Source organism: Populus alba, chromosome 13, assembly GCF_005239225.2.
Source record: "Populus alba chromosome 13, ASM523922v2, whole genome shotgun sequence".
Lineage (NCBI taxonomy): Eukaryota > Viridiplantae > Streptophyta > Magnoliopsida > Malpighiales > Salicaceae > Populus > Populus alba.
In genome coordinates, this window is record NC_133296.1 from 5,989,860 (window position 1) to 6,061,948 (window position 72,089).

Here is a 72,089-nt window from a genome sequence, read left to right on the forward strand (position 1 = left end):
GAGTTTTGTCCTCCTCTTAATAAGATATCAAGTGCTAGACATTAAAGAAATAAGAAGTTTTTTAAATGATGAAGTTGATGAATCCGGTAAGCATTATTATTATCTTATGCAACACCTCATAGAGGCCTGTTTCTTTTTCTTAAACTTATTATACTTACCCATTAGAAACTTGTCATGCATAAGAACTACCCATACCAAATCACCAACCTTAAACACTACCCTCTCACGATGAGTATAAGCCAGGGCTTTATACTTGGCATTGTTATTGCTGATTGTCTACTTGACCTACTTATGAATGTTATGCAAGTAATTTACCATATTTATAGCTTGGATGGTCGATGATCTGATACGAGGTATGAGAATTAGCTCTAGTACTCCTAAAGGATTCTTTACATAGATGGTCTCAAAGAGACTTAGTTGGGTGGTCTGATTCCAAAACCTATTATAAGAGAACTCCGCTTGTGCCAATGCAATATCCCACTATTTTGGCTTATCCTAAACTAGGATTCGTAGTAAGTTATCAAGACTGTGATTAACTATCTCTTTCTACCTATTTGTCTGAGGATGATAAGTAGTGCTAAAGTTCAATTTAGTTCTCATCCTTCTCCACAAACTCTTTTGATTTTTGGGCTTACAGTTCTTTTTTCTAGGTTCAGTTATATATCCGCCATTCTGGGTTTTTTAGGCAGTTCTGCATATCTGCCTTAGCTCTATGATTTGGATCAATTTTGGTCATTTCTTTGAACTAGCCACTCCGTATGGCCCTTATATCTAGTAATCTAGGTTTCTTTTTCATTAATAAAATGTATTTTAGGGTTTTTATCTTAGAATTTTCATTTTGAACTGAAACTTTTTTTTTACCAAATCATGATAATTCATTGATATCGAAGTGAATATATGTTAAATTATTAATCCCTGTATGTTTTCCAACCTTCATATAAATTTGAATTTCTTATATCTAGTCTAAAATCAAACCTATGTTTCTAGATTCCTTTTATGGTTCATGTTCTTTGTTAGATTCAAGTAAAAACTCTTGTTTGTTTTGTTTTTGTTTTAGGTTCTGTTTATAGGCTTGGACTTCAGAATAGGAAGCCCAGCCCACGTGGCTAGACTTAGGGCTGATCATTTTCGATTCAGTTAGATGTTGGGCCAAAATAAATAACCAAATCAAAATTTTTTTTTTCAAGTTTTCAAAATGAATCAAATCGAAAACTGGTTCAAATCAACTAAATTCGATTTGGTTTTTTCCTTTCCAAACTGGTTCAAAAAAATTATTTCAATTGAGTTTTCTTCTGGTCTTTTTCATTGGCCACATTTTTAAAGGTTTATGTTTTTGTACTTACTTTAATTTTTTTAACTCTATGCCTTTTTTCTAAGACATCTTGATTTTCTCAACAAACATGGCTCTTTCTTAAGCTAGTTAGGCACATGTCATATCTAGAAATTCAACCCTAGTTTTTTTTTTGTTAGATCCTTACCCAAATATTAAACTTTATGAAAAGGTACATGAAAAAAAAGGAAAGAAAAGAAGTAATTTGACTATAAAAAAAATAAGGAAAGATCAAAAGATATATACTATTGAAATGTAAAACCATCAAATCATTATTATTTGAAGAAGAGAAAACCAATTACAAATACTCTACATAGATCTTTACCACCCATCAAGTGCCTAGCATGTTTATACTCAGTCTCTTCAATAAAAAACCAAACGTAATTCCTAATTGTTATCCTCGCAAGACCAACATTAAGAAGAGCACAGAAAGGCCTTCTACTAGTTCAACAAAATAATCTTCTTTAGTTACATGTGCATGAGAAATTGCATAACAATTACAAGTTTATGTGAGAAATAGAAAGAAATAGAATAAAAAAATATTAAAAGAAAAAGTAAAGAGAGGTGTGCTTTTGATTGAGAGGACTGAGGAGCATGAAGCTAAACAATTATGGAGCATGGAGGAAAATTTGAGAGACAAGAGACATATAGAGCAAATGGAGGGGGCAACTAATCTTTTCTTAAGAAATACTGATTTAGGTTTAAGGTTAGAAAAAAATATCCTACTTATACCTATTTTTTTCAAGTGCTAGCTTAATTGAACCAGTTTGGTTCAATTCAATTCAACCGATTTAGATTTTAAAAACTTAAACCAAATTGAAACTTCTTTTTAATTTCTAATCGATTAATTTAATTATTTTTTTTGTCGATTTGGTTTTGTGGTTTTTTTTTTCTCGGTTTAATTGGTTCTTTGGTTTTTTTGCTCACCATTACTTGGGTTAATCCCATTCCTAAGATCAGAGCATCTTTGGCTATTAAATTTTTTACCAACAGAAAAAATATTTTATTGTGTTCTTAAAGTATGTATTCTAAATATAGCCTTAAGACAATTTTTTAACATGTGATTTTTAGTTAAGGATGTGTTTGGAAGAGATGCCCTAATAATTTTCTAGCAAGCTTTATTTTCTCATTTTTTGTACCTTTGCCAAAGAAGCTCTAAAAATAATTTTAAAAAATTATTAAAACATTCGAGGACCATTTTAGAATTATTTATGGGTCCTCGCATGTTTTTTCAATAATTTCATTTAATATTAAATAAAAAAACATTTCCTTTTGTTTTTATGTTTTGATATTAAAATGATCAGGTTTTAACCTGATAAGATAAGAATCTCCATATTGAGGAGAACTTTTATTAAACCATTAGAAAGATCAACGATAAGAAAATACAACATTACCTTAGTTTATATCAAATAAATAAACAATGCAGCTTACCTCATATAAGACACTACTAGGGGTTCTAATACATTTCTTTTACATAATCAGTTCTTTTATTTAGAATCTAAGACCAGTTAAGTTTTCTAGTGACCAAAAAACTAGGTGGTGACTCTCATTCCTCTTTTTTACTAATAAAAGATGAGAATTCCTTGTTCTTTTCACCTATATTACCACAAAGATCCTTGATTTAGAAGGATGATTATCATGATATCGTACATGTGTGATGTAAAGTACCAAATCCTGGCACATGTGTGTGTATGATGCTAAGCAAGGTAACTCTCCTATTAACAGCATCAACCACTTTGTTTATGCTCCCTGATTAGTGTCTTAATGAAAAGGTGAACTCTTGTAGGAATGACACCCAATTCACTTGATGTTATTCATTGAAGTACTTTAGAGCTTCATGATATGTAATTATAATAAACTCATTTTGCACAGGGTAATATCTCCAATACTTCATATTTGAACAATAACATAAAACTATAGATAAAAATTAAAAAAAAAAAAAAAGGCAATTGGAAGCCCATCATAGCTAAGAACTCCCATAATGCCAACTATAGATGCATCATAATTAAATTCAAATGGTTTCTTAAAGTCTAGTAATACCAATATTAGAGCTTCAGTCATCTTCCGCTTCATTAACTAAGACTTGTTTCAGTCCCATTTGTCTATTGAAAAATACGTCCTTTAAGGCACTTTATAATGGTTGTAATAAGAGAACTATAATTCATGATGAGTCTTCTATAAAAAAGATATAAGGATATGAAGACTTTGAACATCATGGATGCTTTTCAGTGTTGGCCACTCCACATTCATAAAAATCTTACTTTAATTAGTCTAAACACCATCACCAAACATAATAAAAAAAGCAACAATATCAATGAAGAACTTACACCTTTTTTTTTATTGACATATAATAGTTTATTTCTCAAAGTATTAAAAACAACCCTTAGGTGCTCTAAATGAGACTTCAAAGTGAGACTATAAATTAAAATGTCGTTGATATAAACTACAATAAATTTGCCTATGAATCACCTCAATACCTTATACATGAATCTTATGAATGTGTTAAGAGCATTGGACAGTCTAAATGACATAACCATTCATTTATATAACTCATGGTGAGTTTTGAAGGTTGTCTTCCTTTCATCTCTTAGTTTAGTTCTAATATGATGATACTCACTCTTTAGATCAATCTTAGATAATACTTTAAACCCTGTTAACTGGTCTAACATGTCATCTAAACATAGTATGGAGAACCTGCATTTTATTTTGATCTGGTTGATGGCCTGATTGTCTGCACATGTACTCTATGACTTGTTTTTTTTTTTTTGGACTAAAAAGGCCAGCAGGACACAAAAGCTCATACTTTCATAAATATACAATTTCTTTAGAAACTCCACCACTTGCCTCTATAAATTTACAACTTCTTTAGGGCTAAGAGAGTGTTTGAGACCGTGACAACGATTGTTTTTTTAAATGTTTTTCGCTTGAAAATACATCAAAATAATTTTTTTTTATTGTTAAAAAAATTATTTTTAACATCAGCACATCAAAATAATCTGTAAACCCCTAAAAATATTAATTTGAAGCAAAGAAAAAATAAAAAAATTTAATTTCTTTCAAAAGTGCTTTTGAAACTAAAAAACAAACAAGCCCTATAGTCTATAACTTGTTTTGTTTAACAGGCTAAAACCCAACATTAGGTTAATCTGATGTTATATCTCTCTTGTAAGAGGTAAACCTTGGGGCAATTCATCCAGTACCAATTCTAAAAATTCTCCCAACACACCTCGTGCCTTTTCGAGATCATCATTATTTTTTTCCTTTTCATTGATTATACTCATAGGTATTAGGGCAAACACCACTCGCTTACTCCTTCATAAATTGTGATAAGGACAATAAACTCTTCTCACCCTCAGTCTTTGTCTCCATATTCTCTCTTATAGGTTTTAGAACTATACGTTTCCCTTTAATGCTAAGGATATAAGTATTCTTTCTACCATCATGAACCACTCTTATCAAACTACCATGGCCTCGTCAGTAGAAGAAACAAGGAAATGTATATTAGCAATTATCTCAATATCCGTATTCAATTATGTCAGCTTATAGCGTTTTGGGTGAATTTTAGTTGCTAGCTAAAGTTTATGTACTGCCTCTATAAAGACCACATTCTCGCAGCTCCTATTATTTATGATCAAACTACAAATTTTATCTTTGATAGTGCATGTAGAGTGGAAGATACTATTAGGCCTCTTATCCTCATCTGAATTACCATTGGGTATAAAAAAAATCTTTTTGATTATAAGGGTTGTATTCTCATCTCAATGTAAAACATCCCCATCTTTATCCAAATCATCTTTATTGTTAGTAAAATTCATGGGCTCCTCCTCTACTAGCATATTCTTTTTTGAATGACTCTCTAATTTGCTACACTCGCTAACTCGATGTCTCATATTACTCGATCTAAAACAACAAAATATAAAGCTAAAACCTTGACCTATTGCCTATTAATTTTGTTGGTTCAACCTAGTATGGCTAGTGGCCTACCTTGGATCACTGTTGCATCCTCCATTGATTTTCCCTAAAATTTCAACTAAAGTCCTAGCAACATATTGCTTCTCCACTTGTTAATGCCTCTAATAAGCCTAAAAAATTGTCTACAAGGCCAGGAGACATAATACACCCTAAATAGATTGACGTAGATAACTATCCACAAGAACTTAAAACATACTACATCCTGAACATATTGATGTAGACCATTAAGATACCTCACCACTAGCTGCTCCACTATTTCTAGTAGATCATTCTTGGAAACTAATTGGTAAAACTCATCAATGTAATCATTGACAAATTTACCTTCTTGTTTTAGCATATAGAGCCTTTGATATAGAGTTTGGGAGTAGCCAAAAGAAAGAAAATTCTTTCTCATCTTCTTCTTCATCTTGTCCTAGTCATTGATTCTAGTTTTCCCTTATCTCTCTCGTATCTTCTTTAACTGTTCCCACCAAGTGGATGCACTGCCCTGTAATATGATTGCAATCAACTTTACTCATGTCTGTTTAGATAAATCATTGTATTAAAAAAAATCCTCTCAACCTCATTTAAAAAGTCTATAAATTCTTTTGCCTGTAAAGTTCCTGAAAACTCAAGAATTTTGATATGAAAGTTGAAATCTCTAAACCTGCTCTCTTATTACTTAAGAGGTAATCTCATTTGAATATGCCTCTAATTACTAGTACTTGTCAAGGACCCAAATTCATTCTCTTGGTCCTAGTCATGCTGCTCCTGATCTTGTAGGTCTCTCTCCTCTAACCTACGAGTTAGTTTTGTGATCTACCTTTTGCATGTCTTTAATGACGAGCTCTGATACCAATTGAAGCATGCAAAATAAAGGATAAAGGGTTTGTTACAAGTTAGAACCTTCAAAGACCAAGAACACTATAAATATAAAAAGACTCAAAATACTTAATATTATTCCTCTATGTCTCCCTTTTCCAAATTGCTATTACAACATTTTATATAGAGAAAACTAAAGCGCTCTAATAATACTGAATAAGAAGAAATAAATTAGGGGAAAATATCCCTTTTAAATATGACAAAAAACTAGAAAAGCATAATAATAAAGAATAGAAAAATAAAATAGAAATAAATAAAATTAACTAAGGAAAATATATATTTTCCTGAAAAAGCTCCCGTATAAGTCTCTCTGGGTTGGAAAGAACCCATCCTCTAGTTCAGTCTTCGGTTAGAAATTGTCCTCCATTTAGAACATCCTTTCGTGCATGAGCCACCTCATTATGGGTCCCTAACACCTTTGTGCCGACCACCTCATCATGGATCCCCAACATAAAATCTCTGTGAAGGCAGATCCATCGTGGATCCCTAACACAATACCTTATACGGGTCACCCTATCATGGATCTCACAACCAGGATTTTGATTGACAATAACTGATATAGATGGAAACAACACATTAGTTCCTGAACATTTTTTTTCTCAAGAAGAAACCTATCATCTCCTCGTATACAAGCATATTATATTATGTAACCTCTTCTAGCCATGATTGTTCTGTACCACACAGTAAAGAAAAATAATCATCAAGGATTGTTGAGCTTTGATACCAACTAATGGTTCACGTAGCGACGTGATGACTGCTATAATGAAAAGATTTCCAGAAACTCCTACAAAAATTTAAGTCTAATTCAACAATTGGATAAAAAATTATAGTTATTTTAAGCTATCATTCTGGTTTTGCACTATCATATCTCTTCTGAAGTCTAAATTTGTTCTATTGGTTTATATCCAACTCTTTAAAATCACCCATCATTGCAAGCTTGACTAAGTCAAACCTTCATACACACACGGCATAGAATCTGGCTTTATTTTTAAAGCAATGTTGGGTGTCAAGATTTATTCTCTCGAGGAAGTTATTCTTCGGAGTTCAGTAGCTGAGTGCGTCGGTGTCAAGTTCTTATTATCTTGTCCCTGCGTCTTGCAACTTATCATGTGCAGATACGTATCTGAGTTGAGCAGCCAGTGTCAAATGGAGCAGCTGTGAACATTCAACATTTCACATCATATCATTTATGCCCTTGATCCTACGAACCTTCTAGGAATTAGTCTCTTCTTATGCTCTTGGTTTGGTGGTTAGAGTTCACTCGTGTGACCGTGCTGCGTTTTTTTCAACTTTGATTGAGTCCACTTTCACCTGGTGGATTCAGGATTGTTGTTTGCACTTTGACTTCCGTGTGAATGAATTTTCACTGCTTGTCATGAACTGGTGGACCTGTACCAGGACAATGGGCTGGCTATTTTTGCTCCATAGTACCCTGGACATCAACAGTTGGAGCCATTATTTTGCCCCAGATTAACAACTGGTAATTTCACATCATATCACCTGGTTCGAAGATAAATTTTTCTAGTTTTCCTAGTTTGAATTTTTAAATTTATAGATTATATATAACTTATACTGCATTGTTTCTTTAAAGTAGGTATTTAAAATCAATTTTAGCATGCTTCTAGTTTTAAATCATTTTAATTTATAAATTATTTATGAAAATCAACTTTTAAAGAAGCTGTTTCACAGTCATGCTAAACACTTTAATTATACGTACCATGATATATATAGCGAACTTGCCGAAGAAGCTACTGCAGAAAGTGAGAAATTAACAGCATTTACTAGAGTATTTAGTTCAGGATTAAATTCCACCTCCCTTCTCTATATTTGTGATTTTCCCGCATTGAAGGCCATGTGGAAGATTTTCCCATTACTTGGAAATTGTTTTAAGAATGTACAGAGTGATGTTGGAGGACTGAGGGTGTGATCTCATGCTTGTGTGAAAACTGGCTTTGATCTTTCTTCATGGGGTGGCCCATGTTCTTGGCCTAATTTGAAGGCCATTAAGAGAGATCACATGTTGATTTGATCTGAGAGGGAGAGGGAGAGAGAGATAATCATGTTTGTAGGACGGGACAGAAGTTAATTGCATTGAAGGTGGTGGGATCCGATAGCAGTTGGACCATAGCTAGTATTTTGATAGGATCATCTATTTGCATGCTATTGGCTTTCAATCTCATGGCATTGACTTCATCGCTAATCTGTACTGAGTATTTAATGCCCATTTAGTTCATGTTTCGAGATATTGAAATAGCATACATAGAATATCTCTTTTTGTCTTTTCCATTTTAAAATAAATCTCATTTTAAATCTTTTTTTCACATACACACACAATACTTTTATATTCTTTGTGTGTATATAACTTCTGTTTTGAAATATTAATCAACACAATTTAAAATTAAATAAAAAATTATCAAGCTTAAGATAATTATTTATATAGTATCAGAGCTTTTGATTATCAAATAGTTATGAATTTAAATTTCATCATCCTTTATTTATTTAATAAAAATTAAGTATAAAATAGTATTAATTCATGCAAGTTTCAAGTTTAAAGGACTTTCACTTGAAGAAGTATGTTAGAGAATAATATAAACTATACCTTAGAACAATACTTAATAGTTTAAGTTTTTAGATTGAGATAGTTATTTGATATTAATTTACTGTAAAGCCCCATTTGTTTTCGCGATTGAAAAGTGTTTTTGTATTTCAAATTATTTTTTTAGACTGTTTTGATATTAAAAATAAAATTTAAAAAATAAAATAAAAAATACTATTTTAATTTATTTTCAAATAAAAAATAAAAAAAAAAAACAATTAGATACTAGGGTTTGTGTGGTCCATAGAAAAGATCATTTTCATGAACAATGGAGCAGGGCTATTCATGGGGATCATAAGAATAGGTGCCGTCTCTCATCTCACATGCACCTCGCTATATATGTTGGGTAGAGAAAATAGTAATGTTATAAAATAATGTGATGGGTTCTTCTTCTATGGAACCTCGATTCCTGGTTAATTTCAAATCATCTTCAAGTTGTAGCAGCAGAAGAAATTTATTTATTTAAGGGTTGTGCACTTGGAAAGAGCCGCTCTTCGAGGGTGGATGTAAATATGATTATACCTGTATTTTTAAAAAAAAATTAATTTTTTTTGTTAAAAATTAATTTATTTTGTATATTTTGGATTTGTTTTGATATGCTGATTTTAAAAATAATTTTTTAAAAATAAAAAAATATATATATATTATTTTTATGTATTTTAACACGAAATATACTTTAAAAAATAACTATAATTACACTTTTAAATAAGCACCATATCATCTAAATTTATAAGAAAGAACGTGCTATAAAATAAACGAAAACACATGGAAAAATTAGAAGCAATTAAATTTAAACTTGCGTTGATGATATTGGAGATTGAACTCAAAATTTAGTAACAGATTGATTTAATTCCTTCTTGATGCTCATATGAAGTTTATGAGAAATAAAGTATTTATAAGACTCGATCGCTGCATGTGAATATGCCAAAAGAAATACAGGAATGTTAGGGCAAGAAAGTTTTCATGTACGCTACAAGCAGAGGCATGCATGTCATATCAAGCTTTAAAAAAAAAAAAAAAGAAGAAGAAGAAGATAAAAACGATGCCAATAAATATTTATGAAATTATTTATAGGCATTTAAATGGAAAATAGATGTTACTCAGTCCGTACAATACCTTTATTAATACACAATTACATACGTATATACAACCTCAAACATCAAATCAAACCTCCAATACTAATTTAATAATTTTCTGTCCTTTTTTGACCGAGTTCGTGCATACTCCCTGCATCTCACGTATGGATACATAGGGTATTGAGAATGTAATAATAATTATTTTTTAAAAATGTTTTTAATAAATATTTATATATTAATACATGTCTATGTATTTACAGCTAAAATATCAAATCAAGTCTCCAATACAAATTTAATAATTTTTCTGCCTATTTTGACTTAGTTGATGGATACACCCTCTATAGATTTGCAGGAGATAATTCAGTGGTAATAGTTATTTTTTTAAAATGTTTTTTATTAATATATTAAAATAATATATTTTTTTATTTTAAAAAAATTATTTTTAATATTAGCATTTTAAAAATAATATAAAAACATAAAAAAATTTAATTTTAACAAATAAAAATACAATTTATTCAATTACCATTTAAAACATAATACTAGACAGGAGGTATAGATGTAATAAGGTTGCTCTACATAAAATATAGTATTGAACAAATAGGTATATGGTAGCATAAAATTAGTAATAACCGCACTTTTGAAAAGGTAATTATCCTGACTGTATATATTATATAATAAGCTTGTAGATAAAATCATAATTTCTTATATCATATAATAATATTTCTTATGAGTGGCTGTTAAAAAAACATTAATGATATGCAATAAAATCTTATCCATAGATTTTACAAAGCAAAAAGATTGCTATGAAGATATTGAAGTATCTTTGAACTTTGACGACATTGTAAATCGTAAAACTTGTCAACTGTTTATATACTTAAAATCTTTGATGTATTTTTTTATAATTTTAAATTTGAGTTTTATAGTTATTATATGTGATGGTCACTGAAAGCTTTATATGATTGTTAATTTTAGGACTCGTGGAATTAGTTAAAGTTGCACGTAAACTGATCTAAATATTCATATTAATAATAATTAAAAAAAAACTTTGATGATTATTACAAAAATTCGGGTGTTTTCAAGAGGAATAACAAAAGAGTGAATTCAATAAAGATTTTTTCATGTTTTAATATTTCTCATTATAGCTTTTTAGGATATTTTGCATCGATACACTCATTATATTTGGTTTTAATGAATATTTTTAGTATTTTTTTATTGAAAAAACTTTGATTGCTTCATAAATAATCTTATTTATATAACATTTTTAGAACTTTATTAATTTTTTTTTCCTTTGCTACTAATTAATATCGATGTTTAAATTTGATACAATGCAGATGACCTCATATTAACCACTAAATTTGCTATTTTATTCGAATTTAGTGGTCCTTGGAGCCATTAGCATTGCACCTATGCTCAAATCATCATGATATTATATATAAAACTTTGCCGTAAACTATATATGGGAAGAAATTATTGTTGGGCCATCTAATAAAAATTAATATATCTGTTTTCTTTTACCATAAAATTAGAGATAATGAAATATGAGACAGCTTCTGAGACAAACATCTTCTATACATCACAGGCTTAGATTTCATACAAATTTTAAAAGAATCCGATTTCTTTTAATAGAAGAAAATAAATTCTCGTCAGCTCATGGGTGCTTTTTAAAAATGTTAATTAACGGATACACAGGTACCTTGTTATAAAATAATTAATATTGCGACAGCACCAAACTGATTATGAAAAATTATTATAGTCTTCCATCAGGGACCTTGATAATTAAGCATTGCACTTGATGATAGATAGATAGATATAGCAAAGCAAATCTGGCACATGAAGTGGTGCATTTCCTTCTTGTTGGTGAATCAATAAATATGATGCAGCTCATTCTTGGCTGTCCATCTTCTAATGGCAGCATGACACATTATTGAGGAAATATTTTTTTCATGGTATAATGGCAACACAATGTATATATGTAGGAGCATGCATAAACTGACATATTTTATTCATAACAAAACAAATATTTGATCTCATAAATATAAGATATTGAAAAACATCAATAATTTGATGAAATCATGAAGGGTCAGAAAATATGTAATCGGACACTATAACAAGTTTGGAGACAGAAATACAAGTATCGACTAATTTGCAATAAGACATACCTATTCAGTAGAGTTTGTCAAGAATATTCGTATCTTATCGGAGCATACTACCCATACTATTAGGGAGAAATAATAGGCAACTCCTAAATCCCAGAGCTTGAAATCTGAGCTCAACAACTGGATTAAATGGTGAGGTAAGATTGAATTGCTTACAGTAAAAAAAATATCATCCATATAAATAAAAATAAAATATATTAGTACTCATAGACAAGATGAATAAAAAGGTATCAACCTTTGAAACAAGAAATCCAATAGATAAAAGATAATCACTCAGGGAGTGTACCATGCTCGAGAAGCTTGTTTCAACTCATACAAAGATTTATGTAGCTGACATACATGAGAAGAAAGAGTAAGATCAACCAAAACCTAGATGTTGTTGTATATACAACTCTTACTTCACCCCATTAAGAAAGGTATTATGTATATTAAGCTAATTAATCTTCCAACTATTAAAACCTCAACGGTGAGAACCAAATGCATAATAACATCTTTTACCACAAGACTAAAAGTTTTAGAATAGTCAATGTTTTCCTGTTGAATAAAATCTTTAGCTACCAACCGAGCTTTATAGCACTCTAAGGCTTTCACATTTTCAAAAATAAAAAAAAAAAAAAAACATGATCAAATTTTATCACTTTACGGACACAATTTTTTTTGTTTTGTTAGAATGACTAATGAAGACGGATAGAAGGTATAAATTGATTCATGATTAAAAAACCGTTACCACAATTGTATCTTTTTTTAAAAAAAAAAAAAAAAAAGGTTTGATTCTACCGAAACCTTCCTCCAAACTTAAGAGAGATAAATTGGAATTAATCTTATGTTTCACAAGTATATAATAAACCCATTTTATTTTGTGATATAATTGTTGCTATCTACTCCAATTATCATTATTTATACAAGAAGGTATAATTGTTTGTACTCAACAATGCTGGACATGGACAGGCCACGGCTGGAACATTTTTGTCCCTAAAGCTATCATCCTGTGAAGTTCTTCTATTGATATAAAGGTAGTTGTGTAGAAGGGAGGTGGGGGACCAAATTGTATCACGTACGTATAGAAGAGATCAGAAGCCAGAACCTAGGCTGTATCTTGTGAAAGATTGGCATTTTTGCTTCTCATCAGTCGTCACCGAAAGGTCATTTAAGATCACATGTTTCTCTCTCTCTCTCTCTCTCATTTATATATACTACGAGTATTTCTAGCTAAAAAGCCATTGAAGCAACCATTTTACCTCATCTGGATGCAAGACTTTCGTGACACTCTCTCATTTTTTACTTGTATGGATTTTCTTCCTCTTGCTTTCACTTTGCAATACTTCCCATTTTTGGTTCCAAGTAATTGCCAAATTTTGCATATCCCTGATATCTGAACAAATTCATTGTGGAGGTTGAGTGCCAGCTAATATTTATATATAATCTTGAAGATATTAATAATTCCAAAGTCTTAAACCCAATAAATTCTGTCGAAATAGACCCAGCAGTGCTACTTATATATATATATATGATGCATGAACTCCATAATACGTTGTTGCTTCTGGCTAGATATCCTTAGCTAGGGTTTAGCTCAAAGACAGTTATTTTGTTGTTTATCTATCCATGAGTGTTGTCGTTATTTTGACTTCAATAACATTTGTCTCCACTTGTGTATCTCTTTCTCTTGTATGTGTACACAGTAACCTAGATAAATATGAAGCACATACTACTAGTTAATTAATTAATATCTGATGTAGACCCATGAAAGGATCTGTAATAAATGGGTAGACTACTCTTCTCTTTCATTTTTTTTCTTTCTTTGCTGCCGTGCGTTAGGCGCATCTCTTTCTAACCCTTAAACCAAATTCGATCCACATCTATGTATCCTGTGTAATTTGACTTTTTGCAATGAAGTACTTAATTAGCAGGACTTTTTTGTTTTTTTGTTTTTTTTTCCTCTCAATCAAACATGCTGCTGGTCTCGCACAAATTACACAGAGTGTGAAATGCTTAGGTTATTTCATGGCGTTTAATTCATTAATATATAATAAGATTAATTACAATTTGCAAAGAGATCCTAACTTCTCAGAATCCCAGCTGATAAAAGATTAAACCCTGAGACATCACACTGCTATTTTTTTCTTCTTTGATTTTTCCTCCACTGGTTTAGCTGAAACTAAAAATAAAACAAAAGAAAAGGGAAAAAAAAAAAAAAAAAAAAGGATCGAGAATGGGAGAGAAGGAACAATAACGTGCTCAGAATATTGGAGACAGTTCCATGATTTCTTCCACTTGAACAGTACCTTTTTCATCCAAGAGCCACTTCTCAAGAAATGACAGGGGGGGAGTGCTTTCATCAGATTTCTGCTTCCTCTCGGTCATTATAATATTGTCCTTCTCGTCACTTGTAGAGCTCTTGAAATCCTTTGTGGTAGCAACAACAGTAGCAGAATCACAAGAGGATTTGTCCCATGCAACATTATTCAAGTTCTCAAGTGATAAAATGGACTCAAACTCTTCATGAGAGATTAGATCACCACTTTCTTCCTCGGGTTTTGGCCTATAAGATTGAAGAGAATTTGTAGCCACTGAATTGCCAAAGCTATGGCCATTGTTTTCCAGGCTGCTGTTGTTTTTCTCCCAATTTTCTTTGAGAAGATCAGTGCCGTTTGGCTTTGGAGATGATCTCATCCAACCTTCAAGGAGGCGCGAAATGTTTTCGGTACTTGATGCATATGTGGAGACCTGATTAGGCCTGTTGAGGACTGAGGAATCGGTGGTGAAATCATCCAAGCACTTTCTCTCGTTGAAACTTTTCGACATAAACTGACTACTTGCTGAGCCTTGTGCCATAGGATCCAAAGCTGATTGGAACTTCTTTAGTTTCTTCTTCAGGTGGGTGTTCCAGTAGTTCTTTATATCATTATCTGTTCTCTGGGGAAGATATGAAGCTATGGCTGCCCATCTGTCGTCCAAATAAATCAAGAACAGCAAAAAGGATTCAAATTAATTCATGACATGTAATTATTTCATAAAAACAATACTAACGATATAACTCGATTTACCAAATGAAAAACACAAAACTTGAAACAGAAAATTGAGGTTTTTGAGGATTACTTGTTACCCAATAAAGCTTGCAAGTGAATTATCATCCCTTCTTCATGGGGTGTAAAGTTGCCTCGCTTAATTCCTGGTCTGAGGTAATTAGTCCATCTAAGCCTGCAACTTTTGCTGCACCTTAACAACCCTTTTCAAGCAACAAGATATATTGATCCATTAGTGTATTCCATAATTCAATGTTTATTTACGTACTGATCATCCAAAAATGAAAACCCATGTCTTGATAAACATTGGAAATGCAGTCCCATGCCAAGATTTCAAAACTGGTCATTGGGATTCATTTCATAAATGATGAATTAAGAGCAATCAGATGGATCTAAGTTGCGGAAACTTACCAGTGTTGGTAGGAACTGATCTCCAATTTCCTGGACCATGTTCTTGAATATAAGAGACTAGGATGATGTCCTCCTCAGGGGTCCATGGACCTTTCTTGATCCCAACTTTGTCACAGCAAGGAGGTCTTCCCATGGCTAAGGACCTCCACCCACAATCTCCTCTCTCTTTTCTTTCTCTAGCTAATCACTCTCCCTTTTGTCTAGGCTAAAGCTTCTCTCTCTAGGGACCTGTCAAATAGTGTAATCTATCACCATGTGAAAGAGTGTCTGTGTGTGTATATATATATATACATACATGGACTTCTAGGGGGACACCAGGTTTCTTTTAGTTTTTACAGAACACTTGATCTACCATGCTGACTCACCTTGCCTTTCTATTAAATTTTTAGTCAATCTAGAAAGAGAAGCAAATGTCAGAAGGGATGTGAATGTCTCTCCTGTGGCTTTTCCTATCTGGCTGATCACGTGCCACTGCAGCTCTTTTCACCCAAAGGTAGGAAACTTCTCAGCCCTACAGTCTTTATTTCTCTTCTATCCTGCACCTCTCACTTCGGGTAAAGTACAATACTTATTTTGTATTTCATTATTATCGATCTGTGACTTTCATATGTCGCTACGGACTTCGGGGCAAATCAGGTTAATAAGATGCTGTGTTTTTTTTAAAAAAATTATTATTATTTTAATATGTTAATATTAAAAATAAATTAAAAAAAAAACTACCAAAATATTAAATGGGCTGCTAAATTAAAAAAAAAAAAAAACATTCTTAAAAATAAACAAGAAGTCGTGATACTATCAAGACCATACAAAATAAAAATCCATTAAAAGCTTCAATTTAGCTATTACAAGATTAAGAGTAAAAAAATTCAAATATATATTTAATGGGTTTATTGTAAATATTTGAACATTTCATAAAAACAACAACAAACAATAAAGATTAGACTTTAGTCAATTTAATTCATGTACAACATGGACCTAATCCATCTACTTCATTGACAAATTAATTTTAGCAGTTTGAGGTTTATTTTTTTTAATGTACAATTTATTTTAACAGTCATAATTTTCAATCCATCTGTTTGATTGAGCTAAAATTTCACTAGAAATTTTTAAAGGTTTTATTCTATATTAGATTAATATTTCAAGTCAATTAAATATCTGAAAGATCTTGGGATAAAATCCAAAAGCTACTGGAATTTATATTAGTTAATTTCATAGTTGACTTAGGATGTTTTTTTTATTTAAAATTTTTTTATTATTTTATTTTTAATTTAGAACTCATAAATGACCTCGTTGGTAGGATAATGAATTACTATTTTGTAGAAAAAATGAGACAAAGGAATACAAAATTAAAAAATCCTTTATATGTGTGTGTGTATGAAAATATCCATACCATTAAAAAATGTAAATAAAACAAATTCCATGTAAAATCTCACCCTTCGAATATAAAATTAAAAAAAAAAACCATCAAATCTAACACAACAAATTCATCATTTACACGTGGAAATTGATAAAAAAAAAAAAGATTTAATTCTCTCAACCAATCCATCATAAAATTAACACATAGTATATAAATCAACTTCATAAACAATCTCAATCAACTCTTCACACCATAATAATCTTAATTAATCCATGTTATATAAACTATAGAAAAATTAAGGCATCACATATAAATCCAATTCATCACATCAGAAAAAATTCAATTAACCCATATAGACATATCACATGTAACCCAATATACTATACCAAAATACCAGAAAAAAAAAATAATTTAATTAAACATACCATATACAAAAAATCAAAAACATCCAATATGAATCAAGCTCCTCCATCCAAAAATCAAACATATGTATAAATAATACATAACCCATATATAAATCAAACCAATCATCATAAGAAATTTTGTTTTCGATAAAAATAAACTTACAAAATAATTATTAGTAGCTAGAATCTACTGAAGGTTGGCTGGATAACAGCAACGCGTGGCATTCATACGTGGACAAATACAAATTAGTTAGTAATAAACATGAGTGGTGTGTGCTCTTCACATGCTACCTCTAACATATATATATATATATATATATATATATATATATATATATATATAAATAAGAAATGATTGGCTTTTTAGGTGGCAATTGAGGTTAAGATGATTGAATCAGTTTTGGATTAGATCTTATGTTCATTTTTCTTGGTTTCTAGATGATATTTTAGGTTGCAATTGGTGGAAAAGAGGGATTATTTTAGTATTTTTATGAAGATTAGACTTATTTGATTGATGACCCAAAACACATCATTCAAAGATAGGATGTAATTTTACAGGTATTTTGTTTTAGAATTGATAATTTATATGTTAAAGGTTAACTCAAAATCAAGTCATACATGGTTCAAATAAATTTCATTATAAATGGGGGCTTTTTGGAAAGAAAATATTGAACTTTAAAATTGAGTTATTAACTTTCAAAAAGAGAGCATTATGCTTTATGTTATGTTGAACATGTCCTTTTATTGCATGATTCCATATCATAAATAATATGGTGCATAAACAAGTCATTCTTTTTCTTTCTATTTTTTAGAGGCTGACGTCGTCCAATGTAAACAAATTGTTTTTTTTTTTATCATAAAAGACTTTTCAAGGCAGGTTATAATATATGGTTACAAAAGAAAATATTGAATTTTAAAAATGAGTTATTAAAATTCAAAAAGATAGCATTTTCTTTATGTTATGTTGTCATATCTTAAATAATATGGTGCATAAGCAGGATCAGTTATCATATGTGGAGATCTCTTGTTAGTTTGACTTTGCCGTTTTAATTATTGATCTCATTTCAATCTCGATTCTTCCAATCATATCATGTGTTTTGTCACTGATAATTTTTCTTCAAGTTTGGACTTTGCACTATTATGAGGGACACATTGGAGAACTATTTGTCTTTCCCCTTTTCATCATAATTTTTTTTTATTTCATTTTTATCATCTAATCATTTTGAATTTTTCACTTAATTATCTGTTGGCTCTTTTTTGAAACACTCTTATCCCTTTCAAATCTCTCTTATCTCCTTCTATTTAAAGAACTCCATTGATTATTTGAAAACTTCCAAAACATGCACTAGTGTGAGGGGTGATTCTGGTCTAGGTTATCATTCAAGAAAAAATTAAGGCTCGAAAAGGAAAACAAAGGATATGTTTTTATTCATGAAGGACAAGTCAAAGATGTCCTTTGTTCATATCAAGCTCAAATTTGCATGCGCGAACAAATCCTAGCCTCTTACAACTAATATGAAAAACCTTAAGATCGATCATAGAGAAAGGGTCATCATCACTCGTTTTTTAATACATCTTTAAAAAATTCAAAAATTCCTAAAAATGCATTTTCAACATAATTCAACCAATATTTCACCAATTCTTGATTTTTCAACTCTTTTACTCATCTTGTGCATGTTGAAGAATTTTTAAAATAAAAAAAAAATCATAAACACAAATTAACAAAAAAATATTAGTGGGCATGGTGATAATTGAGGAAGGGGTGATGACTAACATGAATTTTTCCAACCCCTTTTATGAGCAACTTAAAATGATTGAATATGAAAGAACAATGAATAAAAAAAAGAAAATATAATGAAGGATTTTTAAGGGGTATAAAAAGATAAAGGAAAAAAAAGTGGGGGATGGAAAAAGAAAAAAAAAACCCTAGCCACCATAAAAGAAAGAAAATATAGAGATTTTTTATAAAATAAAAAAGGTGAGAAAGAAAACAAGAAGAGAGAAAACAAAATGTGCAAGGATTAATTTTAGAAGTTTTGAGTGAAAGAGAAAGAAGAAATAAAAGAATAAAAAAAAAATCATAAGTGGAAAACATGATAGTGTCTCCCTCTCTCTCCATTCATTTTTTTAAGGAAAAAAAAAAAACTCATCTCTCCTACCAAATCCTAAGCCTTTATCATCCCTTTCACCTTGTCAGACTCTGACAAAAAAACAAAGGCTCTTTAGTAACGATGCTAGCCTGTCATTTTCTCTTCTCTCTCGTTATGTCACAACCACAAACCTGTAATAGAAATCCACTAAAACTAACTATGAAAGCCCCTCATTATCATTAACCAACCAGTGCATTTGCAACAACACAGACTAGTAGAGAATAAAAAAGGAGGAGGAGAGAGAAGTCACACTAGTAGAGAGAAAACAACATAGCAAAACTTATTTTCTTGTTAATTTCTCATATTGAGTGATAGTGGACAACACTACCATCGTAGGAAGGAAGAAAAAGATGTCATTCATGTGGTAAGCCAATCCACACGCCTCTTAACCTTATTGATGCATGCAAGGATACGCTGCTAGTTGTTGCTATCTACTTGCACATATACTTAATGCTCCACCATTGCCAACTATAGTTCCATTAGTTTTTGATATTGCCTCACCAGTTCTAGCTACCTTTAATCAATCCCAATCACTCCATAAAGTTAATTTTAAATGTTAAATGTGAATTATTATGATTATTTGAAGTGTTGGGCCCACAACGATGTGTAGCAACCTTAGGGGTATGATTTTAAAAAGAGATTTATTTTCATGGTGGAATAAGGATGAAAATCAATACCCTACGATGGGGTAGAGAGGATTGAGACTTTTTTTTGTTTATCTGAGACATAATGCTTTGTTTTGGAGTACTTTTTTATATGATAATTTCGAAAATTTTTGTTACGTGAATAGTTATTTTTTAGATTTTATCATGTTGGTTGGTTAAAAATCCTACCTATGGCAAATTTATGATTATTGGACATTGTCATAGTGTTTGATTAGTAAGAAAATAAATTGCTTAATAAATCACATCATTATATTCAAAACAATTCAAAAAACATGTATATGTTATATGTTGATTTGTTAACAACCTACATATGGAAAATGCACCATTATTGGGCATTGATATATGGTGACATTAATTCACAATAAAATCACTTAATATGTTATAATATTTCAAAACTCTTTACCTTTGGCAAATGTACCGTTATCGGACAATGTCATAAGGTAAAATTAGTCAATAATAAAAATATTTATTGCGTTATAATATTTTCAAATCTTCTACCTATGACAGATGTATCATCATCGAGTAATGTTATAAGATGAGTAGTCAATAATACCATTACTTTTTGTAACTAAAATATTTTCCAAAATTCTTTTCCTTATAATTTTGTGATGTTCTTCGATCCTACCTGTGGCAAATGTATCATCACCCAACAATGTTATAAGGTGTGATTAGAACGCATTTTCAATATATCAGTTTATCCTATCTATGATAGATGTACCAGTACCTGGTAGTATCATAAGGTGTGATTAGAAAATATTTCTAAGATATTGTTTCTTATATTTCTTTCTTGTGATTTTTTTTAAAGAAAAAAAAATATAATATTAAAGTTGTTTTCATCTACTTGTGAATTTGGAATTTGGTTTCAATTGATGACAACATTGTGTTTTTTTTTTTAATTTATAAATTTAAATGTTTGTAAGAACATCAATGTTAAGCTTTAATTAATTGAAAAAATTCATTTTACCATATAAGTTTTTTTTTATGCTCATGTTATTATATATGGATTTATTTTTTTTAGGACAACTTTCTTTGAGGTTGCGAGCGAATTTGAGCTAGATCGGTGTGATCCTCTATTGAGTGTGAATGGTGGCCTTTGGGGCCATTTCAATCAATATAATCTTAAATAGACTTACACTTATTATTTGTTCACCATCTTCTCGGGTCTAATACTCGTATTTCTAAAGCAATGATTGAACCTTATTACCACGTCTAGGTCCTAATTGACTACCTTATATTATAAACGTATTTTATCTTTAATAATAACACACATTCCAATTAAAGCAGACTTTAGCATGTAATCATAATAAACACCTTTATCATTAAAAACAAACAATAATACAATTTACCTTAGGTAGAATGTATATGGTGATGACTATCTTTCCTATTACATAATCAGTTTCTTACATAAAACATCTAAAAAACCAGTTAGAGTTCCTAGTTATCATAAAACTAGACAGTGGCTCTTTTTTTTATTTTTGCACACTATTTCCATGTCACCAAATCATTTGATTATGTTTGGACACATATTTAACATTCAATTATTTTTAGCATAATTTTTCTTTTTTGAGGTTTTGTTGAGAATAACAATGCTCTTATAGCTCAAATAAAGTTAAGGTGAAGGTATACTTAAATACCATTGATTTTAGGGCTTTAAATGAGGATTTTTTTAGTTTTTTTTTTTTTAAAAAAAAAAAACTGAACTGCCTCTTAACACCATGACATAGTTTGGAGTTTGACCACTTTTTAGATAGGTTTTTAATTAAATTTATCTAATCATGAATGAAAATAAAATGCCAAATGTAACTTTAAAAAAAAATAAAAAAAAAAACAAAAAAAAAACATATATCAATCGCTAAACAAGAATAATGACATAGAGAAATATACTTTACTAAAAATATGGTGTAGTCCCTAAAATATGACAAAAAAAAAAATCAATTTATGGAAATAAAACTCTAATAAAGCTTAATAGTGTATATGAATTTTTGTATGTGCTTTAATCTCCTAAGACTTTCTTGATATTCTCTGATGCATCTTTGAATTTTCTATCATGTGCAATTTCTTTCTTTGATCCATAAATATATTTGCCCACAGGTTGATCACCAATAAGGACCTCGAATTGTTACAACCTAATTTTTGACCTTTTGTTTTTGTATATTTTAGAGAGAGAAAAACCCAAAAAATATATCTTTTTAGTAAATTTAGTCATTTCATTATTTTTATTTAATTTTTGTGTATTAAAAATAAACAGTAAAAATCATAAAAAAAAAAATACAAAGATATATATATATATATATATATATATATATATATATAATGGTGATTCCACAAGGGACTATTAATGTTGAGCCTAATTGTTTATGTTGATTCTTTCTATATTTATTCCTTTTATTTTCATGTTATTTGCTAGTGAATTTTGTTTTTCTGTCAATATTTTTATTGCTATTTATTTTTAGCGTTGTTCATTTTATTCATGTTATTTAATTATTGCATTCACATGCAATTTTTTTTATGAGTGTTCAAACACTTCACGAAAAGCCAACAAAACCTTTAAACCCAAGCTTGTCCCTATTTATGATTAGATAGGGAGATTCGATGAGGAATGTGGCTTATATATATTAATGCTTATTTGAACTCCCGCTTAGATTACAACTCATCCTATGTATCAGGTATCGTATAATGTTTTTCTTGATCATAGTATATAAGGTTAAGAGGTCGGGTTACCCAAGTTGTAATTTGGACAATCTAATACCAAAACCTTATAAGCTAGATCTTTTCTTTTAAGATTGACCCTTCATAAGACAGGAATAATAATATGTCATGACATACATATTCATCTTTTTATTGTGTTCTCATTTTATCTTAATTGCTCCTTATAAGAAGTGAGAGATGGGAAACACGTTGCCATTGAGGACATGAGGACTAGGTCATAGCAAGTCTAAAATAATAAGGGAGACTACTTGCCAATAAGGTTTGATTTATAATTGTCAGAACAAGTGAAATTGGGCAAAATATTCTCTGACATTGGTCAGCTTTTTAACCACAGGGAAAAGTTATCTTTACATGACCATATTGATTTTTAATAATAATATAGGGACATAGCTCAACTAGCCAAAACCATAACACAACATTCTAGCGTTTAGGCCATGATAAAGTTTTGGGATCCAGAATATAGGTGCTTTACTTTTGATACAATTGATATGACTCCCACTCTTGAGGAGTATGGCTTTTTTTTTAGCTGTCCAAAGTCAAATAAAGTGTACTTCTACACACCAATAAAGTAAGCCCCATCTAACTATGTATGGATCACTAAGATGAGCAAGAAATAGGCAAAAGCACAAGCAATTAACAAGGAAATAGCCAAGGGCGGTATTGGAGTCTTTTAGAAGTTACATTAAAGAAGAAGCTTTATGATAAAAAAAAATAAGGACCAATTGAAAATATTGGCATTAGGCATTTATGGTTTGGTCTTATTCCTATCAGCTAAAGAAGTGATTGACTTCGAGGCTATGAACATGTTTAAAAGTATTGTTGCTCTCAAAATTGATCCAGTTTGAACAATTTTAATTGAGACTTAGTCTTCGTTGAACCATTATCGAAAAGCTAGGAAAAAGGCACTTGAGATGTTTACAATTGCTCTTTGTATGGACCATCAATCATTTTATGAAAGCAAAGATTTATAGTATCTTTTTTACTCTATGACACCTATACTCGAAGCTAGAAAAATTTGCAAAACAACTATTAAGGGAGTTGGGAAAGAATACCTAGAAATCCATGTTTCACAGTTTGAGCAAGTCTACTTATTAGAGGACTCGATGTGTTTATTTCTAGATATATTTAGCTTGCCGTAAAGATTATCAATGGATTACATTGATGGGAGCATGGTGTTGCATTAGTTACTACCCTAATATGGTTTTATAACAGTTGGGATTCAAACAATTTATACATCAAACTACTAGGTTTGCTGAGTTCTATGAAGACTTGAAGACTTTTGAAAAATTGATTGAAACAGTTAAGCAAGCTTGAGGCACCTTGGTATCGTAGCATTTGTTAATAGAGTTAATGGGAAAACAACTCTAGGTTATCTAATATGGCAAAAAAACCAAAGAGAAAGGCTATTAGATCCCACCACACGAGGTTTCTTGAGGACCAATGGTCCAAATTATGGAAGATACACAAGAATAAATTAAAGCTCAACATGAGACCTATAATAAGGATTTGAACCTAGAGTTAAAATAGTTTGGGGCAAAGAAGAGAAATTTGGAGTCCAACTTAGTGGTTCATGAACAGACTTTAGTCACAATAGGAAGAGAGAAAGATTGTTTAGTGGCTCAATTACAACAACAACAAGAAGTTTTTCAGGAGTTGCATTATAGATTTAGTTTATTGCTAAAGGCCAAAAAGGAACAAGATAACAAAATATTATAAATGACTCAAGTAACATTTGAAGCTCAAGAAAAGATTGTAGAATTAGAGCAGGCGAAGAAAACAATTAAGAAGTTATTTTAGCAGTAAAAAGATAACTACCCGGCTTGATGATCAATAAAGGGTTCTGATTAAACAGGCTAATGAGTTTGTTGCCCTAAAGGAAAAGATGACACCAATTGAAGGGGTTGATCTATACGACCAAGTGAGAGCCACGAAGATGTGTTTAGTCCCTAATATAATGGTGCCAAAAAAAATAGAGTTTTAGAATTTATAAAACACATTGGCATCCAACGCCCAATAACCCACCTAAAGGCATATTGCAATAAGATGGTTGAAGTGGTGAGCTAGTAAAAGTAGATGATCCATTTTTTTTCAAAATAGCTTGAGTGACGCTAAACTAACTTAGCATATGAGATTGGAATATGAAGAACTGGCAAAATTGTAGACCTATCTAGAAAAAAAAGGCTTCAATGAGAGAAAAAAGAAGTATAGAGTAAAAAATGTTGAAGGAGAAGGTTATAAAGGAAATGGATATTAAAACACATACAATTATCAAATACCTACCCCGCCTATAGCCAAAATAAATCTTTCCACACCTTTCCTCAGAAACCAACTCAATCATCAAAACAATTAGGAAATCAATAACTAAAAAGACAATCACCCACGAAGAAACTTCTAAAAAGACCAAGAACAACTGCCACCTATGCCCATAACAATTAAAGAAATGTATTAAAAACTGTTAAGCATTGTTTAAATTGCCCCTATTCCATTAGCCCCATTGCAACCACCATTCCTAAACTGTTATAAGCCAGACCAAACTTGTGAATACCATATTGGTATCACATGATATAGCATTGAAAGTTATATTGCATTTAAAAGGAAAGTCCTTCAGCTTATTAAAGCGGGCTGGATTACTTTTGAGAAAACTCCTAAGATGAACTTTAATCCTCTTCCAAACCATGCCTCAAGAAGTGGAACGTCAATTATTTAGAGGAAGAGATGAAAGGAGGAGTGGTCCTGAAATTTATTATGAAATATTTACATGATATATTGGTATAAGAATAGTATTTTGGAGCACCATCCAAAACACAGCTTGAGAGGGATATAAAGGAGTTTTATAATTATCATCAATAGTTAGGTCATGATATTGATCATTGCAAGGAGTTCCACGAGGAGGTGGAAAGAATGGTGGTTTTGGGTGTGCCAATAATCAAATGTGATAGGAGGTCAACCAAAAAATATCTTGACTAAGTTTTCTATTGTAAGCAACGAAAGCTACAATGTTTTACCTTATAGTCATGGCTATTTATTCCATATTGAAAGCTCTACCCCTATTGTCCATGCTGAAATAGATAATTTAACCCGAAGTTAAAGGTTCTTTACTCTTGAAGAGCTAGAAAGGCAAAGAAAAGCTAAAGGGAAAGATGTGATGGAATTGGTCAAAAATGATGAAGAAACCAATAAGTGAGGAAGAGGCAATAAAGTTCCTTGACCTTATAAAGTAGAATAAGTATACATTGTAGAACAATTGAAGAAGATAATTGTTTGGATCTCTTTAATGTCATTAATCATAAACTCAGAGCTATATCATAATGCATTATAAAAGGTTCTTAATGAAGCTTAAATCCCACAAGACATCATAAAAGACTCAATGAAACATTTAGTTGGTAGAATCCAATATACCAATTACTTGTTTTTCATCGAGGATGAGTTTGACTCTAAAGGGATTGATCATAATATGTCATTACACATCATTATGAGGTGCAAAGAATGTACAATTGTCAAGGTTCTTATGGATAATGGTTCTGCTTTGAATATGCTACCAAGACATGCATTGGATAAGATACCAATAGATATTTCTCATATAAGACCGAGTACCATGACTACTAGAGCTTATGATGAATCGCCTAGACATGTTATTGGAAATATTGAGATTGAGCTTGTCATTAGTCCATAACCATTTCAAGTGAGGTTCCAAATGATGGATATTCACCCTTCCTGTAGCATGTTATTAGAAAGGCCATGGATTCATATGACTGAAGGCCTGGTTATTGTAAAGGCTAAAAAGGCATTTTCAATGATAAATAATATAACAATGATAAATAATACAAGTTACACGGTAACTTGTATGCTTTTAAGGTAATGAATGCTAAATGGGTGCCCTAAAATACAATAATAAGAAAACCCTGGGTTTCAAAAGCTTCCAAGATGGCCATAAAATGTTTTTTGAAGCACAAGCTACCATTCTAATATGAGCCAACCACGGGTATGACCAAGAGATTTCATGTGATAAAAATAAAGTGTGTTAATCAACGATTTGGCTTGAGATTTAAGCCTAAGAGAAAAGTTTATAGGAGGGCAATCGAGATCAAGAAAACAATAAGGATAAAATAAATTGAGAGGCATAGGATGAATGAATAAATGATGAGAATTCCTCTTCTACATGTAACCTTTTCACAACCTTCTTACGTGATAAAGCCTGAAGATGAGCTTAAAAGTTTAAGAAAGAAACTCAATGGTGTTGCTAGTTATCTAGAGAAAGGTGAAAGGGAATATGGTAATGAATACTTTAAGGTTAAGGAAGAAACTCATAAAATGTTGCCCTAACCAACTCTCAACGCGTTGGAGGATGCCCCAACAAAATTTATGAGAAGGATAGTTGAAGGGGAACAGTTGAATAATTAAGAGATCCAAAATGTTCTTATTATTCTCAAAAAGTAATAATGTGTTTATTTACGTGCTTTATTATGTTTGAATGCTTTGTTTTTTACCTTGCTAATAATCATGGCTTAATATATTGGCATGGGGTTTTATCATGGTTGAGCTTTTTTCTTTAAAAACTTTAATGAGATCATACATGTTTCCTTCAAGTTTGCCTTTATCTTGCTTGTTATCCACTCACACGAAAATACTTTCTGCTTTCAAAAAATCTGAAAATAGATCTTTAATAAGTACATAAACATATTGCATCAAGAATAGATGGCCAAAACTTGATGAATATATAATTACAACGGATGATGGAGAGTGGGAAAGAGAACATATAAAAGAGTTGATAAGGCTAGTTGAATAGTCTAAGCATGACTGGAAGCCCATTAAAAAAGATCTTGAATTGATAAATATAGGATAATTTGGATGCACTACAATTATCTTGCTATTTGTTAAGCTACTCTAAAATATAGGCTTGTAGCATATTTAGCTCGTGAAAGAAAAATTCATGATTCATCAATAGATATTTCAATTCCTAATAAATAATTAAGAGGTCTAAAATCCTTCATTTCAAACTATAAATTATGAAAGCATTTATGTCATTAATTTATTTAACCTCATCACTAATAACAATTATTATTATATCATAAAGATAGACCTCTAAAAAATCTAATGAAAAAAATATTTTTATGTCATATAAAATGGAAGTAAACCCAAAATCATCAATTGTAAGCTAAGTTTGACAAACCAAAATTAATTAGCTTATTTAAGATCGTACAAGGCATGAAAACATTGATAATTTTTGCTAGAAGGATGATCATACTCAAGTGGAGGTGATACGATTTAGGCAAGGTCATATTAGAATTTTGGTGTAAAACTTTCTACTATCTAGTTTCACGCTATTAAGAATAACTTTCAACTTGGCTGTTGGATCAGGTTACAATTTTTACATGCGTTTCTAGACATGCTTTTTTACATTAGGTTGAAATTTCAGGTTAATCGGAGTTCGAAAAGGGATTATTTTAGACGGTCGAAGTTACTAGATGAATCTTATCAAATATGTTTATTTGGACCTTTGTCAACTGTTTGGGCTATATCTAAAGCTACATAAGTATTTCTTCTAATATTCTAATTGTGTTGGAATGTAGACATCCTTACCTTTCCATATATATGTGGGATGTCTACTAATTCATTCAGACGAGAGAGAACAACATGTTTAAAGTCAAGACTGAAATCTAACAGGAATGTGTGAAAATTAAAGAAATGTTGTTTCCTAGTGTATTATAGATTCTAGTCAACACAAGGATTCTTTAATGCTCTTGGAAACATATATGAAAACTTAGCTTATCTATTCTATAAGGATTCCATGTCAAATAATGAGACATTTATGGCAACGAAAATATTATCCATGTCAAACAATGAGACATTTATGGCAGCAAATATTATCCATAGTATGCAAGAGCTCCATATCTATTATGGAATGTATGTGGTGGCAAGAGGCTTGGGATTCTTTTGTTGACCTTTTTCTTCTTTTATAGGATTTCCTAGCACATTATAGATACTAAAGGAAGTTAATTTAAAGGAGAAAATTTTAGCAGTTAAAAACAAAGTTTCCTAGCTAATTTGAAGCATGAAGTTTCGACAAAGCTTTCAAAGAAAGCATGGGGGTTTCGAGCTTGTATGGAGATTTCAAGCAAGAGGAATTTTCTATGGTGTTTTTTATTTATATATTTTAGTTTTGAATATTGTTAGTTTTGGACTTTATTCTAAATTGGATTTGTTTTGCTCGTTAGACATTGTTTTAAGGTTAGTTTCAGTATTAAATGTGTGTTAGTTGATACTAAATAGAGTCCATTATGGTTATTTATAGAGGATTATATATTTCTTTATGGCTGCAAATTTTGGCAACTATGATGATCTGAATAAATGTGATTTTTTTCTTTGTTTTGCATATTGCAAACAATCTTTTTTTGCAGGAACAAAGATCGTATATCAATTTATTAAAAATTAACTAACTTCGTGGTATCATTCATTTGCTTCGGATTCTTAGGTGCTAGGTTGTCTCTAAGTCTAAGTTTTTTTCCCAATTCTTTTAATTCTTGGATGTATAGTTACCTTTAGGTCAGGATTTCAAATTTAATATTTGGCTTTTTTAAGTTGGTTTTCAATTTTATTGTGGATTATGTGATCATATGATCATAAGGTTCACATGAGGAGGTTTCATATATATCTCCTAAGATAAATTACTATTGAGAAAAAATTATTTGCATTCAGCCGAGAAAGAGGCTAATGCGGAATGGCAATAATAACTAACAAACTAAGCATAATAGTAATTCAATACCATATAGGTCATCAATATAACCCTTAGAAATAAGATGAGTTTTATAACATTCCATATATCTATCAGATAAAATCTTAATTGTATAAATCCAATTGCAACCAATAATAATCTTATTAAGTGGCAAATTAATAAAATCTCAAGTATAAGTTTTAACCAAAGCTTGTTGCTAAAAAGGATCAATACAGGCTTCTTGATAGCTACATGACTTATAGAAAGAAATTATAATAAACACAATAGTCATGAAAGGGTACTGAAGATTGACTTTAGTGTCGTTTGGTATTGTGGCTACGGGTGAATGCAGGTGATATTCACCCGCAACCACAAATATTATTGTCTAGTAATGCTCCAAAAGCAATTTTTTACTAGTAGAGCCCACCACCAACTGTGGCTATGCCATGGGTTTACAAGAAGCAGCTCTTTGGTGCTTCTTGTGCTGAGAAAAACCGTGAACAGTGTTCAGAGTTTTCTTCAATGAATAGTGGAGCATGCCTTTACTATTCCGGTCGAACCAATCTGGTTCAAAACTAAAAATGTATTGAACTAGGTCCGACCCAATAAAATTATATATATATATATATATATATATATATATATATATATATATTATTTTTAATTGTGTTTTATTCAAAAAACTAGTGTTAAACATCATTCAATGACATTACATAAATTAGACGGAGATTACTTGATGACGTAGCATTTGCAGAATTTGATCACAATCCTAATTTTGTTCTTGATTATATTTTACCTGATGTTGTTGTACTCTTAAGAAATTTGTGAAAACTATAGTCCTTATCAGATGTATTTCATACGTGATGGAATTGTAGATAGTTTAATGGAACAATAAAAAATATTTTATATAAAGTATTATTTATTTCATGACGTCATAACAATAGTTAAATTGACAATATTTAAATTAAAAACCATCAATATTAATATATATTTTTTAAAATTATTTTATAACCTTAATTTGAAAAGCATTCTTAACCAAATACATTAAACTACTTTTTGTTCAACCTCAATTTCAACCACAGTTTTAACCAAACATATATTTTTCCAAATCAACCTTAACTAAAAGTGCTTTTTATAAAACAGATTTTTTCAAACCACAACAGCAACCTCAATATATAACTAATGAAAAGATCAATGATTAGTAGAATGACCCAAGTTAGAATCTATAAACATGATTCATGAAGGAAAATAGGAATGTAGCTAGAGTTATAGCTATTGATGTAGGTGTGTTTGGGAATGTGGTGGTGGTTGCAATTTAAAGTGTTTTTCGCTCAGAAATACATCAAAATAATGTTTTTTTTATTTTAAAAAAAAATTATTTTTAACATCAACACATCAAAACGATCTGAAAATATTAAAAAAATTAATTTTAAGCAAAAAAAATTTTAATTTTTCCAAAACACGGTTTCAACCATATTTCCAAATACATCCATAGATTCAATGGAAAGAGAAATTGTGTTAGCATCATCAACAAATAAATTTGTAGAAGAGGAAAACATTATTTACTTTCAAAATGTAATATATGAAACAGGTAAATGATTAGAGATAAGATCCCTACACAAATAACCTTTATGTTCAATATAATATTCTTCGCAACAACACAAACGAGCTTGAGGTTATAATTTATTGCACTCACAAGGGGACAGATTACTAGTACTAAAATAAAATATATGATTAATAGTATAAACAATAGAAAAAGCAGCATCACTCAAAAAGCATTCAGGACAAGAAGTTAAGAGTTGATATGACATACAGTATCAACTATCAAAAATAGGTATACGTATACATTTAGCACGTCTATTTTGTTGAAAAGTAACATGTTGAGTAATTGTTCCAAATTTAGAAATAAGATGAAAAAAAATTAAATTCTCGAAATTCCATTGCAGACTCACAAATATTATAAAGTATTGAGACAGTAATTGGAGTAAATCGTCAAATAATAAAATGAATTAAATTAAATAATATATTTCAAACAAAATATCATTTAATGGTAAAAAAATGATGTTTCTGTAAGCAGTACAAAGAGCAATCGATAATTTTATACTAACTAATAGAACCTATAACAAATCATGAGAAATTAACTTGTTGAGAAAATATTTTGCTGCATTGTTTATACACTCACAAATTACAAGAACGTATTGTGCAATGTTCTTCTTTCACTTTAGTTATTAAACTTCTGTTTTTAGCAATTAAATCCTAAATTAAAGGCCAGTTGCTTATGATTTTGTAGGCAAAGGCAACATTTGAAAAAAAAAAGAATTGAGATGAAAAAAGCACTCGAAATGGACGGTGAAGCTAGAGTTTGCATAAAAATACACTTTCATCCTTCATCTTTACAAATAATATAATTTAGGTCCCTTTGAATGTCTAAGATTCAATTTTGATCCAAAACCTTATTTTTCTTATATTTTAGTCCCTAGTTCTAGTATTAGAGAGAGAAAATTAGCGTTGACAATGATTTCGACCACCAAAATTATCGATCTTTGTACCAAAGTGTTTCGTTCGCTGAAAGGACTTCTTTTTTAAAACCTTAAAATTGCTTAAAAAATCATATATAAGCTCAACAAAATGTTTGGTTTCGAGTTCATTTTGAATTTTTATAAGGTTTTTAATTGTCATTTATGAGTTTATTAAGGTGTTTAGGGTTAAAAAATAGATTTTAAAGCTAAAAAACTAAGAACCGTTATTTTTTTGTTATCATAATAGTTGGAATCTAGAAAATTTTAAATGACATGTTGTTTATTTTATTTATTTTCTCAAAAAATTTTGGGAGCTTTAAAACAATAAATTCATTTCCTAATAGGCTAGGCGCTTGACCATTTTTTTATATGTTTGTTTAATAATTTTTTAAATTTATATTTCAATTAATACCTCTTCTTTGTATATATTTTTTTACATTTTATATAAATGAACTTTAAAAAAAAAGAAAACACTATATTATATTAATGTATTTTTAAGTAAAAAACACTTTGAAAAATAACCATTACTATAATCTCAACTATTTTTTAGAAATATTTTTGTTTTTACCACTCAATTTATTTTCTTAAAATGTTTTTCATATTGATTTAATTTAAAAAAAAAACATTAAATCAATATTTTTATATGTTTTTTAATAATTTTAATATATTAATATTTAAAAAATATTATTTTAATATATTTTTAATTAAAAAATATATTTTATAAAAACATAACACATCATATTACCCATCAAAGCATTAATTAATTTTATCTGCCGTGAAAGAAAAGTTGGCAATCATTTTGACAAAGTTTTATTCATTAATTGACAGGACTTTAGCCCCAAGGACCCCTTCCATGTCTTCACAGTGTGATGTTAAAAAAGTACAATCTGTCTCATAATAGGTTTTGACAAGATTACAACAGTTCTACTACTTAACCTAAGCTGTCAGGAACTGTGGAAACCTCCAAAGGCTACCCACCTAAAACTACGGCTAATTGAGCCCATCAGCTTAATTGTACATCTTAACGGTATGACTTTAGGTTTCCTTATTAGAAATTACATATATTATACATTCAATACAAAATTCAATATTACTGAAAATTTATATGATTATTAATTTTATAATTTATAAAATTAATTAAAATATATATAAACTAATCTAAATACTCACCTTAATCTTAAAAAAATAGAACATCAACCTTTTTTTAATCAACCTTAAAAAAAAATAAAAAATAAAGAAGAAGAAGAAAAGGAACATCAACCTTACATTACAATTTTAATCGACCTGACATCTTCCTCCTGTTACAGCTTTTCTTTCAGGTTGAGAAATGCAAAATTCAATTTTGTAGCTGTTCAAAAACATCATATATAAATAAATAAGCTTGCGCAGGAAAAAAAAATAGAAAAAAGCATTCCAAAACTCTAATTATAAAAAATTCTTAATAATCCAATAACACTAAAAATTATCAAAAAAAAAATTAAAAGGTTTTAAGGGACTCGCTTGTAATTAAGATTGTAGGTGGAAAACTTATACATTTGAAGACAAGTGTGATCACTCTATTGATTATTGATTATTGATGACTTTCTTTTATGTTATTAAATTAGAATTTTGGGCTGTTTAGAATTATAATTTAATTATATTTTTGAGATTTTTTAAGATTATTTTTAGTTTTAAATTATTTTTTATATTTTATAATCATTTTTAACGTGAAAAATATTAAAAATAAATTAAAAATATTATTTTAATTTATTTTTAAATAAAATAAAATTAAAAAGAACAACATTTAACACATTTACACCACTTTATAAAGACGCACACAAAAAGGAGTAATTTGAAGGGTACCGACTCAACAACTATTTCGGTCTTAACAAGCCTCCTTCGTTTCTTCAATGCATGGTATGGTATCATCTTTTGTTATCTCGTCGCCCAAATTCAATCAGTAGCAAGCACCACTTTAGTCTTTAGATTCCTATAGCCATTAGAGAAATAGTTTTACAAACTTGGTTTCCAAAAGGATCAGTTGATTGGATTTTATATTTGTTAAAAAAAAAAAAAGATTTTTTCCTGGAAGATTTGAGAATTATATTATATTACTTTTTAATGCACAATATTAAGTGAAAGTTATATTACTCAAAACTACGAGAGCAAAAAAACTGAAAAACCGATTAACCGAGAAAACCGGAAAAAAATAATTGAAAAAACTGAATTATAAAAAAAAAACTGATTAAATCAATTAAAGTTTTAAAAAAACCGACCGATTCGATCCGGTTTCAATTTTATAAGCTTGAATCCGAAAAAACCAAACAAAAAAAAATTAGAAAAAACCGAATCAAACCGGTTTGAATTAGTTTTTGTCCTTAAAAAACAGAACCAAACCGAAACCGGTCGATTGGAACTAGTTTCAGTTCGGTTTTGGTTTTTAAATAAAAAAACGAATCAAACCGAAAATGATCACTCTTATTTAAAACTTCTGCATCATTTTCTTGCACTCGGTTTTTATCATCAAAATTCTAATAGCTAATAGAATAAGATTGGAAATAATTTATATTACCCTTTAAAAATATTTTGTTTACATTTTGTCATATAATACACACACATTTCCTCATGTGTGTATAGAATTTGAGTATATATCATTATAATGCTTATGTTATAATTGTGATCATCTCATAACACTAGAAGAATTGGTTCGGTGATGAAGAAGAATTTATCATATTTTTTCTTTATTTCTTGAGTTTAAACTTTAGAGCTAGCATTTACAAAAAAATTTATTAAAATTCTATGAATGCATTAAAGCAATATGAAGGGTATATTTTTAAAATTATTTAAAAAAAAAAAAAAAAAACATAATCCTAATTGTGAAGTGAAGTAAAAGTGTAGTTATGAATGCTAACTCCACTCTGCGTGAACTTGAATGCAAAAGCCTCCCCCACTGCGTGAACTCTCGCATAAATATCTGCAGGCGAATTTGGTGGTACCACTCAAATGCATACTAGTTTTGGTCATTTCTTCGTGCCAAATTATTCCGGTGGTGGGATGACCCTTATTTATTTATTTTTATTTGATTGTATGTAATATTTTCAAACTAGTTTATACATCAATTAGGATTACGTTTTTTTTTTATTAAATAATTTTAAAAATATACCCTTCATATTGCTTTAATGCATTCATAGAATTTTAATAAATTTTTTTCTAAATGCTAGCTCTAAAGTTTAAACTCAAGAAATAAAATAAATAAATAAGGGTCATCCCACCACCGGAATAATTTGGCACGAAGAAATGACCAAAACTAGTATGCATTTGAGTGGTACCACCAAATTCGCCTGCAGATATTTATGCGAGAGTTCACGCAGTGGGGGAGGCTTTTGCATTCAAGTTCACACAGAGTGGAGTTAGCATTCATAACTACACTTTTACTTCACTTCACAATTAAAGATTTTACTTGAAGAACTAATTAAACCACCACCCAACATTTGCCAAAAAAAAAAAATTATGCTAATGTTATTCTTTTTACTTATTACTGGGTTTGAATTAAATGCATTATACTTGTGGATTATAAAAATTAAATGTACTAAATTTGCAGTCCAATGCCCTCTCTCTTTCTTGGCTCGATTTTACGAAGCAACATCCACCAGTAGGAATCCCTAGAACTTGAGTGGTGTTTCTTGGATAACAAGGTAACAACAGCATCGTCTAAAAGGTTTTAAAGGGAATGAAAACCAGACACCAGAGCGCAAACACCGTTCACCAGACAACTTACTAAAAGTAGAATAAAGAATTGTGACATTGGTGACAACGTAGCTCATCTTTCCTCTACTTCACAGCTTTCTTGGCAACCGCAGCCACCAATTAAATTCTCCAGTAGCTAAATTCTCCGACAGATAGCTGCATGCCCATCAGGCAGGGGACAGCAAGCCTCACCCACGAGACCTGGGCTACCGCCTCGGTAGAACTGAAGTACTTGTTCATGTTGACGAGAATCAATGTCACAACACTGGCTTACGAAATTCAAGAAATCCACATCCTCTAACATTGTTCCTTTCATGGAGGATCAATAAACGACCCAACCTTGTGACCAAATATAAAATCTAGCAGAGCCCCGACAACAGGTTGATTCATGTACATACAGATGATAACACTATGTAATGTTAACTTTATATATGAAACACTAATCGGTTTCTACAAGATTTCCCAGTCTCATGGACTAAGGATCAAGTCCCCCACTCAACATCTCCTGTAGCAAAGCTTGTCAAGAGCCCAGTAGAGAATCCAGTTCTGTAACTCTATCAAGGAGAAGACAGAGGACTGTACCAACTAGAGATTTTTCCATGGCAGTACCAGCCAGGCTGTTGGTTGTTTGTGAAAGCCTCCACTGCTTTGACGTCTTACCCTTGCTTTTCAGGAACTGGAGAGACAATTAAAAAGGCACCTGGAGATTGTTTTGCAAGCAAGTCCTACCAAAAAGAAATGTCAAAACATGGAATAGGCAAATTCATATTAGTAGGTTTAGTGAGTAAAACAATAGACAATATATCTACAGACTACTATAGTTCATCGCAAATTATCTCAACTGCTCAATATCATCATTTTTTTTTAGAATGTCAATATCCTCATAACAAAGCAATTTTTATGAGACACAATCCAACCAATATTGTTTTATTACAAATTTTAGTGGTCTTTGAGGTAAAGCAGTGAAGAGGAAAGTATGAAATTTGTTGTTCTGCTAAATGCCAATCACAAACTTCATCAATAATCTATGCAGTGGCAGTAGGCTGCCATAGAAGGGTTAATTTCATTAACATGGAGATAACTCATAACAGTAGTCTATCTCTAGGTTCAGCAACAATGACAGGATGATTTCAAGTATAGACTATTTTTCAAGTTTCTTGTCAAGATTAAATGTTAGTGCTTAAAAAAAGCAAAGAACCAGAGGCAGGGTGGAGAGCAGTAGAAAAATTCAGAAGGTCTTGATAAGGCCAGCCAAAGAGGTCTAAAAGGGAGTGTACCTACTTGTCAGTAGCTCAAGCTTGACTTCTAAGCAAGTTAAACTAATTCTCGTTTGTTTAACAATAGAACTCAGTTCATGGTCATAAATCAGATAAAAAAAAACTCTGAAACCTAGCTCAATCAACATAATTTACATTCCAGTCCCATAAGACTGGAAGCATTTAAATATAAGAAGAAAGAAAACAAAGGGGTCATAAATTTGTTCATTTGGGGAGACACTTAAATTGAAAACTCATTTCGCTAAATAAGTAAATAAGTAGCAGGTTGGAGCAGAGACTAATAATTTGAACGTGTGACAAAGCACATGTTCTGTTTTTCAGCTAAAAAAAAAATTTAGAAAGAATGAAAACTGAATTATAATAGGAGGGTATAAATATCACTGGGAGTAGTATCAAAGCTGCGAGCCTAACTGCAATAAGTGCTAGAAATGGATATTTGTGGTCAGTTATGATTTCCTTACAGAATTTTTAATTCCTGGAGTCATTGCAGCAATCCCTGCAACATCCTTTGTTTTTCACCATTAAAACACTTTAGCAATTTTTATTTTTGCTCAAAACAAAAGGAATTATTAGCGCGCACATCAATAACAACATTCATTCTAGTGGCAATTAAAAGAAGGAAGCTGAAAAGCAAAAGAATCCAATATGAATCTAAAGTAACCAAATGGAATACAGTGGAAAAAGGATTGATCGCAGGTCAAGAGCACACACAAAGAAACTACAAATAGCAAATTCCCAACTTCCCCCATCAAAAAGATATAAAATAATCTAACAGTAACTGAAATGTCCAATGAAAGAGGATGAAGGACAGGGCAAAGATCAAGTTCAGAGAGTCAAAGCAATCTAAAAGTGCTAACAATAACAGCTAACAAGCCAACAAAGGGGTGAAGCAAAATGCTTTCAACTTGTTATTCAAATTACAAGCAACATTTGTTCAAAATCAAAATGACAAAGTTTGAGGCTCTTACAGATAACAGATGTTTTCAACTTCTTCCTCTTTTTTTTACATTCCTTGTCACCACTACTTATCAACTTATGATCACGTAATGGATGATATTTCATGGACGCCAACTGTTCCATTGCCAACTCAAGTCTCCGCTTCTCATCTCTCTGACATTAAAATGATCAGAGGAATTAGGAAAGAAAGCTTTCAATTTCTACTAAACTCATATACTGACTACTACATAGAGAGAGATCAAAGTTTACATAAGCCTTATCAAAGCCTGATATCCGTTGCCTGCAAAGCTTAAGTTCCATCTCAAGTGAATGAACTCGAGATTCAACTGGAACAGCACTCTGCTCCACTATTTGCTTTTGCCTACCCCTAATAACTTCCGGCTGCCACACATTCAGAGCCACAGAAGCTTGCCTGAAGAAGGAAAGTAAAAAAAGAACTCACATCCATGAATGCAAAAACTTCAAAAAGGAATATCCAAATGAATGAAATTGGGAAATTTATAAACTGGAATCAAATGCTGAAGGATTGAAATGAGTTTGAGATTCAAACAAATTACAGGTTTCTGTTATTTGAAACAAATTGCTCTGCTATTCCATTTTTCTTTTCTTTTATTTGTTTTTGCCATTAATACTCTAAAATCATTTGCAACATGACATTTAATTGTTCAAATACAAAACGAAGAAGAAAAAGAATGATTTACCTGACCTTGTGTAAATTGGACAATTCAGCAGCCGTGGCTCTCATTTTCTCCGCCTCTTGACGCAAACCATTCTCAATTTCTCTTATTTTCCTTTCAAACTCTAAAACTTCACTCTCCTTTCTAAGCACCGCCCTTCTATGCGCCGCGACCTTCCTCGATTTCTCCCTCTCAAACCTAATCCCAAAAAAAAACATTCATTAATTTTGAACAGTATTAAAAGCAAATTCATCAAGAAACAAAACATAAGATTTCGATTTTGAAATAAGGATACTTGATTTTATAAGTTGATTTAGCTGATGCAGAAGTTGAATTGTTGGGGTTGGGGTTGGGGTTGGGGTTTTGTTGATTTGGAGAAGGGAAATCGGAGGAGAGGAGGAGGAGCCAAAGAGAGTTCTCAGAGGATAAACGGTGGAGGCGTCTACAGGAAATTGAGATACAACACAAATCTTTGTAGTTCAATTTGGAATTTTGGATTCCCATTTCCAGAATTTGTCTCCATAGTTCGTCTGGTACACCTCCCATTTTATTTTATTTTTAATTTGTAGTTTTAACGGTTTGATACTCCTACTCCTACTTATCTGATTGGGTAAACTATATCTTACCCCCTTAATCTTTTTTAATGTTTCATTTTTGTCATTATATTTTATAATTTATAATATTGACCTTATTTTTCCAAGAGGTTCCACTATTAAAAGCTAATAAAATTTAACCTTTTCATTTTTTTTCTTCACTATTTGTTATTTTTTCACTCGTTTTCTCTTTTCATTTTTAAATCCTGTATATTTTTTAGTTTTAAAAACATTTTTAAAATATTTAATATTTTTTTTTTAAATTAATATTTTTTTAGTGTTTTATAATCATTTTAATATGTTGATGTTAAAAATAATTTTTAAAAAAATATTATTTTAATATATTTTTGAATAAAAAATATTTTAAAAATCAATCACAATATCACACTTTTAAACAAGTTATTTCAAGATTTGGACTGAATATATTTCAATTCCTCACCTTCATCCAAATCTCATGTTTGAAAACAATTCTTTAAAACTTTGTAAGAAAGTCTTGATTTCAAATTGAAGCTAAAAGGACAAGATTTTTTAAACATTAAAAATTAGATAATTTAAACTGATGAATCCAACAAAAAATGAAAAGCTATTCGTTTTTAAGATAAGACTTTGTTTAATAGAGTATTGTTTATGTTTTTGAGACTTAGCACTATAATCTAGCACACTCTATGATATATAGCTATGACTTTCAAGAAAGTATATGACATCATTATGCATGAACATTCAGATGTATTTATCTTTCTCGTCAATAATTATCTTAGTCAAATACAATATTTATTTTTCTCGTAAATAATTATCTTAAATACAAGAAAAAATATATATGTTATTTATCTCTACTTTTCACAATATAAATTCACGTGATCAAAATATATAAATATCTTAAATCATTAGTTAAATAGAACAAGTTCGAATACCATCCGGGCCAAAAAAAACGAGAATCTCTTCCCTTCACATTATTTTCCTCTTACTTCCCTCCTACAATTTATTAACTCATCCCTTCACATTATTTCTCATAGAGAAGTTCATATTCGAGCCCGGTTACTTTTTAACAGGGCACAACCATGACAAAACTAAATTCAATTTGAAGTTTTTATGATCTAAGCTCAAAAAAAATAAAATAAAAATATCCCATGTATAATTCACTCTCGCAAAACCCCCCATCTCTCCCAATCAACTCTTTTGAGCTTAAATGCAATTGGAAAGGTGGAGCTACCAAGAAGGAGCTGCATCAAAACTTTAAATAAATATGAGATTGGCATTGATAGGCCTCTTTTTAATAAATAAATAAAAAATGAAAAGAAAAATAGGGTTAAAGTAGAAATTTAGCGAATTACAAGAACTAAAATGCTGGACTTTGTTCTACTATCTGGTTTTCCCAAGGCTGTGAATTCGGAAAGAAATGCATTTCATTGATAGTTCGAAGATATTTGCTCTACACTGTACAATATCAAACAGTGGATCGATACACATTCCAAATCCAATTAGAAGCTCAAAAACTAGGTCACCATGATTCGGCATTGATGAACTGATTTGGTTAAATCTCGTTCATTCATCATGGTATAACAGGACCACAAATTATACGTTCATAAAGCAAATGGATACACCTCAGTTTGTTTCCATAACAACTCCCTGTAAATCATCCTCTCATCCCAACCCAGGCCACTCATTAATGACTACATAAATCTATCATCTCAAACATTCATTCGCTCCAAAAGACATTATCTCAAACAGGGAGAAGTTTCATATTTGATTTGCACAAATATGGGTATTTTCAACTGCACTGCAGAGTATGACTTGTTTTTTCATTTATTCGCAAGTGGGTTGCATTATACTCCAAGGGAATAGTATCCTTGGTCTAGCTTGGCTAATGTTGCCATCTACAAACAGATGAATATCACATATAAACATTGAATGAATTTTCTAAATCACCAAGAACTTCTCGAGTCCCATGCATCTGTCACTGAAATTACAATTTCAGAAGTAGTAAAGGTTCATAAACATGTAACAGTGATGCAAATTCTTTTTTCATCCGCTTCTAACAGCTGTATGCCAAAAGCGTAAGAACTCCTCACAAGAAAAGAGCAAAAATAGAAGAAAATTACAAGCCATTAAATGGGTGATAGCTCATAGCTTTTTTGGTATTCAAATCATGCTAAAAAATATTAACAAGCCAGCAGTAACTCAAATACTAGAGTTTTCACATTCAAAATCCTCAACTCATAATCTAACATTTCAGAACAAATATGTTGATTCTAATTCTATGCTATGAGCTTATCCAGTTTAAAGTTTAAAAAGAGGATATTAAGAAGATAGCAATAGCTTCAAAGACAGAGAACTTGGTTGTCAAGGTCCCATATAAGCAAAAGCACAAACATATATGTGTGTGGGTCTGTTCAGAATTAAATGTGACATTGTAATTAAAATTAATTAAATTTTCCACATAGCATTTGAAATACAAGCTAAAAGAAGACAATAATGTCAACACACTTCAGAAGTTCAGCATCAGAAAATAAGTTCCAAATTTGATAAAGCTAACAACCTTAAACCTGAGTCAGATGACACTCGTTGAATTTACCACTTACTTGACTTTGCTGCATTATCTAATCATGGACTAGAATCATGAGGACCTTGCATGACCTAAAGGAGTAGAAGTTTCATGGGTTAATACTTACAGTTATGTATCCAAAATTCATGTCTATTTGAAAAATATTTCTTTGAACAGTAAAAATCTTCTTCTTATAAAGTAGAGGATTAGAACATCATCAGATGTGTTGCTGTCCCAACAATATAAGGTTCCATCAATAACCGGGTCAAGAAGTAAAAGATGACACCCAAAGCTATTGAAATAGGGAGAGCTGGCAGAGCCTGGCGCCACACTGACAACAAAATAAGGGTACAGCCAAGTCCAGAAATAATTGCAAGGTAGCATGCATATACTGTCATCAGATCATACATTGCAGCCCTGCCCACAAGAACGCTGTAAAACACAAAATCTCCAAGACCAAGTTTAATACCTCTATTAGAAACGTCAGAATTCTCCAAGCCATCCCTCATCTGTTGCCCCCCATTCCTCATTTCTGGTGCACCAACAAGCGGAGACCTTTCCTCATCGACAACTATCTCAGAGTCACGATTTCCAACCACAGTTGAATACTCTGATGAGCTGCTGCTAGATGAGTGCCTCTCATGCAAAATATCCACTGACAGGGACCTCCCCCCTTCATCTCTCCTTTGTACACCTTCCATGTTTCCAAAATTGGTATCCTGAATAACAGCATAGCCAGAATTTGCACGATTTTGATTCTCATTTTGATCCGCGTTGTTACTTGACATAGCTTGCATCTCCACTGACCGAGAGTCCGAAACACCACCAACCAGAATGTCCAAACTCCGACCCTGCACAATCCCATTTTGTGAAACTGTTGGACGAGCCTCATAAACCAATGCTGGAAGTTCCTCATCTCGACTCTGAGCCAACTCCACCAATATCTTAAGTGGCCCACCAGGTGCCAGAACTGCCACCAAATCATATAGTGCCAAAGCTACCAGCAAAGCCCACGTAGTCCACTCTGGTAACTTAGTAAACCAAGCTGCAACAAATATCCCCAATGCCACCATATATCCTTGCCTCACAAAAATCGGTACCCCACTTGAAAACAATGACATTACGCCCACAATTGTAAAATTAAACAACAGAATAAAACAGGTAATTGAATCAACAGGAATTGAGAAATGCTGAATCATTGATAGAAAAATTGAGCCGCCCATTGTACCTGAGAAGCAGCAAGAACACAAAGCTAAGAAGGCCACCTCAAATGGAATGTCATTAACAATCAAAAGTCCCAATAATAACTCACACAAATCATAATTGAGTCTAAAGGCATTGGAATATGCTAAATTGTTGAGAAATAGGATCTATCCATCCATGAAATAACACAAAAACCAACAACATAACACCATCACAAACACAAAATCAAGTCACTCTATGACATGACCGAACTGGTAACTGTACTAACATGTAATCATGAACTTGAAAAAGCAACAAGAAAATACATAAACCATTGAATCAAAGCGAAAAAACATAAACCATTGAATCAAACCTTCAATCATGGATAACAAATATCAAACTACAAAATGAAATCTACAAACATTTCAAAAACCACCACATCAAACTAACAAAACACACTTTAGGAGCTAAATCATCGACAAAATTTTCAGCCCAGTTGCCCAACTAAAAACCCAAAATAAACCCACGTCACTTAAATCAACAATCGGCAAGAATACAAAAATGAAGATTCAATACAATAAAATCACAAGATAATTCAAAAAATGTAACATAATTAACTTCACAGCCCAGTAAAAAAATATATACACGAACAGTCGAAGTATGAAATGTACCCAGCACGAAAAAAGCCGAGAACCGCATGTAATTCTTCAAGAATCCAGTACAATTGTAATAATACAAGAGAACAAGAAAAAAAGTAACCACGGCAATGAGAATAACAAACACGAGCGCGTTTAAAAGAGCGCCTTCGAATTTCTGGGAGGTTGAGTCGGAGGAGCTCTCGAGGTAGACGAGGTTAGCAGCGGTGCGGATCGGCGGAGCGGAGGCCGCAGAGAAAGGGCTCGAAGAGGAGAGAGAGTAGACGATGAAAACAACAACGAGCATGCAGATTGAGACTGGGGACATGACGCCAATAATTTCGACACCGATTGAATCTAAAATGCTCGACTGCATTTTTTTGGTTTTGGGATTTCGCCGAGCAGGTTATGGGCGTGGCTTTTTGTGTGGGATTACATTCGTCAAAGAGGTAGAGCGTATTTCACTTCACAGCTAGTCTTCTGTAGATTTGACATTTTTAAGCAATGGGTAAAATGTTTCCTAGTGCTTGGCTTGGCCCCTTGTTTTGTTTTTTTTTTTTTTTTTTTTAATGTAAATGTTCGGCCCCTTGTTAGCATGTAGTGTTCTTGCGAGAAATTATTACACCAATATGATTTATCACTTAAAGATTTTGGACCAAACAAATATAATTTTTTTCTTACATTGTTAAATCTATTCAGAATAAAAGTGTCAACAATTATTTGTTAGGCTCGCGTTATTTCTAGAATAAAATTGAATTTGAGCACCTGCTTGAAATCAACACAATTTATTTTATAATAAACTTTAAGATAATATAATGAAGTGAATATATATATATATATATATAGCTTGAAATTATGCAACCGTTTATCAACATGGATTAGTAGATGAGTTAAGTGGTCCGTCATATGTTATATTTTGAGCTAAAAAATTATTAAGATAAAAATACGATGTTTAAGCAATACTATTATATTTTTTAAAAATAAAATATTTTTGTGACTTGGGATTAATCCAACTAGGTCGAATAACTCATGTAGGCTTGGTAATTTTTTTTTAATTTTATTATTTAATATTAAATTATCTTGAAATTAAACTTTTTTTTTTTTTTGGCAACCGTTTTTTTGTGCATGTTATCATGATCATGTTTTCTTTATAAATTTCTTAAAAAATACAAATGCCACTTATCAAAAGGAGATGAAAGGGATTTTGATGACATGTTTCACTAACAATTTGAATGTTATGTTGATGGTCTTGTGATGAAGTCAAAGGAAAAAGAAAATCAATTGCAAGATCTTTGTATAGTGTTTGAACAATTATGTTGATTCTAACTACAAATAAACCTATTGAAATATGTTTTTGATGTATCCTTAAGTAAACTCCCAGGATTCATAGTTTAACATTGAGGAATTGAGATTGGTCTTATTAAAATTGATGTTATCCTAAAGATATGGAAGCCATGAAACATTAATGAATTGAAAAATCTCCAAGGAAAATTAGCATATATATGGAGATTCATTTTTAACTTAGTTGATAAATGTCAATCATTTACTTGTTTTATGAAGAAGGATGTGCCCTTTTATTTTAATAAAGCTTGCATTAATGACTTCCACAATATCAAAGAATACTTGTTTAATTCATTAGTGCTACAAGCACTAGTACCAGGATGATATTTTATTCTTTATATTACTGTTGAAACGTGTTTATTGGAAGTGTTGTTGGCGTAATAAAATGATGAAGATAAAAAGAATGTTTTCTTCTATGTAAGTAGGACTTTACTATATAAGCAGTACTTTAAATAGAACTAAACTAAATTACTCTCTAATAGAATAGACGTGTCAAACATTAATGTTTGTCATAAAAAATAGAAGGTCTCACCCTAGATAAAGGAAGAAGAATTCTTAGAAATACAAAATTTTCTTCAAGACAAGAAGCTCTTTTAAAAGCTCTCAAGCCTACTTCATTTATACTTGAAATTTATAAAAAACAAAACTCTCAAGCTTCCTTCATTTATGCTTAAAGTCTACAAGGAATAAAATTTTATTGGATCAAGTCTAAACACCTCATAAGAATTCTTCAAAATATTTTGAAGGTAAATCAAAGATACTATTCAAAACATTAAATCAACAAATCGCGTTCTGCAATACACACTTAAATTTATGTTCTAACAAAGCACAAATTTTAACTTGATTACCATAAATTAAATTCAAGGGAAGAATTGGATGATTGTTTTATTTTTTTGTAAAAATATTTTAAATATAGATAATACGCCGTCATATATTTTAATAAAATCTTGCTTGATTTTCAAGTACTCATAATTGTGTCTATAATTTGATGGACAAGAAGATGAAATTCTATTCAAAACAAAAATTATCAATAAATTAAAGTGACAAGTGTTAAAAATTAGTTGGAGTTCATATGATCACTAAGAAAAAAGATGTGTATAGATAGAAATTCAAATTGTATTAGAATTCATAATATAAATTTTTTTATGTTTTATAAACAATTTGTATAAGATTAGAGTTAAAAGTTTACGAAACTCAAATTCTATAATAAATAAAACATCATCAGAAATGATGGCGAACTCTATATATATAATTTTATTCACAAGCTTTTATGCAATTTATATCTTTCCTTTACCGCTTTCCTTTATAGTTCTTCTTTACCTTTTACTGCATTATTTGTTTTTACCTTGTTGTCTATTTCTTTGGTGCGCTATGATTGTTGAGCTTGGTTTAGAAGGAGAATCATATACTCTATTTGACTTGTTTAGTTTCTAATTATAATTTCTCCATATTGGAATTAAAAAACGAAGAACAAATAGCATTTTATCAAGAAATCAATAGTTGATCAGCAACTTGGTGTTAGATCGATCATTACAACTATCTATCTAGGGTCTGATACCTAGGCATAGGATCCTTGAGAAAATTCTGAATCAAGAACCGGAGTACACTATTGCAGATATGGCAACTGTAGCTGCAATTGAAATCCACTCATTTTTCCAAGATACATGATGGGTGAGTACACCATTGCAGACATGGCAACTCTAGCTGCAACTGAAATCCACTCAGTTTTCCAAGATAAATGATTGAAACTACAACACAATCAGAATTTTACACAACATAGAAAATACACAGAGGATCTTTGAACCTAGTAGCATAATTATCTAAATTACCAGCATTAAGAGCGAACAAATGACCAACCATTTCTTATGAGCAAGGAACATAACATGCATCACAGTGGGTGACAGATGACTTAGAGAGAGAGTGTTTACTGATTACCATTCCCAGGCTAGAGAGATGTTCATGAAGAGAGGCTGGCATGACTTTGCAGATGACCATCTTAGTGAAGAACCACCTCTGTGAAGCCATGATCCTCTCCAGAACAAGGCCACCATGGGCAACAACGTATGCTTGGCATGAATGGATTAATAGAAGACTGCGAAATGCTTAACCAGCCATAATCAGATATATAATCACTAATATCAGAAAGCAACCAAGCTGCTTTAACATGTGAGCACAACCAAAGAGGAGAAACGACTGAGGATTAATAGCAACTCTGTTAGCTATAAACCTCCTAAGAAGTTAAAATGGCAAGACAAGCCCGCCCCATAAATGAGCTTTGTCTGAATACTGTGACGGCTTAGAGGATCTTCATTTCTCATCTGCAAAGACCTCTGGCTAGGATGGCACTAGTAGCATGATAAACGCTACCAACTCTGAGTACATCTTTTGGATAGAAAATCAAGTAAAGGTGATCTTTTTATCGAGTATTCTGAGTGGAATCTAGATGGTGCCTGTTTGGCATTGAGGTTGAACCTGTTTTTTGAAAAAATTTAAATTTTTTTGTTTTTTTTGTTAAAATTAAGTGTGGTTTGTACTTTTTGGATCGTTTTGATGTGCTGATATCAAAAATGATTTTTAAAAAATGAAAAAAATATTATTGGCATGCTTTTCGACACGAAAAGCTATTTGAAAAGCAACCGCTACCACACTCCCAAACACCCTTTGCAATGGCCAAAAAACAGACAAAAGCAGATCAACGAGAAAATGAAACACACACATGAACCCAATAACATTCATCGAGGAAAGGCAACATGCATAGAATCCAGGCTATTAAAAGCAAAGTGGCACCAACAACTCAAATACAAGTTTAAAATCCATGGCCAATGATGTAAACAAGCAACCCATGATAAAAAGTATTGTCTTTACAAATTCATATAGTATGCTTTTGTAGTCAGACTCACTACTGGACCGAAATATATCTTAAATACCCAATAGCTATAATTAAATTCTTTCTAAATAAATATGTTTAAATAATGTTTAACTAACTATCCAATTATAACATTGTTTTTAAATGATGTTGGCGTCTTTCATGATAATGTTATCAATTGCTTTCTAAATAGTTGTGTATAAATCTAATATGTATAATTTTTTAAATGCATGACATATTTTTATATAAAAAAAATTATTGCAAATTATTTATATAATTTTTATTAGCATCATTATTGTTCTATTTTTTTTAATATATTCACGTCAGAATTATCAATTCATTATTTTATTATTTTATTTATTAAAACTTACTTTTAAAATTATGAAAAGCTTTTTAAAAAAAAAATTCTAAAAAATTGTCAAAAAAAAATTACGCATATATGAAAGAGGTTTTGATTAAAGATATACTTTTTACTTATTTCATATCATTATAATTTTTTTTTTATCTTACTTTTAATTGCTTGTAATTTCTATGTACTAAGCAACATAGTTAAAGGAAGTTGTATATATATATTTTAAAGAATGATACATTCATTAATTATAAAAGAGAATTTATACTAACAATTACATTTTTTTTTTACAAAATTTAAACTATTGCATTTGTGATGATTATCCATTTTTTATTTACATATAATTAAATAAAAAAAGAGTTTAATCTATTCTTTCCACTTTAATCTTTAGTCAGCATTGATAATTCTTTTCATGATTTATTATTTCAGATTTATTTTATTTTAGACTGTATTAACTTTTTAATTTTCAATTAATCTTTTTTATAATGCAAGAAGATACATTCATAACACTAGCATATTTTTTTACATTAAAAAATAAATTCAAATCCTACGACAAAGATACTGAAAAAACAACAGTTGGTCTTTTTACAACTGTGCATTGGGGTCCTAATTCAAGCTTTGAGAATCAGCAAAACATAATGGTGATGGTGGAAGAACATAGAATCATGATGAAAAAAAGAAAAGGGAAACTGCAAAAACTCGAACAAAGAAGGCCTCGAGATCAGCGAAGCACAAGAAACATGCAAACAGCTTATAATTAAAAAGGCTGTAACCAACCTTGATTATAATTCATTAAATCAAAGGGGATTTCGTCAATAGAAACCATAAAACTTGATATCTTGCTGTCATTTTACAGTTCTTCAGGGAGCATTGCACAAGCAGAGAGAAAATGGCCACGACAAAATGGTGTTTCCTTTTGACCAATATCAACTAGTACTAAAAAGAAACAAATGGCAGTACAAGTATCATCTTTTAACAACCACAACCCACCAAAACTGGGGTCCTAAAGATAAAACTAGGCACAACAACGCAGCTTATGCTTACAAAACTGAGTCTAGGCTATCTTGTCTTCTAAGCAGACTCCTCTTCTGCGCTGCCACCTTCACTAGTTCCACTAGTAGCCTCAGCTTCTTCCTGTGATTCCTCTACTTGTTCAGGTTTCACAGGCCCTGGACCAGCAGATACTTTCACCATTGATGGACGCAAGAGCCTGTCACCAAGCTTGAACCCCTTGCGATATTCTTCAAGTACAGTACCCTCTTCAAATTCATCTGAATCCTCACGCATAATAGCCTCATGCAACTATCACAAGAGAGGAAAATCTTGATTTGTCAGAAAATTGCCCGAGATTTTCTGTCATCTAAAAAAAACAAAGAAAACCAGCTAACATCCTAGGAATACAAAGAAAAATTCATGAACCACAAGCTTATTATACCATCAAAAACATGAGATTTAACACAAGATTTGATAAAAGTTCGCTTCTTGCCTACCTCTTTTATATGCAAATTCATGCTATAAGTACAATCTGAAGATCATTTATATATACATTGCTACACATTCAAACTCACCGAGTTGGCTCGAAATAAGCAAAGACTTGGTTTGAGTTAAAAGCGTGTCCAAGCCTTCATAAAACCAGAACAAACTTGATCAAATTTTCGAAAAAGTTCATCAGTACTTGACTGAATTTCGAGCCAACTCGGTACCTCGCCTGCATTAAGCCAACGATCCATTTGACTGATCATTATGCCAATCAATAAAAGGGTAATAATTTCAGGTAAGGGTTCCCATTTCAACAAGATCATTAATTATCAAGGTGTGCCTATAGTTCATGAAAACTACAATGACAGTCTTTCTTGAATCTACATGCAGCATTTTTACCATTTTTTCCCAAACCTTAGCAATTTTACAGTGTCATGTATACTGAAGTTGAGTTGAGTTAAGCTAAGCAACTCACCATTGGATCAAAGGGCTTCCCAATAGTCTCCACAGGAACAACGCCAAGCGAAACTAGAATTTCCATGAATTGCTTGTATATGTTCTGGTAGCTGTTGTTGATCTTCTCTTCTCCTTCTGTTGCTGTCTTAATCTGGGTCTTAGCTCTCTCAAAATTATCCAAAACAGACAACAGATTCTCCACAACTTCCCCTTGGGCATTTGTTACTAGTGAGAGGCGTTCTCTCTCTGTCCGCTTCCGAAAATTATCAAAGTCTGCACTAATCCTAAGAACCCGCTCCTTTTCTATTGATAATTCTTCAGTCAAACTGGCCACTTTCCTTTCATTGTCGATTTTCTCATCTTCAATGGATTTCAAATATGCTTCTATTTCAGCAATTATTGATTCATCATTACTTGCCAAAGCTTCTTTGTAAGACCGGAGGGAAGCCATGACGACTGAAGATGTGTCCTCAGCATCAGCAACCTCTTCGCTGCTTGCAGCATCTTCCACCTCCACAGCACCATCAGATGAGTCCTGCTACATAAATTTATCAGCTAACGCATGCAAGCAAAGAAACCATCTCTTTAAACAAAATATATGCACAAGAAATTGCACAAAAACAATAATTTGTACTGTCAAGTCAGATCTAGAATATCAAATTACCAACCAATCAAGTTATTGAAAACAGATAAAACATAGAGAACCACTGCATCAATAAAGTTGAGCTTACACAACATCATAGGTCAAGCAACATCAATCATCTTAATTTTGTATGGTACATTTCTTTGTGATCAAATATGTTTCCAGACAAAAAATGTTGGCAGAGCCAACATCATTGCAAGCCAGCTAGAGAATCATAATTATGTTTAAGGCATGTAAATGAATTAGAATTCTTTCCCTGACAAACAAAAAAGAAGGAATAAAGGACTGCCGAAGAACAGAGAAAGAAAAAAGTCCAGATCGTTCCTTCCCTATCCCAAAAACACTTTGCATTAAATGAAAAATAGTCTTCTAACAGCAAGAATGATAGTGAAAATGAAGCCAAATCAACTTTGAAAAAGGAAAAGGTCATTGTAAAGGAAGAAAACAACTAAACAACACCACTAGCAACAAATTGACGGTCGAAATAGCATTGATTTGTGAAATCATGTGCCTTACATTCCTGAAAAAATATCCTTCAGGATTTTTAAAGCTCTCAAAATAAAGTCTATCAAACATCTCCTTCTAGTGTGGTGCGTATGGAAGTTCTCAAGATACAATCCATCAAACGTCTCCTTAGATACGGGATGTATATGCCTAGTAAATGAGTTAAGTGTGAAAATAAAAATATGCTTGCTAAAAACATTTTCAGAAGTGAAAAGATATGATATAACTTCTCAATCAATCCAAACAAACTCTTAACTTAATTCCTAAAAGGGAATGGCTACATGGAATTGGATCCTCTATGTCATTATGATATATCTAGAGAAATTCTACTAGAATCTTCTTGGTTGTTTAATAGATTTCATTGTGTGAAGGTATAGTTATATTAAATTGTTTGTATTTTTGTAAGATCAGTAAACTTCATTGCTTTAAATAAAAAATGGAAATGATGGATTGAATCATCATTCCAAATGCAGCCATGTTAACCATACAAAGCAAGATCTTAATGCATTTTTCAATAGCTAAAGTACTTAGTAGATGACAGAATATGGTCCAAATCATGATATTTTCTGGCAGTTTTATTTGAGTTGTAATAAAGATTCTGTAAAAGCTTTTTTATTTTTGACAAAAAATTAATTTAGTATTTTCCAAGAAAAAGGTTTGCATTTACAATATTATTGAAGAATTTTTCCCACAACAAACCACGCACTAAGAAGTTAATCCACTCAAGCACGGGTTCCAATAACCTTCATTATGCATGATATACTCACAAAAACAACAACTGACTAAACCCTCACCTCAAACCACTCTTTAAAGAAGGCGATCCAAATTAAGCATAGTATTCTGTCTGGAATATAGCGGGATCTTTTGCATTCTGAAGTTCTTATTTGAGATTCTTTACTGGCTAATGTCTGAGTTTGGGAAGCAGTAAAACTGAAATTTATGCTCACTTACACTTAGTGTAGCCAAAAACCAAAAGGTTACACAGGGTTCCTAATGCATGGGAAAGGAAAACTAACTCTAAATTAAGTTTCACTTTTTACAGGTAATTCTGAAACTACAACCCCTCTTTAAGCAATCAGTCTCCTATGAGTAAAAAATGATATTGGTTTGAGAGAACAAGTACCTAGTTTGCATACCCTGAAGGTTAATTTAAATGATACTATAATTTTCTCTGATAAACAAAAGTTAAACTGAAGCTTAGCACTTTTTAACGCTTCGAGCACACCCAGAGATCACATTTGTGCTTCATTATGAGAAATTTCCAAGACATTGTATGAAGAGGTTGGTTGCAACCATGGACCTTGAGAAATCACAGCAAGTCTAAAAGTTGAGACCATCATCAACAATTGAAATCTTTCTTTCTTGTTCAGTAAAAAGACTCGAATATAGACAGCAGAAATGTGTGTGTGTGTCCTAATCTCCCAAAACAAATTCCATTAGAACCCTATCTACTCTTCACTCTCCAACAAAGGAATGCAACTAATTTCAACACAAACATGATATTCAATCTTTATTTTGCAATGCCAAACTCCTCAAAATCTCAGCTTCCAGTGTGCTTCCTTCAGTCAACTTTTATGATCATCAAAATACAGCTTTCATGATAACCCCTAAAACACTTGATATCCCTCTTCGAGGTCTTCAAAATTGAAAAATACCCAGTAAGTAAAATCCCAACTTTCGCCCAACATATGAATTCTTCACAATTTTACAAAACAACAATCCACTGCTATTTCTTAGTCAAATTTCAATTGCCTCCAAAATAATAAAAGCAAAGCAATAAAACCAAACCAGTAAGCAAATAATAATACCTCAATTTCTGGTTCTTGGATTGTCTCCTCGGTCTCGGTGGTTTCGGTTTCTCCTTGTGAAGAAAAAGGAACGAACTTTACGAACCGGAGGGAAGGCTTGGTGGGGAACCGGAGAGAATTTTTGGTAACGGAAAAATTGGGAATACTTCTGTTGCTGTTGTGGCTAAAAGAAAGGCATAAGGGATTTGCATATTTTAAAGAAATGCTGCTGTTGTTGATAATCCGTGGCGCACTGAACGGCGGCGTTTTGATTACAGTGGCCATTTTCGTTTTGGAGCAGAGAGAGTGGGGGAGAGATAAGAGTTGGGAGAGGAGAATTATCTGGAAGAGAGGATAGAGTTAAAGGTTTAATTAGAGAGGGGGGTCATCGAATAACTTTGAATTTTATGTGACCCGTTGGATGGATTCTTACCTTTTTTTTTGTAATATTTTAAAATGTTAATATAAAAATAAATTTTAAAAAATAAAAAAAAATATTTTAATATATTTTCAAATAAAAATCATTTTAAAAACATTAAAAAAAAAAGAAGAGAAATATACATCAACAAAACTCATGCTATGCTGTAAAAACATAAGGCATATCAATTTTTAATAAGATCTCGTAGAAGAATGTGATAATAATGAAAATATTATGTATGGATTAATACAAAGATGAAAATAATAAAAGATGGATCTTTTTTAAAAAAGTAAATAAATGTAAGAAAGCATTCATTCTTTTTTTTTTCTTCTTCGAAATACTATTTTGTTCAATTTTATGACACGAGAGGGAAAGGAAGAAAGATCACTTTAAATTGTGTTTTTTTTTTCTTTAGCTATAATTTTAATTTTAATACAAAAAAAAACTATACTTGGAATGGCATAAAATATCTTATTTTGAAAAATAAGCTTCAAATTATTTTGATTTGAGAGAAATGATTTAAAAATGCTTTATTTTGCGAAAATCTCCAAAATTCCAAATTCCTATTAAAGTAATCAGTTACACGGAGTCATTAAAGAAATGAGAATATGGCAACAAAATATAATAAATTATGCAGTGGTTATTGTAAATATCATTAATAATTATATCCATATTGATTGTGTATTGTATGATTTTGAATGCTTGCTTCAAGACATTAAGAATTCCAAGTAAAAGAAGTTTGGATGTTTGAAAATATAAGTTAATTTGTGTTTTTTATAAAACAAAAAATTTATAAAAAATTAATTTTTTTTATGTTTTAGATTGTTTTAATGTATTAATTTTAAAAATAATTTTTAAAAAATATAAAAAATATTATTTTAATATAAAAAATATTTGTAACTATACTTTCAAACAAAATGATTTTGTTGCCATACGCTCACAACTATTTGAGATACCTTGCACCGATGTGTGAGGAATTACTATAAGCAATTAAAATGATTAGAAAGGATAAAACCTAATTATGTTAGACCAAAAACAAATTAATTACCTTCATCTCTTTTTTCTTCTGAAAAAGGGAATGTTTTGTTTTTTTTTCTTTTTCAATCTTCACAGAGGCAACAAACCGGGGAAAAAAAAAGTTAGTTTTCAAATAATTTTTTTAAAAAATAGATATTAAAATAATTGTTAAAATTTTAAATTTTATTTTTAATATCAACATATTAAAATAATAAAAAATAATTATAAAAAAATATAATTTTAAACAAAACATAATTTAATAATTTTAAAAACACACAATCAACCATGAAAACAAACATATTATTTATCTACATCACCAACCATCTTATCTTCTTTTGAAATCTCAAAGATATTTTTTTAAAAATAAATACCTTTGTTATGAAATCAAAAACATTTTTTTGAGTTTTGAAATTAACTTTTAAAGTTCAAAGAGGTAAAAAAAAATAACCAAAAAACTTTCGAAGGATAAGATAATTGGCTTTCTCCTAAAAGACAATGATAAGAACATAAATCCTTATCTTTTAAATGGTATATAAAAAAATTCAATCTATAATTAAAATCGGTAGACAATGTTGAAACTTGAAAGATTGAGGGTGTTCGATTTTTATTAGGGTTTGAAAAAATGAACATGTTTATAGTACTTAAGTTTTAATTAACGATATTCTATAAGTTATAGATTTTTTTCAAAAAATTAGATTTCTCTTTTATTCTTAGGTTTTTCAAAGTTGTAAATATATTAGACTATTAAGTAATAATGTTTAATTTATCATAATAAAAACATTTAAAACATGAAAAATTACTCAAGAAAAACTTATAGTGTATACAATTTTAAATTTATAAACACTCAAAAAAAAAAACCCATGTTAAACTTACTTTTAATATATTTATATATAAACACGAGCATGCATATTAAGCATCTATTTAAACTTGCAATTAATATAAAATTAAAGCTCTAGCATGCATACTAATAATAAAAATAATTATGCTTAAATTAAAATAAAGAAGGGTACTTGTTGAAGCAATTTAAAATAATAAAATTTTTGTTGTTGTCATTGATGAATTATTTACTCTTAAAGCTTTACTCCTCCTCATTTATACAACTAAAATATTTTCAATATGTCTAACAAGATTCTAACGTCACTATGTTAGTTTAGATGCACTTCTGAACAAGGTCCTTACACAAGAGATTATGCAACTAAAATATCTCTTAATAAGATAAACTTAAATTCTAGATTTGAGAGGAAAACCAAAGCATTAAAATAGAAGAAAACACTAAATGTGAGGTGAGGAAGAGTGCATATAAATCTAAAAAAACATTATAAGAAACTCTCTTCACCCCGCCCTTTTTATAGTAGGTTTTAAAAATTAAAAAGTTGAAAAACTAATTTTAATAATAATCATAATTAATTCTCATATTATCAACATTTAATTATTCACCATAAATCAAGAATTAAGTATGTTTAAATAGTTTTGCTCGAGCAAGTTAAAAATGTTGATATGTTAAAAAAAATTATTTAAAATTAATTCTTTATTCACACATAATTTGTTTAAAATATATTAGTATTTCATATTAAAAAAATGTATATTAAAAATTAAATTCCAACAAAATTTTAACCCAAAATATAAGTGGATCTCAATCTTAATTTAGCCTTGAATATACTCATTAACCATATTTAAACGAATTTTCCAACATTTTCTACAACTTACTATTCCATAAAAAATTAAAGCCCATCATGATTGAGTAGCAACCTCCACTATGCCTTCTTTCTTCAACTTTCTTCTTTTTTTCCTATCAAATTCTCTCGTTTTTTCCTCTTTACAACCTCTCTCTCTCTCTCTCTCTCTCTCTCTCTCATATATGCTCTTCAACGTTCTCTCTCATGTTCTCTCGTCTTCAACATTCTCTCTCATGTTATGTTATTTGGCAAACAGAACCTGAGCAATCTTCATTTTATATTTGAGATCTTTTATTAAGTGTAAGCAATTTTCATTTAGTAAAGCATAATTATCAAGGGTTTTTGTGTTAGTTTTTTTAAAAAAATCTATAAGTTTTCTTGTTAAGAAGTCTCCGAAAAAGAAAGGAAAAACTTTCATCGTGTATAAATTAATTATATGTAATTTCAACGTTAATCTCCAATGTTAATGTTCGCTTAGGCTAGATTACTTTTATGGTAGATCACTAGAGAATGCATTGATTTCTTTGTTGTTAGAGAACGTTTGGTTCCACAAAAATTCAAAAAAAAAAAATTGCTAAATTTATTTTATTTTATATTTTAAATTATTTGGATGTGCTGATTTTAAAAATAATTTTTAAATAATAATAATAAAATTATTTTAATATATTTTAATATGAAAAATACTTTTAAAAATAATCTAAATAAGCCTATAAAGAAACGTGAGAGTGAATTAATGTAGTGGAATATAATATGTACATGTTCTTTGTCATCGGAATCTTAAAGATGAGAGCTTGTTTAAGATTCCGAAGACAAAAGGACATGTATATATCGGGCAAAAGACTTCAATTAAAAATTAATTATTTTTTTGTCAAATAAATGGTATATTCAGGTCCTTTTGCCGCCAGAATTTTAAAGGTATGTATTAATTGGCTGGCTTAATGAGTAAAATATGCATATTAATTTCCATATTCTTTATCTTGCTAGCCAGAGACCGAATGAAAACCCTTCTATAGCTCTACACAACATAGTGTTTTTCAGCCATACAGTATTGTATTGACCAATATCCCTAAATTACTAATTATTAGTGGTATAGTTTAATTGGTTAGGTCTTAAATTTATATCTCAGGAATCACCAGTTTAAGTGCAACAAATCTTAAAGCCACTAAAAGCTTACATAATCGTTAACTTCAGAATCTCGAGAAATTAATCAGGGTATGCATAAGCTGACCCAGACGCCCATGATTATCAAAAATAAAAAATCCTTCAATTAATGAATCATTGTGTAAGTCACAACATCATTATACCTTGAATGAACTTAAAACTTTAAATGAAAAAGGAGGCATTAGAGGTACGAGTGTGTTTAAAATTATGGTAATAGTTGTTTTTTAAAGTGTTTTTTTTTATTTTTAAAAAATTATTTTTAATATTAGCACATCAAAATAATATAAAAACATCAAAATCATATTATTTTTAAAAAATACTTAATTTCTTTCAAAAACTTTCAATATACAATGTCACTTAATTTCTTTCAAAAACTTTCAATATACAATGTCAAACACATTTTTATTTTGAGAGACTTTGGGGCTGCCATAACAGCCTTGAAAGTCCATGTTAACAGGGGTAATTGATTAAAAAAAAAAAAGAAGCAAAAATAAGTTGTTAGATAAGTTGTAATACCCAACAACACTACATTGTTAGATAAGTTCTTCTTGTTGAACTTCCTATAAAAATAAAAACAATTTTCTATGAGAGAATTTGTGCTGGGAAGGCCAATGTACAAATGGTGATGCAACAAGTAATGTTGGTGATGTTGAAACTCTAAATTTTAATTCAGTTGGTTGTACATTTTGCCTTAAAACTGCCCCTAATTTTCTATCCATTTGACAAATCAATCATTGTGAAAAATATGCAATCAACCTCAATCTAAATTATATGCATTCAATAAAAAAAAAATTAAAAAATATTATTTTAAAAAATACAACAATATGCATTCAATGAAAATATTAAAAATAAATTTTCAAAGTGTTTAAGAAATTTTAGAAAAACTCAAAATCCTCAATTAAACTGTGTAAGAAAATTAATAGAATTTGATCTTTTAGAAAAACATCATGGTTTCTGAAAATGTCAAGGAAATAACAAAGATATTGAAATTCAATATATATATAAAAAAAAATATTAAATTGATCAGCCATTAATTATTTCAACAAATAAAAATTCAAAAATCCTAAGAAATGGAAATCTTGCTCTATTGAATTGCTTGCAAAAGATAAGAAAATTGATAAATTACAATTTTAAAAAACATATAAGAAATTAAAAAAAATGAAATGTCTCAAAACATTCTACAAAAATGTTAATTTTTAAGAGATAAAAAATAATGCTCTTAAAAAAAATTGATATTTTTATTTATTAAACATTGTCAAAAAAATTTAATGGCCGGTAATTCAAAAGGTGTTTTTATTTATTAAATATTTTGTTTTTTTCAAAGATAATATTTTTTTCTTAATTCTTTGGAAATATATTAATGATTGAGTGATATTGGAGTTCTTTATTTCTTAAGAATTTAAAGATTTTTTTAAATATAGTTTTTTAATTCTTCTAACATTTTATTATTATTATTATTATTATTATGTTTTCTTTCTTAAAAAACATTAATTGTTAATCAATTTAATTCAATTAGATTGAACTATCTAATATTTGCAAATATAGTGTAAATTTTGATCATGTATTTTAAGAGAGACATGTTTGCTGAGTTGGAGCAAACACATCGATGATCTGGAAAGGATTTTCAATAAATTTTATGGTGCTTAAGCTGTAATTAGTAATCTGCTATTAGTTATTCAATGAGATTCACTTTATGAAAATAGATAGATACAATTAGGAGAGAGAGATACTAGGTGAAGATGTTTTTATTACTTTTGAAGCGTCATGAATTTTATTTTTTCTCTTCAACTTATGTCTCTTTCTTCAAAGTATGTTCCATTAAATAACTAATAAAAAGTCACTAGTTACAACTTAAGCACCATAAATTTTCTTAGGGGTTCCTATAAATTGATATTAAATGATAAAATTAAAAAAAAATAATAAGAAAATCAGATCCAACTGTAAATGATAAAATTAGAAAAAAAAAATCCATAAAAAAAATCAATACACCTAAGCCTAGTTGATATAATGTGTTATGGCCTCCAAACAAATGGCCTAATCAAGCAGAACTTTTCTTTCTTCCACCACTGATTTTCTTGAAAACAATATTAGGCGAAGAGTTGCCTATTGCGACAAACGACGAGTTGCTTGCTCTTCCTAGTTTCTAGCGACTTTGAGCTGATAAAAAGTCAGGTCAATGGTGTTTTACACCTAAAAAATTCAATTTTAATTTTTTTTACCCAAAACATTTTAAAGATCTAAATAAACCCATTTGTGTCTTTAAAAAACTCAAAAAATAGTCCAAAACAAAAAAAATCAAATTGAAACTTAAAAACTTTATGAGGTTAAATATACATTTTTTTCAAACAATCTAAAGATGAAATAAAAGTTTATTGGTACTATTTTTATTAAATAGACTTGGAAACACTAAGATCAACTATTTTGATTGTCGAAATCATTATCAATTAATATTTTTTCTCTTTACCATTAAAATCTAACGACTTTCTCTTTCTTACCACAAATCAAGGATCCAAAAAAATAAGAGAAATGATGTTTCGGACAAATAGTGAAATTTGCAAAAAAATAGTGGGATGGAAAATGGGTATGGTTCAAGTTAGAAGGACCAAAATCAACTTTTTTTGTCAATTTTAAAATGACTATGTAGTTCTTCCATGTTTTTTTTATTTTGGTTCATGTCTTTTAATTTTGTCATTTCTTAGCAAAATAGAAGCAATTGGTTTTCAATATGGCCATGAAAGAATGCAATTGATGGGGAAAAAAATTAATGATCAAAATACAAAATTCTCACTATGGAAGTTTAGAGTAAAATGTGAGGAAAGTTACAATGCTTGAGATTACGATATTTTCCTCATGTATTTTAGTTTAGTGTTTTGTACTGCAATAAAATACTACATGGAAAATAGATGTATGTCCGCAAAAAACACTCATTTTGTCAATCGAATGTTATGTATATATGTTATTCATTAAATTATACAGTATATTAAAGGAGATCAATGTTTCACCGTTTGTTCTTTTACTGTTCACCAAGACACATGTCACTGTGAATTGGAGCACTGTAATGATGTGGTTGTCATTGCTAAAAAAACTTGTTAGGCACACGGTTGGGAGTATGATTGTCTTTTTCATGAGACACATTTCATATTGAAAAAATGATTGAGAATAAAATGATTCATTCAGGGTTTTTGGGGTCTAGCATCGAGTAATAATTGGTTGCCAAACATATGACACCGAATTCGTGCATGTCTACTAAACCTTGGACACTCGGGCCAAACCGGTACGTTACATATTATTTTTTTTAAATAAAAGGACAAACATAATTTATGAACCATACATTACAAATTTTAATCCAAACTATTTCAATCTAGTTTTATATTGTGATGTCAATCATTTTTTAAAATATACTAAAGTAATATTTTTTTATTTTTTAAAATTTATTTTTAATATTAATAGATAAAAATATTAAAAAAAATAAAAAAAATAATTTAAAGTGAAAAAAAAACCAAACATTATTTATGAACTTGGTTACGTTATATATTTTTAAAGAAATTATTTTATTATATTTTTGTAGATTTCTTTTAATATTATAATAATAATTATTTTTTAAAATATATTAAAATAATATTTTTAAAATTTATATCTAACATCGTCACATAATAATATTTAAAATAAAAAAATTCTAAATTTTATAAAAATAATTTTTAACTCAAAAACACGCATAAACAAACATTGCTTACGTCGGGACCGACCCGAGTCAAGCAACGGAAGCAGCTTCCCATGTATCCTAATTTGACGCGTTTACCCATTTTACCCGTTTTTCTGCCCTAGGCTATCAGCTGCAGCACCATGCCGACAGTTAGCGTGGGGAGAGATCGTTTGTTCTCAGCCCTAGGAAAATCCTACTGTAAGCAATGGCTTCATTTCCCTCGCTTCTCTCTATTTTAATTGTTCGTTGATTGTTTTGTACTGTATTGTAGCTCGAGAAGAGTTTGAGGATCTGTGCTTCAAGTTCGGCATCGAGCTCGACGATGTGGTGAGCCCTCCCTCCCTCTTATAATTTTGTTTTGATTGATGATGTTTCGAATCCAAAATCAATCAATCAATTTGACTCGATGATTATATCAGACAACTGAGAAAGCAATTATTAGAAAAGAGAGGCACTTGAATGAAGAAGATGGAGGAGTTGGTGATGATGATGGAGAAATCATCTACAAAATTGAAGTTCCTGCTAACAGGTAAGTTAGGTTTATCTACATTTATATCTGTATTATATAAACAAGAAAAGATTGTGATAATATCCTTCTGTTTGATTTATTTATCCTCAGATATGATTTGCTCTGCCTTGAGGGGATTGCCCAAGCCCTCCGCGTTTTTAACGAGGAGCAGCAGACACCAACATATACACTTGCCAGCATTCCCAAGGACTCAATGCTTAAGATGCATGTCAAACCACAAGTGTGTTTTCTTTTATTTTCTTTTTCCTAATAGCCACAAACATGCTTGGAGTAATTTTGGCATCTCATGGCCTGCTGCAGACATCCTCGATTCGTCCCTTTGTTGTTTGTGCTGTTCTGAGAGATATTACATTTGATGAAGCTAGTTACAACAGTTTCATTGATCTTCAAGATAAGCTTCATCAAAACATTTGTAGGTAGTATTAATATTCTTGTCTGAATGCTCTTTTATTGTTTTTATCCCTCTCTCTCTCATAATACTCACATCCATTGTTTTCATATGTTTTAGGCGAAGAACCCTAGTTGCAATTGGGACTCATGACTTGGATACACTACAAGGCCCTTTCACTTATGAGGTGGGCTCAATATCTTTGGAATCATCTCTTTTCACATGCATCTTGTATTGTCAATAATATGATGTAATACTGCAAGTCTGGAAGAAGAGGACCACACAACTCATTTGGCCTGTGCTATAATTATAGTATGTGCAGTAGATGCTTCTTGTAAGATGGGAATGCTTCAACACTTTTGCAATGATGTTTTTATTGTGTCCCGTTATATATGGATAAGTGGCCTTTGGATATTGTCTACTGCAACTTTTTATGTATTTTCATTTTTCTTTTCTCCCTCGGACTAAATATTGGTCTTGTAGTATCTTTTCTCTTTATGGATACAATTGTTTGTTGCAAAGCACATTCATGTAGGTTTTGCATGTCTCCTTGATAGGTTTTCTGACTTTCATTTGCTTCTTGAAAATCAGGATTGTTTTATGAGAACTAAAGGAATACATACTAAATTATAACATGTTTTATGCGCTCATTTTTCAGGCTTTGCATCCCAAAAGCATTAATTTTGTGCCACTGAAACAGGTAACTTGTGCTATAATATTTATTTTGTGATTTGTATGTTTGAATATATTCCCATCTGCACTGCAATGGTGATTTTTGGCCATGTCACAAGAAAATCAGTTTATACTAGGGGGACTTGAACTATAAGCCTGTCCTTTTCTGCCCCTTTGCTTAGTTCTATAGGTCTTTTTCTTAATGTACTTGGCACTATTTAGTAGGATTGTGTTAGTTAAGTCTTGTTTCTTATATACTCTTGTTAAACATCTTAGTGTGCTTTCACACCAGTATTGTCAAAGGCGAAAAGCGCTAAAAGGCGCCAAGCCTATAAAATGCCCAAGGTGCTAGGCGCGCGCCTGAATGAACCAAGGCGAAATGTTATAAATTAAAAAAAAATTATATTATGTTATATAAATCTAAAATATATTTCTTCCCAATTAAGATTAGATCATTAGAAAATCAAAAGAAAATATAAATTACCATAAGATAGTCATATAAAGTTATATTTTTCGCCCTTATAACAAAATAAGATAATTTAAAATAGTTAGTAGCCAAATAGAGTAAAAAAAATAATTAAATATCATCATCATTATTCATTGATCTTCAAAAACATCTCCATCCATGCTTTTCTCTCCTTCACTTGAATCCTCCATATCATCCATTTCATGATTATAATTGAAATCCTTATCTCTCAAACTATTTTGCAAATGTTTAGAAAAATTAAAGTACTAGCTGTACAAATGTGGTGTTCTTCGACTCCCACCATTGAAAAAAGAAAGTGTGGTTGGTGTTTCTCTTCTAAGTGTATTTCATTGGCGGTTTGTTTCCCACTTTAATGATTTATTTAATTTTTTTGTACCCTAATGTATGTTTTTTTACAGAAACAACCCTAAGTTGTTTCTTGTGGTAAATTAAAAAAATAGACAAATAGGTCAAAACATAAATCATTAAAAAAAGAATCCAATAGAAAAGGAATAACTTCAAGCAGGCTCTAGCCTTAGCGCCTTGCACCCACTCACAAGACACTCGCCAAGGTGATTCCTCATTGAAATCCAACGCCTGAGGCTAATAAAGGTGTTGGGGGCTTTGCCTCACCTAGAGCGCCTAGGCGAGTGCCTCTTGACATCACTATTTCACACAAAACAAATACCTGGAGAGAATGTGCATGCTTTTGGAGTTAGAAAAATATCCAGACAGTCTTTCTGGACCTTATTTCACATTTCATGGGAGCTTCCTTGTGTTTCTTTTGGTGGCTAATTTTATTGCTGTCTTATTATCTTCTGCTTTGTGCTTTACACTCTCAATGCCATAAACATTTATGACTGACTAATGGTGATTTCTTTGTCTTTGATTCTCGTAATTTAGGAGAAAAGCTTCAGAGCTGATGAACTGATGGAGTTTTACAAGGTGATTTGGAAATTATGGCGTCTTCATTTTGTTGTGCATTTGTGATTTTTTCAAGTTTTGATATTGCCTTTATATTGTTTGTTTTTCTAATCCTTGAACAACTGTGGTGTTGACGATTCTAAGCCTATCCTTTGTGAATGATTTTCTTGTAAAACATAGGAGTTTGCGAATTAAATTGTATGCTAGGTACAAATACTGCAATTATGCCTTTTGTCTTGCTATGGGTTCTAACAATATTTACTTGGCAGTCTGATATGAAGCTGAAGAAGTTCTTACAAATAATTGAGAATTCTCCAGTGTTTCCTGTCATACATGATTCTAAAAGGTATGAGTAGGTTTTTTGATAAAATCAAATCGTTATGATTTTGTAGTCTCTTGCCTGTCAACCTATTGATTTGTTATTTAGTTTTAGTTCCTTTTATTGAATGACATCTTTTCTATAATTTGATATAGTGTTCAGTTGCTTCATATACCCCTGGTAAGAGAGATTCCATCACCCTATGGAGGATGTGAATGCACAAGAGTTAGATTTCCCCTGCGCATCACCTAATTCTGGAATTAGGGTGCATCCGTAGTTTTCCTTTTCCAATTACTTGCTTTGGCTTCATCCTTGTGCATTATTTGCATCCATCTCTACTTTAGTTTGTGCCCCATTTTATTTAATGATATCTTGTCAAGAGAGGGCACAAATTTGAGTCAGATACAGATGGGGCAGAAACCTTATGTTTTATTTGTATATATGTGGAGTTCAATGGAATTGATTTTTTGAAAAATGAGCAACCCAGCCTGGTCCAATTTTCTTAAGGGGGCAGGGCAAGGCAGATATCAGCAATTACAGTGACAATAGTCCTCTTTTTTTCATGTGGTTGTTTCTATGGGATATTTTAGGTTAAGGTTACTTATTGACACATTTGATCATTAAGTATGAATGCCATGCTCTTTTATAGCCCGTATATATATGCATCTCATGTTTCTTTCTGCAGAACTGTTTTATCTCTACCGCCAATTATTAATGGTGCACATTCGGCTATCACTCTGAAGACTAAGAATGTTTTCATTGAATGCACAGCCACTGATCTGACAAAGGCCAATATTGTTTTGAACACAATGGTAAGAGACTGAAGTTCAGGTTTCTTTTTCATGGTAATTTTTAGATTTATGTACACATTTTCCTTGTTTTCTTAGGTAACAATCTTTTCAGCATATTGTCAAAGAAAATTTGAGGTGGAGCCAGTTGAAGTGATATATTCTGATGGGAGGTCATTCATTTACCCTGATTTATCTGTCTATAACATGGAAGTTCCTCTTTCATATATTACCGGCTCAATTGGAGTCTCTTTGGAGGCAGAAAAGGTATTGTAATTCCTGTTGTTCTTACGCTTGTTACTAATTTTGTGAACACATGTGCTTTCATTTAAATTTAAATGAAGTGCTGCTCCATTTGATGTCAGCATTTTTCATTGATTAAGTGATTTATCATAAGTAAACCAATTCTGCTTTTGATCATATTAGGCTTTAATTTGAAAAGATAATTGATGGTGTCGAGTTTACTCAATTTCCTGAATCAAAGGACTTGTGTGGATTGTTCAAATAAACAAAGCTTTGAAATGGACAGCACATTAAGAAAGATCACGACTTTGATTTTCCTTCAATTTGCAAATTTGCTCAATGATACCTGGAAGTGTACTTGCATCTGGCCTTACCAGAGAAAAAGAATTACTGATCTGAACATGATTTATTGTACTTACAGTGTTTGATTTCAATGAGAAAGACTATAGTTTAACTTTGGATAGTTTTCAAGGAAATGCAAGTTGGTTCCTTGCATGTAAGTTGATAACTGATGGTAGCATGTTTAACTTTAGGTGATATTTTATGATGCAGAACCACCTGCCACTGAATTCTAGACTACTTATTTTAGGAAGAAGTTTCGGATTTTTTTCTTTTTTTAGTCTATCAGTTAGTCCTATTCATAGTGGTTTTTTTTTTTGGATTGGGTTTGCTTTTCCTATTTTCTAGTTGCTTTGATGCTAATAAATAGCGCCCTGGTTAGACATTCAAGACAGAGGGACAAAGATCGATTGATCAAATAAATTGAGTGCTCAGAGAATTAGTTTTCTTGGATTGTGTTAATTTGCGATTCACTTGATTCTCCAGAACTTTGTTTACAAGTTATATTAGGAGGAGAATATAGTTGGGGCAGCAATCAGTTTTGGATTACATCTAGCTTGTTTGAGAGTCAGTGGACTTCTAGGGAAGTCATGTAAAGTTGTTTTAGCCATTTAAAACAGAGCTCAACAAATGCTGTTGTTTGAGGTGTAATTTTATGTGTTATCAGCATCAAGGAAAAGGAAAACAGATGTTGAGGTGGTGAAAATAATAGAATTTCTGATTAGTTTTAAAAATTTATTTAAGTTATCTGAAAGCAGTTGAAATTTAAGAATTGTTAAGCTGTGTTCAATCACAGGCATAGATTTTGATGTTGATTCATTCTTGTATTCATTAACCATCCACTGTTTTCATTTACCTGGTAATTTTGGTAAGAATATTAAGGAACAATTTTTATTTGTTTTTCCCGATTATCATATCGAAATTGCTTCTGTCTTGAAGAAACCATCTCTTATCAGGGGATGTTGTACAGTACATGATTTCTGTCGCTGGAAGTTCTGCACCTGATGGGTATATTAGCCCTCTGGCATGCTTTCTTCTAGGATTTTCTGTCAGTTATCTGTTTATCAATTGTGGCATTGCTGACACTATTCCCTTGTGTCTGTCCATGCAAGAAAGTCTGAGATAGCAAGAGCACTTGTTTTGAATTTTTTTTCTTTATCATTCAGGTTACTAGTTTATTAAATCGGATGCAATTGCGTGCTGAGCATTCTGTACTTGATGACAACAAATGCAATATCAATGTATCGGTACCTCCAACAAGAAGTGACATTCTTCACCCTTGTGATGTTATGGAGGTATACAACAATGGTTACTATTATTTACTGTTTTTATAACATAGCCAATTTGCATACTTTTCTTTTTGCGAATGACAAGGCATCCACTGTCTTTTCAAGGACGTTGCAATTGCTTATGGGTACAATGACATTCCAAAGAGAAGGCTCCCATCAATGAAGCCACTGCCCTTGAATCAGCTTGAGGATCTTATCAGAGCAGAGGTACTAAAAGGAGATATCTCTCTCTCTCTCTCTCTCTCTCTCTCTCTCTTCATGTTCTTGCTTTGCTAGCATTTTCTTATTGTGGTTTTTATTATTCTACTTTGATTTCTATGGCTATTTTATTATTTATTTATTTATTTTGGCTGTAATTTCTAGATTGCAATGAATGGGTTTACAGAGGTCTTAACATGGATTTTATGCTCTAATCGAGAGAATTTTGCCTTGTTAAATCGAGAAGATGATCGATCAAGTGCAGTGATTATTGGAAATCCCCGTTCCTCAGATTTTGAGGTTTGTGTTAAATCGTCTTTGGTGCTGTTCCAAGCCTACTATATTTTCATGTTCTATTTTGATTTTCGTCGTTTCAATCTCTTTGAACTGGCTTTCCTTCACCTTTGTATAACTTTTTTACCTGATATGCACCTCTGCTTTTCCTTGTTTTATTGCTAAGATTTTTTAACCAACAATCAAATTATTATGAAGATAAATTGTGTATTGGAGTTTGGACTAGGGTCTGCATAGTAAAACCTCTGTATGTTTGTATTCTCATATGATTATGGAGTGTGGTTGATATCCTATCATCCTTCAATTGGCAGAATTTATAACTCTAAAATGTACTTGCTTGTTTGTTTCAAATACTGTAAGACTTGGATATACTTAAAGGATATATTCTTATGAAGATGTTAGACATTGCTGGTAGTTCACATGATCAGTCATCCATTGTGAATCAGAAACTAGCTGCTTTTGCAGTATTTATGGTTAGGTGATAATGCATTACAAATCAGAAATGGTTCTGGGATCAGGTTTGAGAGGGTTCCAAACAAGCATGCCTAAATGGGCAGAAAGTAATCGTCTGAATTGCTATTTCGGTTCCTATGTTTGTGGTCTAAATTATCTTTGCAGCTTTTGCATGCTACCTATTTTGGCATATCTATACATAATATCTTCACCTCTTTTTCAAATTTTAATTTCCTGTACATTTCTGTAGGCTGTCCGAACAAGCCTCATGCCTGGTGCTTTGAAAATTATTGGACATAACAAAGACCATCCTAAGCCAATCAAGGTACTTATTTCTGGTTCTTGATAGTCCTTGTTATTAGAGAATTTTGTATTTCTTACACAATTTTGATGACTCGAATGCATAGATAATTTTACTAATCTCTGGAGTGTGCTCAAATATCTTTTATTTATGATAGTGTTCTTGATACTCCGTGGCAATAATTTTTACCATCATTGGTAGGAGGAAGTTCCTTCATCTAACAGAACAACTATCTAGGGTGCACTTTTTTTATGCATGTCCAAGGGTGGTTGGTTAATGCATCGAGTCCAGTTCATTGCAAAATAGAAGTTCATACTGCTATTTTTATGCACACATGTGCACATCCTCCCATTATGTTGTTGGTAGCTGCTATATCAATGAGAATCAATAATCTTTTTCAGGTGTGATAATTTGTTTCTGCTTTTGGCAGGATATATGTATATATGTGTGTGTGTGGATAACTTCTCATGTTTGAAATTGGCCAATAGATTTTTGAAGTGGGTGATGTAGCATTTTTGGATGATAGTAAAGATGTTGGTGCAACTAACCGTCGCCATCTTGCAGCTCTGTATTGTGGCACTAACTCAGGATTTGAGGTATAGTTTGTTATGTTGTTGAGCTTCATTTCCAATCTTGTATGGAATGGCTTCATTACAAGTTTTTGAACGATTATTATCTGATACTTCATCAATTCATTGATTTTATTTCCTTGGTATTCAATTTTTTTGATATCTTGTCACCCATTAAAGGTCTCTTAAGTTGATTTTCGTATTTGAAGGCATGGCTATTGCCAAACAATATTCAAATTTGTATGCTTTTGTGCAGCAATTATCTAGCCTAAGGATTAAGGCCCTGTTTGTTTTTGCGTTTTAAAAACGTTTTTAAAAAAATTTGAAATTTTTTATTTTTTTCTTTGCCTTAAATTATTTTTTTTTTTAATTTTTTTTTATCATTTTAAAGCGCTAATGTCAAAAATGATTTAAAAAAACAAAAAAAATAATATTATTTTGATACATTTCCGAGTGAAAAGCACCTTGAAAAGCAACCGCAACCGCAACCACACTTCCAAATACGCTCTAAGTGTGATTTCAATGTATAGGTAGAGGGTCCAAAATCTAATAATTGCTGGGTGACAAGTATTTCTCTAGCTAGAATTAGGAAGCACAAAGTATCTTCTGCGTAGCAAATTTTAAATTTCTTGCTTATTTTTTTATTATTCTAAATGGTAGTTGTGTTTTTACTCAGGAGTCAAACTCTATTGGTGACATCAGGAATATTTCAAGCCCATAAATATGCTTATTATATTCTAATTCCAGCTGCACAATTTAATGAATAAAGCTGCATCCTGTTTCTCTAATTTCTTGCACAGCGGGAGGCTTTAATAAGTGATTTCTTTCATAACGCTACAAGCCTGCAGTTAGTAGTCCTTTCCCCTTTATCATTCAATTTTTACATCAAATCTGATGTCAATGTCTAAATTCATAAATCCAAAATCCTACAACCACACTCCATGAAATTCATCCGACTTTTCCTCTATTGTTCTGCATCCAGCAATTTTGTCTCTAAATTTTATTAGCCACGCACAGAATTTATAAAGTCTAAGAAGTTAAATAGATGACATTTTAAACCGTGTTTGCAGCTTATTCATTCCTTGTTGGACAGAATTATGGAAGTGCTGGGAACCCCTTTTGTGCCAATCGGTGACAATACAGGGTACTACATACAGCGGTCAGATGTAAGTATTTCCTGTGCTGCCTTTTTGAGGTCATTTTGGCATTATTGGTTATGATAACCCTCATTTGGTATTTACTGAAGGCACCCGAATTTCTTCCCGGTAGACAAGCTAGCATCATTTACAAAGGGAAGCATATTGGCGATTTTGGTATTGTGCACCCCCAGGTATCTAAGTGATCTCTTGCGTATAAGTTTTATTTATTAGCACCATGATATTTCATAACAATAGTCAGTAACAAAATATAGTCTCTTGTTGGTGTCAATGAGTTAAAATCTGAAATTTCTAGTAAACTTTATTGATTGTGCCTTTCTTTATCCATGAAATTGATTATTCTATTCTTGAATTTTTTACTGATTGCTATGTTGGACTCTAACAAATTGTTATATACAGTTGCACAGTGCTCCAGAAGTGATTTTTAGTGAAAACAGTGACTTGTAATTTCTGGTGTCCATATACATTTGTGGAGAATATTTTATATAAATTGGTAGTCTTTTTGGTGCTGGCAGCGGCTGTTTATTAGGGTTGGGTGGTGGTGAAAAGTATTGATTTAGCACCGTAATCTATTTTGGAATTTAAGCTTTATTTTATGTCGACATCAACACTATAAATGAAAAATGAATTTCACAACTTATTTTACAGAACAGATGGCCTGTGGCTATGCGGAATAAATTTGTCATGGAAAAGTGTTCCTTTCACAAGTTACATTCAATTTCCTGCCAGTTCACTTTTTCTATTACTCCTTTTATATGATTTAAGCATCTTTCTGATTAGCAATAAATTACTCAGGTCTTGAACAACTTTGTCATTACGGATCCATGTTCCTTCTTGGAAATTGATATTGAGCATTTTTTGTAAGGTCTACGGTGACAACAAATGTAAGTAACGGTCCGTGTTTCAAGTATTCGTTTCCAGAAAGCTTAAAATTCTTTTGTGCAATGTTACACTTATCCGCACTTGTGGGTGTCTGACATCTATGAGCTGGGCTTAGCATTTGCCCACCAGGATCTGCAAATGCAGGCACACCAATTAGTTCGCTGGCCCCCTTATTCTTTGTTATTTGTAAGTGATCCGTTATTTTTCCTCTTGAGCATGCAGGTCAGCTGTTGATCTGGTGCAGTGGCTTGAATCTTGCTTTGCCTGAGATGGTGATTACTGGCCTAAAATCTGAGCCTAAAATCTGGAGAGAAATTACTGGCCTACACCTGCGAGTACTTTGTTTTCTTAGAGAATTCGTTTTATTCAGACAATGAAACTATCGGTTTTGATTATTTAGGCAATGAAACTATCGGTATTGATTATTTAGGCAATTAAAACTCAGATTTTGATGTGAAATATCTACTAATGTTTTACTTAGCTAGGTCTTTTCGTTTCATGTTCTGCTTTTTCTCAATATATGTGATTAGTACTTGTTAAAGAGAAGTATAAAATCATTATTGGAGTTTGAGATGATCGAAGGTAGTGATGAACTTGTATAAGTTTTAAGTTCATATAAGTTTTACTTGAGGGGTAGTTTATAAAGTAATATAAAACTATTCACGGAGCTTAAATATTTAGTTGAGATGATTGTTTGAAAGTATTTATATTTTTTATCCTAAACATTGCTTATAGCTTTTAGATAAGGGAATATATTAAGGGCTTGTTTGACTTTGTGGTTGATTTTTGTATTTCAAAGGGTTTTTAAATTGTTTTTCATTTATAAAAGCATTAAATTGATGTTTTTAGGTGTTTTTGTTTTATGTTTTTGATGTAATGATATAAAAAAAAAAAAAAAACCTTAAAAAACATTAATTTTAATTGAAAAATATTTTTAAAAAATATTATGCAAAAGGATACATTAAAGCTTAAAACATTCATGCATTTTTCCCTTTTTTTTGGAGTAAAAGATTTGGTGGAAAGGTATTTTTAAGTAATGTTCGATGACTCAAAGGTTGCTGGACTCGAAAGTAGTAAAAAACGAGTGTGTTAGATTTCATAATAAGAAATTGCTGTTAGCTTAAGATGTCACAAGTTATTTCCTTGAGTAAGAAATTATACATAGGAATGACATTGGTAATTAAAGGTTCACTTTTTATTGTATTTTTATTTTAATTATTATTCATAGTGAAAGAAAATTAGATCTTTATATTCAATTTATCATTTTTGGGTATTCATGTATATGTATATACGTGGTCAATGTCGTTTTTTTAGTGGTGGTAGTTTTAGATTTATTTATTTTATAAGA

General features: G+C 31.0%; 5 protein-coding genes across 15 annotated transcripts; 1 reads left to right on the top strand and 4 right to left on the bottom strand.

Moving 5' to 3' along the window:
- Positions 1-13,972: 13,972 nt before the first annotated feature.
- LOC118042435 (transcription factor MYB60) lies at positions 13,973-15,728 on the bottom strand. Its single transcript, XM_035050099.2, has 3 exons — positions 15,426-15,728; positions 15,088-15,217; positions 13,973-14,935 (listed from the first exon to the last, which is right to left on the bottom strand). Exons 1-3 carry the CDS (start codon positions 15,556-15,558, stop codon positions 14,227-14,229), a joined length of 972 nt encoding a protein of 323 aa, XP_034905990.1. The 5' UTR covers positions 15,559-15,728; the 3' UTR covers positions 13,973-14,226.
- A 19,950-nt stretch (positions 15,729-35,678) lies between these two features.
- Positions 35,679-39,153, bottom strand: LOC118042436 (F-box protein SKIP24). The gene is made up of 5 exons (XM_035050101.2): positions 38,874-39,153; positions 38,603-38,776; positions 38,151-38,313; positions 37,913-38,054; positions 35,679-36,392 (listed from the first exon to the last, which is right to left on the bottom strand). Coding segments are annotated over exons 1-5 (732 nt in total). The 5' UTR covers positions 39,125-39,153; the 3' UTR covers positions 35,679-36,390.
- A 2,432-nt stretch (positions 39,154-41,585) lies between these two features.
- Positions 41,586-44,086, bottom strand: LOC118042437 (presenilin-like protein At1g08700). The gene is made up of 2 exons (XM_035050102.2): positions 43,567-44,086; positions 41,586-42,941 (listed from the first exon to the last, which is right to left on the bottom strand). The coding sequence occupies exons 1-2, from the start codon at positions 43,904-43,906 to the stop codon at positions 41,920-41,922; spliced, it is 1,362 nt and encodes a 453-aa protein (XP_034905993.1). The 5' UTR covers positions 43,907-44,086; the 3' UTR covers positions 41,586-41,919.
- Positions 44,087-48,837: 4,751 nt separating this feature from the next.
- On the bottom strand, positions 48,838-53,343 carry LOC118042439 (uncharacterized). 4 transcript variants are annotated; one of them, XR_012167736.1, is made up of 4 exons: positions 52,977-53,343; positions 50,041-50,559; positions 49,655-49,794; positions 49,247-49,388 (listed from the first exon to the last, which is right to left on the bottom strand). XR_012167736.1 is itself a non-coding variant. In XM_035050103.2 (3 exons), exons 1-3 carry the CDS (start codon positions 53,238-53,240, stop codon positions 49,158-49,160), a joined length of 1,014 nt encoding a protein of 337 aa, XP_034905994.1. In that variant the 5' UTR covers positions 53,241-53,341; the 3' UTR covers positions 48,838-49,157. The 4 variants fall into 4 exon arrangements, 3 of the variants coding, with proteins under 3 accessions (XP_034905994.1, XP_034905995.1, XP_073260256.1); XM_035050103.2 differs by lacking the exon at positions 49,655-49,794 and having other exon boundaries at positions 48,838-49,388; positions 52,977-53,341; XM_035050104.2 differs by lacking the exon at positions 49,655-49,794 and having other exon boundaries at positions 48,838-49,388; positions 50,041-50,556; positions 52,977-53,339.
- A 7,610-nt stretch (positions 53,344-60,953) lies between these two features.
- Positions 60,954-71,317, top strand: LOC118042440 (phenylalanine--tRNA ligase beta subunit, cytoplasmic). Of its 8 annotated transcripts, XM_035050107.2 has the most exons (20): positions 60,954-61,128; positions 61,202-61,257; positions 61,350-61,459; positions 61,550-61,679; positions 61,760-61,875; positions 61,968-62,034; positions 62,506-62,547; positions 63,889-63,930; positions 64,179-64,255; positions 64,914-65,040; positions 65,116-65,283; positions 66,765-66,893; positions 66,993-67,094; positions 67,251-67,385; positions 68,083-68,157; positions 68,622-68,729; positions 69,773-69,868; positions 69,949-70,032; positions 70,655-70,743; positions 70,964-71,317. In XM_035050107.2, exons 1-19 carry the CDS (start codon positions 61,071-61,073, stop codon positions 70,721-70,723), a joined length of 1,791 nt encoding a protein of 596 aa, XP_034905998.1. In that variant the 5' UTR covers positions 60,954-61,070; the 3' UTR covers positions 70,724-70,743; positions 70,964-71,317. The 8 variants fall into 8 exon arrangements, 4 of the variants coding, with proteins under 4 accessions (XP_034905998.1, XP_073260113.1, XP_073260112.1 ...); XR_004686461.2 differs by lacking the exon at positions 70,964-71,317 and having other exon boundaries at positions 69,796-69,868; positions 70,655-70,713; XR_012167700.1 differs by lacking the exons at positions 70,655-70,743; positions 70,964-71,317 and adding an exon at positions 70,259-70,285 and having other exon boundaries at positions 69,796-69,868.
- Positions 71,318-72,089: the final 772 nt, after the last annotated feature.

What these genes read in the sequence shown, in the direction of transcription:
- LOC118042435 (XM_035050099.2), bottom strand. Translation starts at nt 15,558, where the DNA reads ATGGGAAGACCTCCTTGCTGTGACAAAGTTGGGATCAAGAAAGGTCCA. An exon ending in ATCAGTTCCTACCAACACTG is followed by an intron (nt 15,218 to 15,425) that starts GTAAGTTTCCGC and finishes TTGCTTGAAAAG; the next exon opens with GGTTGTTAAGGTGCAGCAAA. An exon ending in CAAGCTTTATTGGGTAACAA is followed by an intron (nt 14,936 to 15,087) that starts GTAATCCTCAAA and finishes TTTGGACGACAG; the next exon opens with ATGGGCAGCCATAGCTTCAT.
- LOC118042436 (XM_035050101.2), bottom strand. Translation starts at nt 39,124, where the DNA reads ATGGGAGGTGTACCAGACGAACTATGGAGACAAATTCTGGAAATGGGA. An exon ending in AAATCAACTTATAAAATCAA is followed by an intron (nt 38,777 to 38,873) that starts GTATCCTTATTT and finishes TTTTGGGATTAG; the next exon opens with GTTTGAGAGGGAGAAATCGA. An exon ending in TCCAATTTACACAAGGTCAG is followed by an intron (nt 38,314 to 38,602) that starts GTAAATCATTCT and finishes TTCCTTCTTCAG; the next exon opens with GCAAGCTTCTGTGGCTCTGA.
- LOC118042437 (XM_035050102.2), bottom strand. Translation starts at nt 43,906, where the DNA reads ATGCAGTCGAGCATTTTAGATTCAATCGGTGTCGAAATTATTGGCGTC. An exon ending in CTCGGCTTTTTTCGTGCTGG is followed by an intron (nt 42,942 to 43,566) that starts GTACATTTCATA and finishes GCTGCTTCTCAG; the next exon opens with GTACAATGGGCGGCTCAATT.
- LOC118042439 (XM_035050103.2), bottom strand. Translation starts at nt 53,240, where the DNA reads ATGGCCACTGTAATCAAAACGCCGCCGTTCAGTGCGCCACGGATTATC. An exon ending in TCCAAGAACCAGAAATTGAG is followed by an intron (nt 50,560 to 52,976) that starts GTATTATTATTT and finishes AAATTTATGTAG; the next exon opens with CAGGACTCATCTGATGGTGC. An exon ending in GGAAGCCCTTTGATCCAATG is followed by an intron (nt 49,389 to 50,040) that starts GTGAGTTGCTTA and finishes CTCTTGTGATAG; the next exon opens with TTGCATGAGGCTATTATGCG.
- LOC118042440 (XM_035050107.2), top strand. Translation starts at nt 61,071, where the DNA reads ATGCCGACAGTTAGCGTGGGGAGAGATCGTTTGTTCTCAGCCCTAGGA. An exon ending in AAGGCCCTTTCACTTATGAG is followed by an intron (nt 62,035 to 62,505) that starts GTGGGCTCAATA and finishes CTCATTTTTCAG; the next exon opens with GCTTTGCATCCCAAAAGCAT. An exon ending in ACTACATACAGCGGTCAGAT is followed by an intron (nt 69,869 to 69,948) that starts GTAAGTATTTCC and finishes TATTTACTGAAG; the next exon opens with GCACCCGAATTTCTTCCCGG.